The 63,325-nt window shown below is 39.8% G+C and overlaps 1 protein-coding gene and 1 long non-coding RNA gene across 2 annotated transcripts; one reads left to right on the top strand and one right to left on the bottom strand.

Annotated features, from left to right (window-relative positions):
• Positions 1 to 6,176: 6,176 nt before the first annotated feature.
• Positions 6,177 to 36,402, bottom strand: LOC138876449 (uncharacterized). Its single transcript, XR_011401715.1, has 2 exons — positions 35,722 to 36,402; positions 6,177 to 6,441 (listed from the first exon to the last, which is right to left on the bottom strand). It is a non-coding gene; the product is annotated as an uncharacterized lncRNA (long non-coding RNA).
• Positions 36,403 to 38,395: 1,993 nt separating this feature from the next.
• LOC138875111 (uncharacterized) lies at positions 38,396 to 38,731 on the top strand. The gene has a single exon (XM_070153932.1). The coding sequence runs from the start codon at positions 38,396 to 38,398 to the stop codon at positions 38,729 to 38,731; it is 336 nt and encodes a 111-aa protein (XP_070010033.1).
• The last annotated feature ends 24,594 nt before the right edge of the window (positions 38,732 to 63,325 follow it).

The following is a 63,325-nucleotide window of genomic DNA, read 5'->3' on the forward strand; positions in this document are numbered from 1 at the left end:
CCATCTCTGTTGTCATCGCAATTGTGATGAATAGTTCGCAATTGTGAACAATGGACCCTCTGCAAATGCGACCATGTTGATCGCAAATGCGAAGAAGCTCTCCCAGGTGCACTTTGCAAATGGAACAGTGGGTTTGCAAATGCGAACCAACAAACTTGGCCTACCTTCACAAATGCGAACTCAGACCTCGCAAATGCGAGATCTGAGGCCGGTGCAGAAAAACTAGCAACTTTGATTTTCAACAACACACTGCTATGCATCTAAAACTCACTCGAGCCTTCGGAGATACAAAACCAAACATCCACACAAGTCTAAGAACATCGTACAAATTCGCTCGCGTAATCAAAACACAAAAATAACATCTAACACTACGAAATGAACTCTAAAATGCATGATTATCAAAGAGATTGTCAAGAACTTCTAAAATTTCAACTAAGCGTCTGAATCCAATCAAATCAACTCTGAACGACACCATTTTTTGCAGACAAGTTCTAAATGCCATAACGGACCTATTCCAAGTTCCAAAATGAAATTCCAAGCTCAATAGCTAAAATTCAACCTACGGTCAAACTTTTAACTTAAAATTGCCAAATTTCGGCAAATCTACACAAATCAACCAACGGACTTCCAAAATCAATTCCGAGCATACGCCCAAGTCCAAAATCACGATACAAAACTATCGAAGTCATATAAATACAGTTCCGGGTTCATTTTCACAAAAGTCAAAGTTTGGACAATACTTTAGAATTTAAACTTGTAAGTCTAGAATCAAGGGTCCAAATCAACCCGAAAGCTTCCCAGAACGACACTAATCAACCTTGCAAGTCATAAAGTCATAAACATACAAGTGTGAAGCAATAAATAGGATAATGGGGTGCAATTTCACAAAACGACTGATCGGGTCGTTACATTCTCCCTCTCTTAAAACAAACGTTCGTCATTAAACGTGCATGAGGACTTACTTGAAGTGGTGAATAGATGAGGATAACGTCTCCGCATGTCGTGCTCGATCTCCCAGGTCGCTTCCTTGACCGAATGACCCCTCCATTGAACCTTCACTAAAGCAATATGCTTTGACCTCAACTTTCGGGCCTGTCGGTCCAAAATGGCCACCGGCTCCTCAATGTAAGACAAATCCTTATCCAACCGGACTGATCTGAAGTCTAACACATGAGACGGATCACCATGATACTTCCGGAGCATAGAAACATAGAATAGTGGATGAACTGCAGCTAGACTAGGTAGTAGTGCAAGCTGGTAGGCCACCTCTCCAATCCTCTCAAGAATCTCAAAAGGTCAGATATACCTATGGCTCAGCTGGCCCTTCTTCTCGAACCTCATAACACACTTCATGGGAGAAACCCGGAGCAGCACCCACTCCCTAACCATGAATTCAATGTAGCGAACCTTCCGATCCGCATAACTCTTCTATTTAGATTGGGATGTGCAAAGCTGATCTTGAATCAATTTAATATTTTCCAAAGCATCCTGAACCAAGTCTATACCCACTATCCTAGCCTCGCCCGGCTCAAACTAACCCATTGGAGATAGACACTACCTCCCATACAATGCCATACGCAGCCATCTGGATGCTCGACTAGTAGTTGTTGTGGTAAGCAAACTCTGCAAGCAGCAAGAACTGATCCCAAGAACCCCCAAACTCCATAACACACACACGGAGCATATCCTCCAATATCTGAATAGTGCACTCAAACTGTCCATCAGTTTGAGGGTGAAATCTTATACTCAACTCCACCCGTGTGCCTAACTCACGCTGTGGCCTTCCAGAACTGGATGTAAACTGTGTACCCCGGTCAGAGATGATGGATACTGGCACGCCATGAAGTCTGACGATCTTGCGAATATAGACATGAGCCAGCTGCTCTAAAGAGTAAGTAGCCACCACTGGAATGAAATAAGCCGACTTGGTCATCCTATCCACAATCACCCATATTGCATCGAACTTCCTCTGAGTCCATGGGAGCCCAACAACAAAATCTATACTAACCCGCTCCCATTTCTACTTTGGAATCTCTAACCTCTAAAGTTATCCACCTAGCCGTTAATGCTCATACTTCACCTTCTGATAATTTAGGCACTAAGCTACATACTCCAATATGTCTTTCTTCATCCTCCTCCACCAATAGTGCTGCCTCAAGTCCTGATACATCTTAGCAGCATCCAGATAAATGGAGTACTACGAACTATGAGCCTCCTAAAGAATCAACTCATGCAACCTATCCACAATGGGCACACATAGCCTGCCCTTCATCCGTTACACACTTTCATCCCCGATAGTGACCTCTTTGGCTTCGTCGTTCTGAATCGTGTCCTTGAGGACAAGAAAATGGGGGTTGACATATTGATGTTCTCTGATACGATCATATAGGGAAGATCGAGAAACCACACGGGCCAAAACTCGACTCGGCTCCGAAACATCCAATCTAACAAACTGGTTGGCCAAGGCCTGAACATCCAATACTAATGGCCTCTCTAATACTGGTAGATATGCTAAACTACCCAAGCTCTCTGCCTTTTGACTCAAGGCATCGACCACCATATTGGCTTTCTCAGGATGATATAAAATGGTGATATCATATTCCTTAAGTAACTCTAACCACCTCTACTGTCGTAAGTTAAGATCCTTCTATTTAAACAGATGATGTAGACTACGGTAGTCGGTAAAGACCTCACAAGGAATACCGTACAAATAATGCTGCCAGATCTTCCAAATGGATGCCAAATCCAAAACACGGACTGGATAATTCTTATCATGAGTCTTCAGTTATCGAGATGCATAGGCAATCAGCCTACCGTCTTGCATCAAGACCACACCAAGGCCAACACATGACGCATCATAATACACAGTATAAGACCCCAAGCCTATAGACAACACCAGTATTGGGGCTGTAGTCAAAGCATTCTTGAGCTTTTGAAAGCTAGCTCACAGTCCTCGATGTATCTGAAAGGAGCACTTTAATTGGCCAACCTTGTCATAGGTGCGGCAATAGATGAGAAGCCCTCTACGAAATGACGATAATACCTAGCCAAGCTAAGGAAACTCTGGATCTTAGTAGTTGAAGACGGTCTGGGCCAACTCTGCACTGCCTCAATCTTCTTTAGATCTACCTTGATCCTGTCACTCGACACAACATGACCCAAAAATGCCACCAAATCAAGCCAAAATTCACACTTTGAGAACTTTGCATACAACTTCTTCTCTCTCAAGGTCTGGAGCACAATCCTCAAGTGCTTCTCATAATCTTCCTGACTACGAGAGTACACAAATATGTCGTCAAGAAACACAATGACGAATGAATCAAGATAAGATTAGAATACATTGTTCATCATGTGCATAAATGGTGAAGGGGAGTTGGTCAGCCCAAATGATATCACGAGGAACATGTAGTGACCATACCGAGTTCTAAAGGCAAGCTTTGGAATATCCGTATCCCGAATCTTCAACTAATGATAACCTGACCGCAAATCTTTCTTGGAGAACACTTTGGCACCCTCGTAGCTTATCAAATAGGTCATCAATGTGTGGTAATAGATACTTGCTCTTCACTATAACCTTGTTCAACTGACGATAATCAATACACATGCGCATGGATCCATCCTTCTTCTTCACAAACAAGACTGGAGCACCCCACAACGACATACAAGGCTGAATGAATTGCTTATCAAGCAACTCTTGTAACTGCTTATTTAATTCCTTCAGCTCTATTGGGGCTATACAACATGGTGGAATAGAAATGGGCTGAGTGCACGACAACAAGTCAATACCAAAATCGATATCCCTATCGGGCGGCATGACTGGAAGATCTGTTGGGAATACATCTGGAAAGTCTCTCACTACAGGAACTGACTCAATAGTAGGAGTATCAACATTGACATCCCATACAAAGGCTAGATAATCATTACACCCCTTCTAAACCATCCGCTGAGCCTTTAGAAATGATATAACCTTGCTAGGAACATAATCTAATGCACCCCTCCACTTTAACTGTGGTAAACCTCGCATAGCCAGCGTCACAGTCTTGGCGTGACAATCAAGAATAACATGATAGTGTGACAACCAGTCCATGCCCAAGATCACATCAAAGTCTACCATACTAAGTAATGACAGATGAACTCTAGTCTCAAAACCACTAATAACAATGAGACATGACCGATACACACAGTCCACAACAACACAATCTTTCACAGGTGTAGACACATAATTAGGAGAACTCAAGGAATTACATGATATATCCAAATACAAAGCAAAGAAAGATTACACATATGAATAAGTGGATCCCGGATCAAATAAGACGATGCATCTCTATGGAAAATCGGAACCATACCTATAATGACTGAGTCCGAAGCAATTGCCTCTGTCCTACTCAGAAGAGCATAGAATCCGCCCTAGCCTCCCCCTCTATGGAGACATCTACCTGCCCATCCCCCACCCCTAGCTGGCTGAGCGGTTGGAGCGACAACTAGGGTAGCAATCATAGCCTAAGAAGTCTACGTGCCTGACTGAACTCGTGGAGCCTGGGTAATCTCGGAAGGTGCACCCCTACTAAGTCTAAGGCAGTCTCTGACCATGTGGAGGGTATCAACACACTCAAAACAAGCTCTCGGTGGGCATGGCGGTTGAGACTGACTCGGGACTAGTCTGCTGGACTGACCGTTGAAGGCACTCCATGTAGGAGGTGCACTAGAAAGTGGCTGTGCAAAGTGTGCAACCTGGAACCTCGATGCAACTAGAGCACCACTAGAAGCTGGAAGTGTTGAGTGAACTAGATGGATCACATAGCCCCTACTATGATGGGCTGAAGCTGCGGCATGACCACCATTAAATCCCCATGGGCCACGAGGCCTCTTGACCTCCCTATCCTCTTTATCACGGTCTGGCATACCCTCCAACCTCTATGCAATATCAACCACCTACTAATACAAAGTTTCTGACTCTAACTCCCTAGCCATGATGAATCTAATACTCTAGTTGAGCCCCTCGATGAATCGGCAGACTCGCTCTCTGACCGTAGCAATCAAGGCTGGTGCATGCCTGGACAAATCATTGAATCGGACAACATACTCCAACACTAACATAGTACCCTAGCACAACCGCTCAAACTTCGCGCGCCAAGCATCCCATAAGGGTCTGAGGAATAAACTCTCTCTAGAAAAACTCTGAAAGTCGATCCTATGTACGTGAAGCTACTTCGACTGGGATACCCATCTCGTACGCTTACCACTACTAATATGCCACTCCCTTCAGCTTGAATGTAGTAAAAGAAACCCCCACTCGTCTCCACAATGCCCATAGTATGGAAAATATAGTGACAATCCTCAAGAAAACCATGTGCATCCTCTAAAGCCAAACCACTGAAAGTAGGTGGGTGGTACTTTTTGAACCTCTCGAGCCTAAGCTGCTCCTCCTCAGATGCTACTGCCCTAACCACGGGCTGAACTAGAGCAACAAGCTGTACCGATATAACATCTGGGATCTGATCAACCTAGACCCACTGTTCTGGGGTACAGGCCACGGGAGTCTATGCTCCTCCCCCAGACTGAGATGTGGCTGGTGCACGTGGGATTAACCCTACCTGGGCTATGGTACTGAACATGCTCAGGAACTGTGTGATGGTCTCATAAAGTGTTGGGGTGGCAATAGGCGCCTCAGGTGTCTGACCCTAGACTGGAGCTACTGGTGGCTCCCCTATGGCAGCTCGGGCAGGTTCTCTAGCTGCACCTTGTGCCCGTCCTCAGCCTCTACCCCATCCCCGGACTCTCATGGCTCTACTAGATGGCGCGGTTTTTTGATCGTCGTATCCTACGGTGTGTGTCCTCGCCATCTGTGAAAGAAGAGTAAGTCAGAGATTTAGTTTTCAAAATCATTTACTTTGCATGACAAGGAATCAAATAAGTGAAGTTTTCCTAACAGTTTCGTAGCCTCTCGAAGATAAGTATAGACGTCTCCGTACCGATCCGCAAAACTCTGCTAAACCTGCTTATGACTCGTAACACTTATGACCCTAGAGCTCTGATACCAACTTGTCATGACCCCAAATTCCCTTGGAAGGATGTCGCGATGGCACCTAGTCTCTACGACTAAGTAAGCTAAGTAAGTCTAACAAATAATAACAACTGAACAGATATATATATATATATATATAATGACAAGTTAGTGAAAGCGACTCAATAATAGATAAAAACGTCTGAAAATAGAATCTCACAAGTACACACCCCAAAATTGGTGGAACTAAGTCATAAACTCTACATAATGCAACTAGAGTACCACTACATCACTATACGAAAGGAAATACAATAGTAATGGAAATAAGGGAAGGTGACTCTGAGGCCTGTAGATGCTGAGCAGGCATACCTTGAAGTCTCCGGTAAAGCAGCTAGCAGGAAATCTCTATCTAACGGCACGAGCAGACGTACCTAGATCTGCACAAAAAGATATGCAGAAGCATAGTATGTGTACACCACAATAGTACCTAGTAAGTATCAAGCCTAACCTTATTAGGGTAATGACGAGGACAGGTCAAGATACATACTAGGATATGAAATAGATAGTATAAAAATGTAATACAAATAAGTAACGGAAGTGAAGAATAACTGATACGGAACAGGACAATAGCAAGAGCTAGTACCGGAAGTTAACAATAGAAACAACATAAAAGAAGCAAATAAAGTGCTACAATGATCATATACAAACTACAACTGCTAGTATAATAATGAATGAAGCAACAAGAAATATTCCTTCCACAACACTTTGCAACATGAAACAAATAGCAAGAAACACAACGAAATACCGCCTCGCGTACAATGAAATCAAACTAAGGTACCACCTCGTATAATCAAGAATAACAACCGAGGTATCACCTCATATTCACCTTTCTCAATTCCAATAACAATCCTTCCTTATACCACCACGTGGTCCTTACATTTTAGAATTGGTTTTGCAAATAGCTTTCCCGAAATAGCTGCATGCGATTTAGCCCACCTTATGACGTCATGTGTCTTCATGTGGTTCCCTTACAAGCAATCTCGCACATAAGTCCCACCTTATACCACCGCATGCACATCAACTCAAACCTTATATCGCCGCATGCGCATCAATATCATATTACAATAACAACTCCACCACAAATGTTCACATTTCACAACTTACCAACAACAACAATATATATGTTTCCACAACAATAACCCATGACTCCACCACGACGTATACAAGAATACCAGCAATAATAATGGATGAACAATTCTCAAAAAGATAGATGTTTCAATAATAACTAACATTGCCTCAACGTATTAACGACTTTCACAACTTCAATACTAAATAACTTAACAATGAGGAAATAATGTATGACACGATTATAGAAAACACTAGCTCACAATACAGGAAATAATCTTCAACAATGAACCTCAAATAATGGAAGTCAACAAATAAAAGGGAAACATGAATAATTAATTAAACAATGATAACTAATAAGGAAGAGATAACATGTAACAATAAAAGGGGCAACAAGTTCAACTAAAGCATGGGAGTAATTTAGCAAGTAGGATGTAGAAAAAGTACTAAACAACCTAAGGCATTTAAGGATAATCTAACACAAATAAGGATGATATGACTATGAGAATTTAGAACACAATATGGCATTTCAATTAAAGCATGAAAATAGTCTAAGTAGCCTAAATGAGTCAAATACTATGTACAACTCGTGTATCCACTCGTCACCTTGCGTACACGGATTTTACTTAGCATAATTGAATCAAACAATACCAATCCCAAGGGATAGTACCCCCACACAAAGTTAGGCAAGACACTTATCTCAACTATGCTAATTCAACACTCGGAAATAGCTTCTCCCTTAAAATTAGCTTCCACAAGGCTCAAATCCAACAAAAATCGACTCAATATCATCAAATAATGCTAGGGAGTTCAATTGCAATAGATAAAGTTAAGATTTTTATATTTTTCCCAAAAAGTTAACACAAGTCAACTCGGGGCCTGCCCGGTCAAAACCTGAGTCCAATGGTAGATTTTGCCTAATCATGACCCCACGAGTTCATATATATGATTAGTTTCAAAATTCGAGTCCAAATCGTCTCTTAAAACTCAATTTCGTATTTTTCAAAAACATAACAATGTTTCACAATTTCTACGTTGATTCACATGATTTTGATGTTAGAATCGAAGATATGTTGATAGAATATGATTAGAAATGGATTAGAATCACTTACCCAAGGTTTGTACGTGAAAATCCCCTCTCCAAATCACCTCCTACCAAGTCTAGGGTTCAAAATGTGAGAATGAACTCAAAAATCCCGCCCTCGGCAATTTGTCCAACCGCAGATGTTTGCGAACCCTGCAAATGCGAAGATTCACTTGAAAATACGAAGTCCTTCCATCTTTGTTATCATCGCAATTGCGATGAATAGTTTGCAATTACGAACAATGGACCTTATAACTACGGATTCTAGCCTATCTTATGCTCTCTCTTGCTTAGGTTTTGGATCATAAATGTGTAAAAGTATTCCCGAAAACTAACTTACTGTTCTTGTTTGAAGGGTTTGGTCAAAATAAAGCAATAAAGTCATAACCAGCTCATAAAGGAGTTAAACCTACACAAGTTCAAAGCTGAGCTAAAAGCGTTGACAACGATGAAATAGTGTGGCCACGGAAGGTTCACCGCTGAGGCGGCCACAATTACGTTGCCAGCGAAAGTGAGATCCAGATGAGGTACTTTTGGGTACAACAGATAAGGTTGACCACGGTGAAATAGAGTGGCAGTGGAATACTTGACGCGGTCGCGGTCCAAATTCCGCTAAGAGCGAAATTGAGAATCAAAGCACTGGAAATTTGAGCTCAAATGAAGAGCGCGGTCCGCGAACATATTATGTGGCTGAGGTTGAATACAATGTTGAGGCGGTTGCTTTTACGCTCCCAGCAAAATCAGGTCCAGTCCCAGTCCAAAAGAGAAGAACCGCGGTCCGCGCTTGCTTTTGCACGGCCGCAAAAGTTCAAGCGCTGAGGCGCCTATTATTACGCTATCAGCGGAACCTCTGTAGGGGCATTTTTTTCCATTAATTTTAGTGGTTTATAAATAGATCATTTTTAGATTTTTAGGGTATCTTTTGTTTTGAGGAGATCGTGAACAACCGTATTTTACTACTTAGAGTAATTTTAGAGCAACTTTATCTATTAATCTTAGATTTTCTTCTTGTAATTAACTTTTATATATTATATTTCATCCCCATCTTTGATTTCTACTTGGATTATGAGTAGCTAAACCCATTAGCTAGGGTTGTGACCCAACCCTCGTGTGGGTATTTAATGGGTCTTCTATTTTAGGGCTTAATTATTTATGGGTTAGTGATATTTAGCTTGTTTCATGATTTAATTGTAGAATTGGTGGTTGCAAACACTGATTCATTCCTTTATGACTTAGACACTTCTTGAAAAAGAGGGACTAAGTCTAGGAAATTCAGGCTAACAAAGAATTGGGGTGTATTCAAGAGATTTGATAGCTCCAGTTAAAGGGTTAAACCTAGGGATAGTAATACCCGACTTGAGCCAATTTTACTTGTATCGTTTAAATACCCAATTGGGCTTGAGAAAGCCAATTAGGGCAAAGTCACTCAAACTACCGAGAGGTATAGAGTGAGTAACTTTGTGTAAAGGTTATATCACGACCCCAATTATAACAAGCTTGTCCTAAATTTTAGATCCCATTAGATACTCGCCTAGGTATAAGTCACTTCTCTAGTGTTTTTTATCACTTGAGAAAACATTACAAAAACATTGTACTTAGTTTATTTTCAGTAATCAATAGCATAAAAATTAGAATATAAACAACTAAAACCATGGTTAGAAGTGCAATTAAAAGCAAAGCGCATAGCTAGATTAGATAGAAACCCAATTCCAAACCAATATTAACTCTTTGTGGAAATTGATCCCGGCCCCTCGGGTAAAAGCTGCATCGATCACTCCTTGTCATTGTCTAGTTGTGTAGGGTTAGAGCCGAGCACGTTTTAGCGTTGTTGTCGGGGAGTTAAACGATTTTGGATATCTATCTGACTAGTTGTGTGTTTTGTTTTTCTTTCCTTCTATTTTACTAACTTGTATGAGTTAATCGATTCAGGTACAAAATGGAAAACACTGATCGTAACGGGTTATCCCCGGGGAGGAGGTAGATGATAATGGTGAATATGAGGTGCCTCTAGTACCTCAAGCTCAAAGAAGAGGCCACCAGGCCTCCACGAGTAGCTCCTCGGGTGCTTCCAAATAAAGGGGACGCAAGTGCAATTTTCCCACCTCAGATCCGGGCAGGCGATTTCCAGATTACAAATGTCATGTTGACCTTATTGGAGCAACGATGGTACTTCACAGGCACTCCCCATCAGAATGCATATAAACATCTAAAGGGTTTTGTGGATACTTGCTGGGGTATCAAACAAACAAATGTGTCGGAAGATGCATGGGGACTGAGATTGTTCCCTTTAACCTAGAGGGAAAGCTTTGGACTGGCTCGAAAGAGTTCCCAACCATTCCATCACTACTTGGGATGAGTAGGTCGACAAGTTTATAGCCAAGTTTTTCTCACCGGGACATATGACTGCATTAAGGGATGAGATCTTAGCATTTAAACAGGAACCAAATGAACCCCTTCATGAGATCTGGGATAGATATAGAACTATGGCCAAGGAATGCCCCAACAATGATATGACTGAAGCAATGATCTAACAGACATTCTACCGGGGTATACACACGACCAATCAATGTGTGGTAAACCAGCTAGCAGGGAGTAATTTTTTGAACCTGTCTTATGCTGAGGCCTGTGAGATTCTTGATGAGATGGCTGATACTTCCTCAGCCTGGCAGAGTCGGGCAAATGTTCCTCAGGGGGCCCTCATGTGATAAATCTTCACAAGGAACTTCAAAACCACGGACAAACCATAGCTGAGTTGACATAAACCATGAACCAGTTTGCCAAAGCACAACTTCAGTAGATTCAGGGACCAAAGCAAATGAACGTAGTGGAAGGCGTTAATCTATTAGTAAACAAGAGGAGACAACATGGGCAACAAATGCAAGGCAATCGAGGTCAATATGAACAAGATAGCAGTGGGTACAACCAGGATGATGGATATTGTGAGCAAAGTAAAGAGGTTTTGTATACCAACAACTACCAAGGACAACGAGGTAATGCTCCAAATAACAATAGAGATTGCAAGGGAATAATCAGAATTGGGGCAACCAAGGCTAAGGAAATTGGAACAATAACAACAACAACTCCAACAATTGGGGGAACAACAACCAGAATTGGGTTCACAATAGCAATTGGGGTGGCAAAAACAACCAAGGAGGTTAGAATAATGGTAATCAAGGTAATCGGGGGCGGGGTTTTCAAAGGCCTCCAATGTTTCAACAACCAAACGATCCACCTCCATTTCCATCCCAAGGTCCTAGCTCGTCCAACAATGAGATGGGGCGGATTGAGTCAATGTTTGAGCAAATGATGAAGTAGAATGCCGACTCCGATGCACAATTGGTGTCCCATAATACCTCTATCCATAATCTAGAGGTCCAACTTGGTCAGATTTCGCAAGCTTTAAACACTCTCCCTGAGGGGTCACTACCTAGTGACATAGTAGCAACCCCGAAGGGTGGGAACAATACCAGCCATGCAATGGTAGAGGTGGTGAAGCAAGTACCTCCAAGCAAAATGAAGTTGTGAGTGATTATGTTGAAGTGCAAAATGAAGATGATCCTATAGTTGTTGAGCAAGTGAGTGAAGAGAAGTTGGATGGTGAGGTGAGAATTGATATTCATGACAATGAGGAGGAGAGTAAAAATGACGTGAGCCCGTCTAGGGAACACATGATAGACATTCCGGAAATGACAATGCCTAAAGCCAAGGATCCCTTTTCTAGGCCTCCCTTACCTTACCCTCAAAGATTTGCAAAGCAGAAGAATGAAAATCAGTTCAAGAAGTTTATTGAGATGAGGAAAAGTTTGTCGATCAATGTGCCCTTGGTGTAAGCTCTTGAGTAAATGATAGGATATGCCAAGTTTATGAAAGACTTGGTAACTAAAAAGAGATCTATGGATTGTGAGACCATCAAAATGACTCATCAAATGAGTGCCATTGTGCACTCAATGGCTCCAAAGCTTGAAGATCCCGGCGCATTTACCATTCCATGTACCATCGGGAGTGCGGATTTTGCAAAGGCCTTATGTGATTTGGGTGCAAGTATAAATTTGATGCCTTACTCTGTATTCAATACTTTGGGTATTGGTCAATAGAGGGCTACTTCAATGAGATTGCAAATGGCCGATAAAACAATAAAGAGGCCACTTGGTATTATTGATGATGTTCTTGTCCGGGTGGACAAGTTTATTTTGCCTACTGATTTTGTGATTCTGGATTGCGAAGTCGACTATGAGGTGCCGATAATATTGGGAAGGCCTTTCCTCGCAACAGGGAAGACATTGGTTGATGTGGAAGCAGGAGAGCTTACCTTCCGGGTGGGTGACAAAAATGTTGTCTTCCATGTGTGCAAATCAATGAGGAAGCCGAATAGTACTGAGGTTTATTCTTTTGTAGACCTGGTGACGGAGGTGATAGTTGATGACACGAGTGCCATGATCAATATGGAGGATCCTTTGGAAGCTGTTTTGTTGAATCATGATGTGACCGAGGATGAAAGCTTGGTAGAATATGTCAATGCCTTGCAAGGAATGGGTTCTTACTCCTATGAACCCCATAAACATTCCTTGGATCTTGAGAATAGAGAGACTCCACCAACAAAGCCCTCAATCGAGGAACCTCCCGTATTGGAGTTGAAGCCTTTGCCTCTACACCTAAGGTATGAATTCTTGGGCCCGTGTTCAACTTTACATGTTATTCTTTCTTCTTGCCTTACTAACGTGCAAGTAGATGCCACCCTTGAGGTGCTTCAAAGAAGGAAGAGGGCAATTTGATAGACTCTAGCTGATATTCGGGGGATAAGCCTCGCCTTTTGCATGCACAAGATTATACTTGAGGATGATGCTAAACCCTCTATAGAACATCAAAGGAGGTTGAACGAGGCTATGCAAGAGGTTGTCAAGAAGGAGGTTATCAAGTGGCTAGATGCAGGGGTTGTGTACCCCATCTTAGATAGTTCATGGACTTCACCAGTATAATGTACGTTGAAAAAGGGGTTATGCCTGTGGTCACAAATGAGTAGAATGAGTTGATCCCCACTAGGACTATCACCGGATTGAGGGTATACATAGACTAACGAAAGCTAAAACAAAGTGACCCGCAAAGATCATTTTCCATTGTCCTTTCTTGACCAAATGCTGGATAGACGTTCCTACTATTGCTTTTTGGATGGGTACTCAGGCTACAACCAGATTATGATTGCACCAGAGAACTAGGAGAAAACCACCTTCACATGTCCGTATGGCACCTTTGCATTTTTTAGAAAGCCATTTGGTTTGTGTAATGCACCGGCTACCTTTCAGCAATGTATGATGGATATATTTACTGACATGGTGGAGGACTTCTTGGAAGTGTTCATGGTTGATTTCAGTGTTGTGGGTGACTTTTTTGAAGAATGTTTGGGTAATCTTGACAAAGTGCTGGCTCAATGTGAGGAGACAAATCTAGTGCTTAATTAGAAAAAATGCCACTTATAGTCGAGGAGGGCATTGTCCTCGGCCATAATATCTCAAAGAATGGTATCGAAGTGGACAAAGCGAAGATTGAAGTGATTTCAAAACTCCCTCCTCCTACTTCCGTCAAAGGAGTGAGGAGCTTTCTTGGGCATGCGTGGTTCTACCGAAGGTTCATCAAGGACTTCTCCAAGGTGGTGAATCCCTTGTGCAAATTGTTGGAAAAGGATGCAACATTTGTGTTTATTGAAGAGTGCATGAATGCTTTTGAGCTTCTCAAGTATAGATTGACTACCACTCCCATCATCACCGCACCCAATTGGAGCTTGCCAGTTGAGCTTATGTGTGATGCTAGTGATATTGTCGTTGGAGCGGTCTTGGGGAAAAGGGTGAACACGATGTTTCATCCGGTGTACTATGCAAGCAAAACTATGAATGATGCCTAGGTTAATTATACTGTGACAGAGAAAGAGTTACTAGCAATTGTGTTTGCAATGGAGAAGTTTAGGCCTTATCTCATGGGTGCCAAAGTGATTGTTCACACTAATCACACGACACTCCATTACTTGATGACCAAAAGGACTCTAAAGTGCGATTTATGAGATGGGTTTTGTTGCTTCAAGAATTTGACTTAGAGATTGTTGATCAGAAAGGAAGTGAAAATCAAGTGGCGTACCACTTGTCCCGCTTGGAGGAGGAGGGAGACCCAAGGATGGTCTCGAAATTAATGATACATTCCCAGATGAACAACTCCTCTCAGTTTTTTGAATAGTATGACTTGGTTCGCCGATGTGGCCACTTTTCTTGTGATCGGCATTGTTCCGAGTGAGCTTTCTTCTAACCAAAGGAAGAAGCTTAAAAGGGAAAGCTTGGACTATTACTGGGACGAGCCTTATCTCTTCAAGATTTGTAATTATGGTGTGATCCAAAGATGTGTTTCAGAAGAGGAGCAAATGAGTATTCTTAATGCTTGCCATTCCTCGCCCTACGGTGGTCATCATGGTGGGGCAAGAACTGCTTCAAAGGTTCTTAGCTGTGGTTTTTATTGGCCTACTCTATATAAAGATGTTGGTGAGCTTGTCAAGAGATGTGATAGTGTCAAAGAGCTGGTGGAATCTCCAAGAAGGATGAAATGCCTCTCACCACTATTCTTGAGGTTGACATTTTTAATGTGTGGGGCATAGACTTCATAGGGCCTTTTGTGAGTTCGTGTGGCAACACTTACATTCTGGTGGCTGTTGATTATTTTTCCAAGTGGGTTGAGGCTGTGGCTTTTCCCAACAACGAAGCCAGGAGTGTGGTGGAATTTCTCAAGAAAAATATCTTTACACGGTTTGGCACTCCTCGGGCGATCATCAGTGATGGGGGTTCTCATTTCTGCAAGAAGGCATTTGACACTTTGCTTGCAAAATATGGTGTCAATCACAAGGTATCAATCCATTATCATCCTCAGGCTAGTGGACAAGTTGAGGTCTCCAACAGGGAGATAAAGAGCATATTATCAAAGACTGTCAATGCAAATAGAACTGATTGGTCAAGAAAACTGGACGATGCTTTGTGGGCTTACAAGACTGCATATAAGACTCCAATTGGTATGTCCCCGTACTGGTTAGTGTTTGGGAAAGCGTGCCATCTTTCGGTTGAATTAAAGCACAAGGTCATGTGGGCGCTGAAGAGGTTAAATCTTGAGAGGGATGTTGCAGTAAATCTCCGGGTAGAGCAACTCAATGAACTTGATGAGTTTAGGTTTCATACCTATTCCAGCTCGTCTTTGTATAAGGACAAGATGAAGTACTTATATGAAAAATATGCACGGAGCAAGGAATTCAAACACTACCTGGGAAAATTTGATGACAGACACGTGGTGGCCTTGATCAATTTCAATGATGATGATAACATGCGTCGTACAACGACGTTAAATCAAGCGCTTCTTGGGAGACAACCCATGTGTTTTTCTTCTTTTTGATTTTCTTCTTAGTGTATGATTTGTTTTGGTCTAACTATTTGTGAGATGTGTGTAGTAATGTTTGATGTAGTGCAGGAGAATACTGGAAATATTTGGCTAAGTCTATAATTGGACCGCTGACAGCGCTCAAAATTCCGCAGTCAGCAGAAGCTTTTTCGAGGGGGCGCTATTTGGTAGTGGACGCGGGCTTGAAAAGGCCAAAATGTGAACTCTTTGAAGTTTGAACTACATCCGCGGTGCTTTTTCGCGATTAGAGAACCCTTTCCTTGGCCGCGGGCACTTTAACGCTCTCAGCGGTAAGGATGATTCTGCAACTCTTCAGAATAGTAAAATCACGGAACGAGGTAGAATTTTGCGGCCGTTCCAGGTAAGATCTGTGGGGCCTAGTGCTTTTTAGTATAAATAGACTGTCATTAGGCCTTTTATCATTTTTGAACTTTGCACCCTCAAAAGAAAATTTTCACTGTTCATCTCCTCTCATCCGATCCTAATCTGCACAACTCTAGTCAGAACTAATTTCAACGCACATCCAACTACTAGTATGCTCAAATCGACATTGTTTTTCAATTTGTACTTATCTTTTCTTTTAGTGTTAACTTCTTCCTCTTATCTTTTAGTTTCAACTAGGGTTAAGTAGTTGCTAATTAGTTGTTGCTAAAATGCATGATGATACTTGTTGGGCATGCCTAGTAGATATTGGTAATGTTCATAATATTTGTTAATGGCTAAAAAAGTTAAAACCCTAGGTAGCCCATTTAATTTTTGATTTCTACGACCGCGGATGTAATTCCGCGGTCAGCGTTCATGTGAAGCTTGAGTTAAAAAATGATCTACTTTCTGCGGTCAGTGGTGGAAATTTTGCTGACTACAGCCTACTTTACGCGGCCGCGATTCCTTTTTTGCGGACAGCGGAATTTAAGTTCAGAGAAGTGTCAAATTGGGTCCTCAACCGCATTTGTTTTTCCGCGGACAATGTTTCAACTTTCACGGTCGTGCCCAAAATTCCACTCTCAGCGTTACCTCAGATTCAGAGGCTGGGTAGTCCGATCCCCAGTCCTCCGTGGCCGCAGCCCTTTTTTCGCTGTCAGCGGTACCCATTCCGCGGCCGCCCTCCTTTTTTCGTTGTTAGCGGACCTCTACTTGTGCAACACTGTCAACTTTTCTTCTGTTTTTCTTTGATGGTTCTTTTAACACCAATACTACTGATCTTTCACTGATTCTCTCTGCAGACAATGGTATGATCTAGATGTGTCGGTGATGCACAAAAAGAGAGGGTTGAATCCTCCCAAGGCAGGGGAAGAGGAGGCCAAGGAAGGACCAAATTACCCTTAGCGGTCCAGAAATAAATAGGGAAGTTGAGGAAAATAATCAAAGTTGCGGACAGAGCCGCATCCCATTCAGAGGGTAGTGATTATGTCCTTTCCCGAGAAGCTTCGGAAGGGAGTCCAATGCCAACGCATATTCCCACAGACTTCAAGGGAAGATTCCAGTTGAGAGACGAACCTACACCCCCAGCTTCACCTACTTCTCCTACTTCTTATGAGTCGTCTGATGGCTCAGAGGAAAGTAGTGAGTCTTCAGCATCAGCCTCTTCTACAGCTTCTCCACCTAGGCAGGACCCAATTGATGTAGATGCTGAGATCTCTGATGACGGGAGGGGTGGTGACACCAAAACATGTGGGTTGGAAAGAACGAGGAACCCGGTGGTATGGCTACAAAGTTTTTTTTAGTGAGAAAGCCTACCACAAATTTCGGGAATGGTGGCCTCAGAGGTCACTCACACATGAGAGGCATTTCATAAAAAAGGATCTTCTACCCCACAACCCGAATGTGAAGAGGCAATTTGATGAAAGAGTGGGGTAGAAATTCTTCACAAGCAAGCTGCCGGAGGCCAATGAGCATTTAGTAAAAGTGTTCTATGCCAACGTAGCGCATATTAAAAGGGGCAGCTTTGTGACCAAGGTGCGGAACCGGAAGATTAAATTTAATGGCAAGACGCTGAATGGCTACGCTACGTTTAATGATGAGGTATATTTGGAGAAGGTGGCCATGGATGAGTTGTCCTGCCCATGGCTGGAATCAGTGATTGCTCTCCCGGGGACTACTCCAGCTTGGCTGATACCTGGGGTCTGAATCTATAGGAACAAATTGAGCTTTGAGGCATAGGGTTGGGAGACGTTCGTGTGTAGCCGGTTAGACCCCACTACTCACGACAGTGATATGTTGGTCTCCCAGGCTATTATAGTGGGGGCCATCATGGCAGGGTACTAGATCAATGTCGAGAACATTATGTCCAGGGTGATCACCAGAGTGATAAACAAGAATGAGAGCTCATACCCTTTCCCGAACATCCTCACCATATACCTGAAGGATCAGGAATTTGAGGGAAGGGACTTTGATACGAAGGAGAAATAAAAGAGATCATTCTCTTGGTACAGCCTTCAGGGTTCCGACAACTCCAAGCCCAATGGAAAAGCCTCCACTTCCACTGGCCACTCTGAAGAGCCAAGAGTGGTGGCCACTGGTTCCGAGCCTCCTACTGCCATGCCAGAGCCTCCTTCCAGACCATCTACTTCCATGCCTACTTCGGTGCCTTCTTCATCAGCTTACCCACTCATTGCACTGAGGGTTAACCAGACTATATCCAGCATCAACAACTGGATGAAGGCAGCGACATCAAAGCTGTCTGTCATATCCAGTACAGTGGCAGCTCAGTCAGCTGCGATATAGCCTCAGGTGCCAGCTTTCGTAGAGGAATCACTAAAAGAGCTTCTGGACAACTAGAAGAATCTCCTGGACAACCAGAACCTGATTATGAGCACTTTGGAGGAACGGGGAAAGGCAATCACGAACCTGAGCAAGCAAACAAAGAAAATGAAGAAAACTCAGGCTTCCAAGTAGTCGGTAAAGCTGCTGAGGAAGGAGGTGGACAAGATTAGATTAGCTGGTGACATCCCATAGGAGCTACTATTGGAGGACCTAGTTCCAGTAGCTCAGGCAGCACAGGCACCGGAGCATGAGGCTGATAGAGAGCATATGAGGAGAGGGGCGATTCCAAGCCGGATGACGTAGAGATTGAGCTGGAGGACCCCGAGGGAGGTGACCCAGTGACCCAGCCACATGACCCAGCCTATGACCTCATGCAGACGGAGGAATCATAGGGAGTTTTCTTTACTTTGTAACCCCTCTTTGATCTTATTTTTGCTTTTAGTATTGAGAACAATACTAGTTCTTATTTGGGGGTGGTCCTATTTTGATTGATACTGAAATATAATTATGATAAGTTATTTTTCATTATTGTTATTTTTTACTTTTGGTATGTATATAACTTTATCATTCCATGTATATATTCATTCCCCTCTTATGTATATTTGTCTCAATCCCCTATTGTAAATATTTAGTTTACTTATGTATTTTACTTTATAACTTCTTTTGCAATTTTCCTTAATAGCATAGTTTCTTATTTCATTTAATGGCTTATTTTTCAATTTGTAGCTTCTTACTTTTACAAGTTTTCGTGATCAATATGCCTTTGGTTTTCTTAATGCCACGACTCATTCCAAAGGTGTAATTTGTGTGAACCGGATGGCTCTTCCCGATGATGGATGGCATGACAACCTTCTTAAGGGTTTGAGTCCATTTTATTTATATTTTTGTGTAAGTAGTAGTAATGAATAAAAGTGTCTCAGGCAAAGCTTCACTTGGGCATAACACATTTACCTTTGACCATATGGTTAGGAACAAGTTGATTTGAAAAGAATGGTGCTAGGTTTGACCTTTAGATCTTGTGTTGACTAAACAATCATTGAGTAGTTTTTAGGAGCCATTTGTGTTGTTCAATCTTAGCTAAGGTTGTTGTAGGCCCCCGACTCTATTCTCTTTAGCAATCCAATAGCTTGTGAGGTGAGATATTGATTTGCAAGTCTAAGTCCCATGCCAATAAGTCTAGAACATGCCCTGAATGTTTTTCTAGGCAAAATTTTAAGTGAAGCTCGCCTTGAGAAATGATTATAGGCTCTCCTTAATTACAAATTGAAAACTTGAAAGCATCCATAGCCCACCAAATATGATATCCCTAGTCAACCCCGTTGAGCCATAGCCCTTTTCAATAACCATGATACAAGACTTTATCCGTTCTAAAATGACCCTCTCTTGGCACCCGATCTTTTCTTAGCACAACTGGCAAAAGCATAAGTTTGGTGGGAGAGACGAGGAATACAAAAGTGATAAAAGGTACAAAATGAAGAAAAAGGAAGGCAAAAGAAAAAGAAAGAAAAGCCAAAAAGAAAGTGAACAAAAAAGTAGAGATTCAATAAAAGTAATGATGAAAGGCTTGAAATGATTAGAAGGGAGAAAGATGATTGTCATGAACAAGAAAGAGTGACAGTATGTCTCTCTAGTCACCTAAGGAATAAGAAAATGACTCAAAGAGTCAAGAAAGTGTGAGCCGAAATGAGAAAATGAAGTTCTTAAGGAAAAGATGAAACCTACGTAGACCGATATATCCTTACCTTGAACCAAAAGCCTTCATTACATTCCCATAAACGCCCTATATGATTTCGTGTTGAGTGAGCTTACATTAGTGGTGATTCACATGAGGGGAAAGCTTATGGTACTTAGAGTTGAACTTGTGACCTTCCTTTAAGAGAGATGAGTGCATTTTTCCACAATCCTTGTTCTGAGTGCTATAATCTAAAGTGAGATTTGTATGGAGAGCAGAGGAGAAAGAGTTTGGGTTCCACAGAGACCTACGTAGTAGAGCGAGCTTCCTTGATGAGTTAAGTCAACTCTTGAAGCTCTTGTGTTGCTCTAGAGCCATTGTACTAAAAAGGTTGTGTGTTGTTGAAAATACATTTGTGTTGAGGGTAATTGTTAGTCACAATTGATGCTTGCTGAAGTCACCTTAGAATAGCTGAAATTCTTCTTTCTTATACCTTGTGGAGGTAGGAATTACTTTGTTTGCTTGAGGACAAGCAAAAGCTTATGTTTGGGGGAGTTGATAACTACGGATTCTAGCCTATCTTATGCTCTCTTTTGCTTAGGTTTTGGATCAAAAATGTGTAAAAGTATACTCGAAAACTAACTTATTGTACTTGTTTGCAGAGTTTGGTCAAAATAAAGTAAGAAAGTCATAACCATCTAATAAATGAGTTAAACCTGTACAAGTTCAAAGCTGAGCTAAAAGCGCTGACAAAAATGAAATAGTGCGGCCACGGAAGGTTCACCGCTGAGGCAGCCACAATTATGCTGCTAACAGAAGTGAGATTCAGAGGAGGTACTTTTGGGTAAAACAGATACCACTGACCGCGGTGAAATAGAGCGGCAGCGGAATACTTGACACGGCCGCGGTCCAAATTCCACTGAGAGCGAAATTGAGAATCAGAGGACTGGAAATTTGAGCTCAAATGAAGAGCGTGGTCCGCGAACATATTACGCGGCCACAGTTGAAGACAACGCTGCAGAGGTTACTTTTACGCTTCCAGCGAAATCAGGTCCAGTCCCAGTCCAAAAGAGAAAAACCACGGTCCGCGCTTGCTTTTGCACAGCCGCAAAAGTTAAAGAGCTGAGGTGCCCATTACTACGCTGTCAGCGGAACCTTCGTAGAGGCATTTTTGTCCAGTAATTTCAACTGTGTATAAATAGATCTTTTTCACATTTTTAGGGTGTCTTTTGTTTTTGAGGAGCTCGTGAACAGTTGTATTTTACTACTTAGAGTAATTTTAGATTAACTTTAGCTATTAATCTTATATTTTCTTCTTATAATTAACTTTTATGGCTTATATTTTATCTCCATCTTTAATTTCTACTTCGATTATGAGTAGCTAAACTCATTAGCTAGGGTTATGACCCAACCCTAGTGTGGGTATTTAATGGGTCTTCTATTTAGGGTTTAATTATTTATGGGTTAGTGATATTTTGCTTGTTTCATGCTTTAATTGTAGAATTGGTGGTTGCAAACACTGATTCATGCTTTTATGACTTAGACTCTTCTTGAGAAAGAGGGACTAAGTCTAGGAAATTCAGGCTAACAAGAAATTGGGGTGGATTCAAGAGATTTGATAGCCCCAATTAAAGGGTTAAACCTAGAGATAGTAATACCCGACTTGAGCCAATTTTACTTGTATTGTTTGAACACCCAAATGGGTTTGAGAAAACCAATTAGGGAAAAGTCACTCAAACTATCTAGAGGTATAGAGTGAGTAATTTTGTGTAAAGGTTATATCACGACCCCAATTATAACAAGCTTTGTCCTAAATTTTAGATCCCATTAGATACTCGCATAGGTGTAAGTCACTTCCCTAGTGCTTTTTATCACTTGAGAAAACTTTACAAAAACATTGTACTTAGTTTATTTTTAGTAATCAATAGCATAAAAATTAGAATAGAAACAACTCAAACCATGGTTAGAAGGGCAATTAAAAGCAACGCACATAGCTAGATTACACATAAACCTAATTTCAAACCAATATTAACTCTCTGTAAAAATCGATCCCGACGCCTCAGGTAAAAGATGCATCGACCACTCCTTGCCATTATCTAGTGGTGTAAGGTTGGAGCCGATCAGGACCCTCTGCAAATGCGAATAAGATCTCCCCAGATAAACTTCGCAAATGCAAACCCAGCAGACTTGGCCTACCTTTGCAAATGCAAACTCAGACCTCGCAAATGCGAGATCTGAGGCTTGTGTAAAAAAACCAGCAACTTTGATTTCCAACAACATTCCGCTAAGCATCCGAAACTCACCCGAGCCCTCGGGGCTCCAAACCAAACATCCACAACAATCTAAAAATATCAAACAAACTTGTTTGCACGATCAAAACACAAAATAACATCTAACACTATGAATTGAACTCTAAAACGCATGATTTTCAAGAACTTCTAAAATTTCAACTAAGTGTCTGAATCCTATCAAATCAACTCCGAACGATGCCAATTTTTACAGACAAGTTTTAAATGTCATAACGGACCTATTCCAAGTTCCAAAATTAAATTCCAAGGTCAATAGCTAAAAGTCAACCTACGGTCAAATTTTCCAACTTAAAATTACCAAATTTAGGCAAATCAACCTACAGACTTTCAAAATTAATTCTAGGCATATGCCCAAGTCCGAAATCACGATACGAAACTATCGAAGTCATAAAAATACAGTTCCGGGATCGTTTTCATAAAGGTCAAAGTTTGGTCAATATTTTCAAATTTAAACTTCTAAGTCTAGAATCAAGGGTCAAAATTAACCCGAAAGCTTTTCGGAACGAAACTAATCAACCCCGCAAGTCATAAAGTCATAAACACATAAGTGTAAAGCAATAAAAGGGATAACAAGTTGTCATTTGTCGTTACATAGCCAAAAGTCAACCTACGATCAAACTTCTAAACCTCAAAATGCAAATTTTCGGCAAAACCACACAAATCAACCTACAGATTTCGAATTCAATTCCGGGCATACACCCAAGTTTAAAATTACGATACGAAGCTATCAGAGCCATCAAAACACCGTTCCAAGGCCGTTTTCACAAAAATCAACCATTGGTCAACATAATCAACTTAGGCTTATAAGCCAAGAGCCAAAAGGTCCAATTCAACCCGAAATCTTCCCAGAATGTAACTAATCGACCCCCTATAAGTCATAAAACTATAAACACACATGTGTGAAGCATGAAAAAAAAATGAGGCTCAAATACACAAAACAATCGGTCCCCAAAGGCCAGGACAAAACTAAGACAAATTGATATTCAATTTCAGCTTACTATTTTGACATAGTTGAAAAATCGGTTCTTACAATCTGTCATTGGAGTGAGACAGCCACTTTCGAGCAAAGTCCACTTAAGCCTTTTGCTTGGAAGAAATATAAAGTACTCCGATCAAACTAAGCAGACATATAAAGAAGTGGGCAAAGACTAAAAGGAGACCACAAAAGCAAGAATAATAAACAAAGAAAATATATAAAGACATAAACAGCATACGGAAAAGTAAGCGTGAGGAAATGGGGATCTAAGAAAGCTTAATGCAAGACTAGGTCCTCTCTTTTGCCCAAACAAAGCGCCATTTACTTTCCAAAGGAATAGGAAGAAGTAAGTTAAGTTGATCCCCACTAGAGATTTCAACTTAAGATCCTTTAATTAGATGGCATGATATTTTTCTTCCTTCACTATTAAGAGGAAAGAGTTTAAATTTTTATAAAGAGACAGTAAAAAGAAATAATTTTTGTAATAACATGTCACTTAAAAAAATTATAATAACTGTTTAAATTAAGTGAATTAGTAAAATAAAAAATAAAGCAGACAACTAAATATAACAAGTTAAATTACATTGATAATATGAAGATCTAGACCTAGGGGTTCAATTGCACCCATTACTTTTGATACGATACACAAATACAAAAAGAATAAAATCTCACCAAATATTAGATTTCGAAATCACAACTTAGAAGTATAATAAGTTTGATGTTAAGAAGTTTAAAGATCAAACCCATCAAATTAAAATATTAGATCTACTCTGCTATCACCGTATAATAATAGTTTTTTTTTAATTCAAGTAAGATGTTTGAAATTTCACCCGGTGGACTAAATAAGAGGTGCAATTTTAGGGCTGGTCCAGCCAGCACCATGCCATACCCCTATAATAACCTCCCTATCTGCATTCTTTAGATTGCTTCTTCCAAATTGTTAAGACTTTTGATATATTTGATGAGGACACATGGAATATGAAATAGGCCTGGAAACTCGTTCCTACAATATTATCAACTCGTTCTACAATAATTTTATCAATCTCAGCAAAGAAAGGAAAAAAGAAGTTGTAAAATGAACGTTAAATTGGAAATTAAAAACTATCAATAATATATGATAATTGACATAATATTCAAAAGCAAGAAGTTTTCTTAATTAGCCTATCAAGCTCATTTATTTACTATTAACTATTGGAGCTTCTCCAAGCATAAAGGGATGGTTTTGGTCGACATCAAATTTATTCTAGTCCGTCTTTTCAACCAATCCCATCAGTTGTGTCGACTGATTATGAACGTTCACTTTAATGTAATAATGTATCTTTAGCAGATGATGTAGTATTTTATGTGAATTTTTCATATAAGAACAAGGAAATAAAATATCTAAAGGACTAAGTTACAAAAATTAGGAGAGAAAACTCAACTAATTCGTGCCTTTACACTTCTAATACTAAGATAAAAGAGTTTAACTTCTATACCTTAGAAGTGTAAAAGAGCTTCACACTATCAAATTACCTAGTTAGAGTGGAACTATATTGTGATGTCCCAAAGGGTCATCTTTTGTTTTAGAATTCGATTTCGTATTTCGAGGCCTTGAAAATCTCATTTTCTTTCTTTTCGATTTGTGTGCGCAGTCCGGACGTGCTTCCTGAAAGCCTTATATGAAAATTTGAGAAAAATATTGAGTTTTGCCTTTAAAATTGATTTAAGTTGACTTCGGTCAACATTTTGAGTAAACAGACCCGGACCCGTGATCGGACGGTCCGTAGTGAAATATAGAACTTGGGCGTATGCCCGAAATTGAATTTTGAGGTCCCTAGCCCGAGAAATAAATTTTTAAAGAAAATTATTTAACTGAAAATATAATAGTATATCGAAATTTGATAATGTGTGAACTTGTTAGTATCGGGCCCTAGTTTGGTTCTGGAGCCCAATACAGGTCCGTTTTAATATTTAAACCTTATCTGTGAAATTTGGTGAAAAACGGAGGTGATTTGACGTGATTCGGGCCTTTGGTTGAGAAAATAGGAAGTTTGAAACTATCTTGAAAATTTCATGTGTTTTGGTGTTGAATTCATAGTTCTAGGTGTTATTTTTGCAATTTGATCGCAGAAGCAAGTTTGTATAATATGTTAAGACTTGTGTGCATGGTTGGTTTGGAACCCCAAGGGCTCGGGTGAGTTTTGGATAGGCTACGGAGTGATTTTGAACTTGGAAAAATAGCTGGTATGCTTCAGTTGTGTTGCAGGCCTTAGACCTCGCAAATGCGATGACAGGGTTCGCATTTGCGATCACTGTCAAGGTCGCATTTGCGAGGCTTCCATCGCAAATGCGAAGGAAGCTGGGCCAGTTCATGTTCGCAATTGCGAACAACCCTTCACAAATGCGAAGTAGTCAGGGGGAGGGGGATCATCGCAAATGCGACCAAGGGTTCGCATTTGCGACAGTAGTAGAGATGCGGCAGGTTCACATTTGCGATGCCTGTCTCGTATTTGCGAAACTCCTGTCGTAAATGCGACATCTCCAAGTGTGCAAAAAGTGACTTAGACGGGATTTTCAATTCATTTCTCAAATTTTCAAACCCTAATATTTAAGAGGCGATTTTCTAAATAGTAGTTCTTCCCCAAATCATAGGTAAATAATTTCTAACTCATTTCTTCCAATCTATTTCATCTTTTTACCATATTTCATCACAAAATCTACGGATTTTCATGGGAAATTGGGTGTTTTTGGGTGAAATTTGGGAATTTTGAAATTTGGGAATTTAGACCTCAAATTAAGGTCGGATTCCAAAACCAATTGCATATCCGGGCTCGGGGGTGAATGGGTAATCGGGTTTTTGTCCGAACTTCGAGTTTCGACCAAGCGAGCCCGGAGTCGGTTTTTGACTTTTTGGGACAAATGTAGGGAAACCTATAATTAAGCGTTGGAATTGAGTTCTTTAGCATTTATTGATGTTATTAAGTAAATTATGACTAGATACAAGCGGATTGGAGGTGGAATCGAGAGGTAAAGCGGTAATTGAGGCTTGATTTTGGCCGTGGAATTGAGGTAAATGTTGTGTCTAACCTTAGCTTGAGGGATTAGGTGTTGTTGCCTTATTTGCTACATGTTTAGTTGTTTGAGCAAGACGTATAGGTGAGGTGACAAGTATCTATACGTTGTTGTTGGGTCATAGCATGCAAGTGAGTCCTATACTTGTGATCGTTGTGTCTCTTATTATGTATTGTTCATGCTTAAATTGGTTATTCTTCATGATTGAACAAGTCTTATTATGTTTTCCTGGTATTGGATAATTGTTGAGTATTGACTCAAGTGGAGACATATATTGTGAAGTTAACTGTTGAAACGAGATTGGTTATTGTTGATTCCCTTGCCGGGATGTTATTGTTTCTATTGTTCGGGTGAGAAAGTGTGTAAAACACGAAGGGTGATGTCATGCATGATATTATGAGTGAGTGTTAATGCACGAAGGGTGATGTCGTGCCATATTTTGTGAGTGTTGATGCACTAAGGGTGATGTCGTGCCATATTTTGTGAGTGTTAATGCACGAAGGGTGATGCCGTGCCATGATTATGAGAGAGTTAATGCACGAAGGGTGATGTCGTACTATTTCTGTTGTTTCTTATGGTGAGGACGAGAGTCAAAGCATGAAGGGTGATGTCGTGCACATGTTACTATGTTATCATTTTTGTTGGTTCATAGCATGCTATTTATTTTGCTTCTTTACAGAATTACTTTCAAAATTTGATATTCTCTCAGCATGTTTCCCCTTCCCATTATATTGTGTTAAATTTCTGTTGTTATTATTTTCTCGTATATAATTTAACTGCACGGGTTTATATATTATTGTCGTGTCCTAGCCTCGTCACTACTTTGCCGAGGTTAGGCTCGACACTTACTAGTACATGGGGTCGGTTGTACTAATATTGTACTTTGTACCTTTTGTGCGGATTTCAGTGCCGGACCTCGTGAGTAGAGTTTGGGTTGCTACCTTCAGTCTACAGGAGACCAAGGTAGATCTACCGGCGTTCGCAGACTCTGCAGTCCCCTTCCCTCTATTTTAGTTCCTGTTTTCTTTCATTCCGAAAAACATATGTATTTTTCTTTAAACCAGTATTTTTAGAAATTCTTAAAGGTTTGTGGATTGTGGCACCAGATTATTGGGGTAGTCGTGTTTTAGAGTTTTGAGCTGTGATAAAAATTTCTGCACTTATATTTGTTTAGCTTTAATTATTAATATGTTAGAACCGTAATTGTTGGCTTGCCTAGCATTCAAGAGTTAGGCGCCATCACGACCCCAACGATGGGAAATTCGGGTCGTGACATATATATATATATATATATATATATATATATATATATATATATATGCAATTATGGATGGAACTCCTCTCCATTTCTCATTTTCTTTATTTTTCCAAGTAATACCGGTAAGCCTAGGAGGAATACACTATTATCTATCAACTGACAACCCTAATCCTTGATCTCTACGTCTTTCTATCGTGGGTCATATCCTCGGTAAGAAGGAGAAATGACATGTCATGCCTAACTACCTCTCCCCAATACTTCTTAGGCCTACCCTTCCCTTCGTCAATCCCGCAATAGATAACCGCTCACACCTGTTGACTGGAGCATCTATGTCTCTCCTCTTCACATGCCCGAACCATCTCAGCCTCGATTCCCTCAACTTGTCCTCCGTAGATGCCACTTCTACCTTGTCCTTAATAACTTCATTCTTGATCCTGTCCTTCCTTGTATGACCATACATCCATCTCAATATCCTTATATTAGCTACATTCATCTTTTAGACATGGGACTTCTTGATGGGCCAGCACTCAGCTGCATACAGCATAGCCGGTCTAACCACCATTCTGTATAACTTGCCCTTATGTCCAGGTGGCATACTCTTATCACACAAAACCTCTGAGGCGAGCCTCCGCCTCATCCACCCCGCTCCAATACAATAGGTAACATCCTCGTCAGTCTCCATGTTGCCTTAAATAATCGACCCAAGATACTTGAAACTATCTATTTTGGGGATGACTTGAGTATCAATCTTCACTTCCACTCCTTATTCATGCATCCCATCACTGAATGTGCACTCCAAGTACTCAGTTTTTGACCTGCTAAACTTAAAACCCTTCGACGCTAGCGTCTGTCTCCAAACTTACAACCTAGCGTTAACTCTATCATGCATCTCATCAATTAGGACTATTTCATTAGTGATTAGCATACACCATGGCACATCCCCTTGTATATGTCACGTTGTCACCTCTAATGCTACAGCAAACAAAAACAGTCTAAGAGCCGATTCCTGATGCAAGCCTATCTCCACTGGAATATGATCCGAGTCTCCTCCTGTAGTCCTTGCCCGAGTCTTTGCTCCCTCGTGCATGTCCTTAATCACCGTAATGTACGCCACATGGATATCGCTAGCCTCCATACATCTCGATAGGACTTCTTTCGGTACTTTATCATAGGCCTTCTCAAGGTCTATGAATACCATATGCAAATTTTTCTTCCTTTTCCTATGCTGCTCCACCAATCTCCTCACAAGGTGAATGACTTCTGTAGTAGATCTTCCCGACATAAATCCGAACTAGATATTGAAAATAGTAACATTATGTCACACCCTCCTCTCCACCATCCTCTCCCAAATTTTCATAGTATGACTCAGCATCTTGATACCACTATAGTTATAGCAGTCATGAATATCAACTTTGTTCTTGTACAACGGGATCATCAAACTCCACTGCCACTCCTCGGGCATCTTTTTCCCCCTGAAAATGACATTAAATAACCCAGTAAGCCATACCAGGCCTGCCCGCCACACTTCCTTTCGAAATTCTACTAGAATCTCATCAAGTCTAGTTGCTTTACCCCTGCTCATCTTCCACATTGCCCCCTCAACCTCATCGTTCCTAATACGCATGTAAAACCCAAAATCCCTCTTACTCCCCGAGTTTTCCAACTCTCCTAGCACGATGTTCCTATCCCATTCCTCGTTCAGGAGTCTATGAAAGTGCTCCTTCCATCTACATTTAATACACGCCTCTTCCATTATAACCCTAATATCTTCTTCTTTGAGGCAGCACACTTGATCCAAGTCCCTAGCCTTCTTCTCTCTAATCTTAGCTAACCTGCACAGCTTCCTGTCGCCTCCTTTGCCCCCAAGATCCTCATATAGTCACTCAAAAGCTGCAGTCTTAGCTGCCGTGACTGCCAATTTTTCCCCTTTCCTTTCCATCTTATAACGCTCCCTACGCGTCCTCTACTCCTCATCACTCGTGCTCCCTACTTGCTTCAGATATGCCGCTTTCTTAGCTTTTACTTTTACTTGGACCTTCTTATTCCACTACAAGTCCCCTTTGTGGCCTCCCGAATAACCCTTCGATACCCCTAATAGGTCTCTATGTCATGCCTCAAAATGAAGTGAGGCTCACCAAGTCTGCTGGGAGGAGGGTGTACCACTATCGCTGATCAACACAATTTGCTATAGAACCACCTGTATCCATTAAATATGCAACACCACCGACAAAAGGGATACTAGTACCATCGAATAGTACTAGAATATATGACTAAATACCCTTTCAAAAGAATGAACAGTAATGCAAGTACGGACAATCATAATATCACTTAAAGCCTCAAACAATTTCCAAATATCAACTTAGGGATATAAAAAGTTTTCAATTAAATTTCCATGTTTTAAGTTGGGAAATCTTTAGTACCGATATATCACTATTCACCATTTCAATTATAATTTCCAACATGGTCACCACCGCATGTGCGGCATGGCATCCGATTATGATCCGATCGTCTAGGCCATCTCATGTGAGACATTAACCACAATCACAATTTCAATTACCATTTCCAATATATTCACTACCATGTGTGTGGCATGGTGCCCCGATCACGACTCGATCGGCTAGGCCGTCTCTTGTGAGACATCATCCTTTTCTATGAATCATTCCATTTCATACTTCTTGTACATCTCTTCATTTTATTGGCACCAGTGGTCACAGTTGTATTATTTCTCTTGGCACGTTGGTCATGTTTTATATTTCACATTTCATATTTCATATTTCGTATTTCGTGCTTCATATTTCATGCACACCTTTTCACTTTCAATCATCATCATGGACTTTCCAACAACAAAGAATTTCTATTCAAGACATTTAAGCACACACATGAGCAAATAAGAGTCTTAGGCGCATTAAGATTTCTTACACAATGGCCATTAGCTTTCAATTGAAACACAATTTGAAGTCATGACATTTAGATATGCAACACATATTTTGGACACATCCTCAAATAGCAATACAACATAATAAGAGCATTTGAATACATGTTGAACACATACGTCCTTTGACACAAAGCTTATCCGGAATAATAAATTCATAACAAGCAACTTGAGACTTAGAAGGACATTGTGGGGTTCAATTCTAAGAGAAGAGTTTAGCCAACATACCTTACTTGAGCTTCCTTAAACTCTAAAATGTCCCAAAAATCTTAGCAGCTTCAATCTATTCTAGAAATATAACAAATTCAACCAAAAAATAGGAAGATGATTATGGTTCCAGCTCATTTGAGCATTTTATCGAACAATAAGTGTGCATTAAGGTTTCAAGGTCCTTTTATGGAGGATTCCATCATTCTACAATCCATTCTCTACCATTTTTATCTCAACAATCTTCCTACACCCCTTGATAACATATACATGCAAAATAAACAACTCCCATACCCCAAGAATTATCTTACTAATTACCCATTTCTAGCTAAATTTCAAAATTAAGGCCTGGGGTGTAGAATCTTACCAATTGGTTGAAGACCTTGTGAGTTACTCTAGAGAAATCTATAAGGTTGGGGCAAAGATTGATGACAGTGGTTTAGAATTCCTCTTCTCACTCTAGACCACCTTCCTCTCTCTAAAAAATGTGAGGTTTATCCTTCTAAAATGACCCCTAATAGTATTTTATGAGGAGGGGGTCGGGTTATAAAAACCCAAAAATGAAGCTCAGGAACGGAATCTGCGATTGCATATGCGATCGCATAATGCTTCTGTGGTCCACAAAATGGGTCGCAAAAATGGCCTATAAAACTGAGCACCACTGGCTGGGTGTACAGCTATTCTGCGGTCTACATATCGATTCTGCGATCGCTAAATCTCCTCCTGGAATTCCTCACGTCGATTTTGTGATACAAATTGTGGCCCCTGCAAAGTAATTCTGTTGCCGCATAATGGTTCAAAATTTTTGCTCAAGTTTTTTCTTTACTCTGCTGCCATTCTGCGGCCACGTAGTGGGCCGAAAAAATATCTTTTTCTGCCAACATTTTTTTTAACTCCCTAGTGCACTGTTCAACCCAAAACGTTTGTACCACGGCGAGGAAGATTCTCTACAATCACCAAACACATTAGCCTATCTCGGTGCCATGAAACCTCGGGTTTTAGGTGAAATTTTATGGGGCCTTACACTCTAACAGCTTCCCTAATGCAGTTCGCTATCGTGGACACATACTACTCGCGTCCCCATTACTTGTCTAGGCCCTCATGGCCAACAACGTTTCCTCCAACTACTTCGCCTTTCCTTAGTCAAGGCTCCCCACTTAATCATCGGCTGACCGTACACCGCTCTCTTCTTCCTTACTCTCTTGCCAAGTCCATTACCAGGAGTCTACGTTGCATCGACAGACACTCACTCGGGATAATCTTGCAATCAGTACAAAGGCCCTTATCACTCCTTTGAAGGAGAAGGTAATCAGTCTGAGTCCTGACAATCTTACTCCAGAAAGTGACCAATTGTTCCTCCCTCTTTTGGAAACATGAATTAGTTAACACCAGGTCAAGCGCTTTAGCAAAATCCAACAAAGAGGTACCGCCCTCATTCCTAACTCCGAAACCGAACCCGCCATGCAACTCATCATAACCCCTAGTAGTCACCTCAATATGGCCACTAAAATCACCTCCAATGATGAGCTTCTCATAGTGTAGAATGTCACACATAACCTCATCCAAATCATCCCAGAAACACCTTTTGACCTCCTCACCCAGGCCCACCTGAGGTGCGTAAGCACTAATCACGTTAAAAGTGACCCCACCAACCACTAGCCCAATAGTCATTAGCCTATCATTCACCCTCCTAACATCCACCACCATCCCCCTAAGATCCCTATCAACTAAAATACCTACCCCTTTCTTGCTCGCTCCTCCTTCTGAGTATCATAGCTTAAACCCGTTAACATCTCGTGCCCTCGTACCCTTCCATCTAGTCTCCTGAACATATGATATATTAATCTTCCTTTTATAAAGAATCTTCCCTAACTCTATAGACTTACATGTCAGTGTCCCTATGTTACACGACCCCACTCTCAGCCTATTAGATCCCTTTCCACCCTTGTTCTCCGCCCCCTTGGCCCATCCGAGGACATGACCCTACTCCACCATCATTCCGACTAGCCACCCTACCAATACAGAAACTAAGGACTATAATTTAAGATTAAAACTACTACAAATGCAGACAAGTTGAAAAGCTTCAATGTAGACTGAAAAATTTTCTTAATCACACAAGAGATACAGTGACTCATCTAATGGCAAAGAAAGATAAACACACAACAAAGGCAGGCAACTAATGCAATACTCAAGGGTAAAAGGCAGGTAACAAAGCTATGAACACACAACATACAAATACAACGCAAGAATGATAGAACCTGGAATGTCTACGGATGCCAAAATGGTATTGATCAACAACATCTACAGTCCAAAAATACCTATATGCCACCCGCCTCTAGCTGCTCGAGTATGGGCCTCACTTTCCTCTCAAGGCTCGTCGAAAAATTGCCCCTATGCAGAATCCTCTACAGCCGCTACTACGCCAAAAAATTTGACAAGCAACACACCAGAAAAAAATAGAAGACGACCAAGAAGGCCTAGCCACCCAAAAAGAACGTCGATGCCCGTCAATCAAGAAAAAACTAAAAACAAAAAACAAAAAATACAAAAGCTGGAGAAAAGAAGAAGAAGTAGAGGAGAAAAGGGATAGTGGAGGAGGAAAAAAGAGGAGGCAGAAATAGGGGGAGATAAAGAGAAGGGGAGGGGGTGGCATATTCGAGGATCTGGGATGAGGAAAGATGAAAGAAGAGGAAAGGAAGGAGGAGGGAGAAGAAAAGAAGGGGAAACATTAGAGAAGGGAGGAGGGGACTTACCTGACTCCGGTGGAGATCGCCAGAATTACGCCGATGTTAACAGAGGTTAGAGAGAGAGGTGTTAGAGAGGTCAGAAAAATTCGTACAAAAAGAAAATTTGTCATATATGCGTATTAATTAAGTACCTTTTCTTTTTATTTCTTTTTTGTTTGGTTTATTCTTTAAAAATTTCACATACTCAAATTCCTATTCTTCTTTATTCACTGCAATATGATTAACCAAAAAGTGTATATTAAAACTAGTAGCAATGTATAATGTAGCATATATTCAATGAGTTCAATTTATCCCAATATTTTCAACATGAAAAATAAATATAGATGTAAGAAAATTACTATTTTTTTATAAAAAAAATTAGTTTTAAACTTATAATTCCAAAAATGTAATGAGTGCGCAATAGTAAAACTAATGGTTGAACTCGTAAAATTTTTGTATCCTAGATCCATTTTTTCTTAATAGTGCACCCATCCTACCAAAACTCTGGATCCACCATTGGAACAATTCTTAGTTTAAGTGTCAAATGATAAATAAGTCTATTACTCAAATGGTCACTCAATTATCCGAAATTATCTACTAAAATTATTTTTCTTTCGTTTTTAACAGCAAAATCACTTAATTATACTTATAACACTCAGAATGTCACTCAACAAGATTTCTCAAACTTTTGATTGCCAAATACTTATTTTACCTTTTAAATTATCAAATTTTATCTTCTTTTTATTTTTATTTTAACTTTTTAATGTTATGGTTTTTTAATTTTTAATTTATACTAGTATGGACTTACCTATAGAATAAATAAAATTTATTTATAAATTAAAAAATAAAAATAATATTTAATCATATATAATATTATAAAATAAAATATCGAGCATAGCAAAAAAATAATTAAAAAAATTTGTTCGTAATAATAATTTTGATATTAACAACAAAAACTCAAAAATTTATTTACATAATTGAGAATGAGAGAAAATAAAAGTTTCAAATATATATTCCATGTAAATAATATAAGAAATTATTATTTAAAATAAAAATATCTTTAGAATATATATTATATGTTCTTATGTATTATGTTCAATCATATTATTATTCCGATATTATATATACTAGAAAATCAGTGTTTTTATTTTATAAATAAAATGATTTGTCTTATAGGTAAGTCAATGCTGTAGATTAAAAAGAGAAGAAAATTATAATATTAAAAAAATAATAGAAAGAAGACAAAGGTTGATAATTTAAAAAGTAAAATAGATATTTGAGAAACCAAAGTTTGAGAAATCTCATTGATTGACCTTATGAATGCTATACACATAGTTAATTGATTTTTGTGTTACAAACGAAAATAACTTTAGTAGATAATTTCGGATATTTAGGTGACCATTCAAGTAATAATAAACTCAATAAAAAAAGTGAAGCCAACCGCAAGGCCGCTTATGTATTTAGCATTTAGGAAATGTAAAGATGAGATTTAAATGCGAAGCTCGCATGTTACATGTCGTTTTCTTTCACTCCCCACCCCCAACCCCCACATCTCTGCCTTCATGCATACGATTTAATTGAGTTCTCCCTATTAATTGCCTATTGCCGTTTTAAAGAAATTACTTTTAACGAATCCAAAATCTAAATATATAGAAATAATATTTATTTCTATATGTTAATTCTTGGTGGAGGAATACTTGTCACATACTTTCCACTCTCTACACTTGGTAAAGAAACAGAGAGAAACCACAATCTCGGAACACTTTCAAAATAAACACGCACAAAACGCACACACTAATAGAGAAAAAAATAGAGAAATCAACTGGTTTCTTTAGTCATGGAGAAACACAAGTGTAAGGTCTGCTTGAAGAATTTCACTAATGGTAGATTTTTGGGTGGCCATATGACTAGATCTCACATGATGAATCTATACATTCAACTAAAAACAGAACAAAAACATCAAATCAGTGAAGAAACAGATCCAATTTTATTGTGTTCATCATCCTCAGAAGGTGAAGAGACTGAAGAAAAAGAGATGTTAAAGAAGAGCCTTAGAATTGTGGATCTTCAAGATAGAGAGAGTGAAACCGAGTCATCACAAAATCCAACACAATATAGACGATCCAAGCAGATTAAGAAATCAAGAATCTCATATACACATTACATGTCAAATTATGATTATAGGCACGTACCATATGCGGAAAGTTCTGCGTACGTCAGTGCTCGTGTCTCTTCCTCTGAGCCAGTGAGTACAATCTGGGACACATCGCCGGAGGAAGATGTTGCATATTGCTTGATGATGCTATCTAGAGATAAATGGAGGAAAAAAGAAATTGAAATTGTTGATTATTACGAAGATGATGAACAAGAAGAAGAGAAGGATCAAAAGCAATATAAAGTGACTAAGTAGCGGTAAGTACAAATGTGAAACATGCAGCAAACTTTTTAGATCTTATCAAGCACTTGGGGGTCACGTAGCAAGTCACAAGAAGATTAAAGTTTCAACTAATTATAAAACATGAGAAACCGTGGAAACAAAATATAAAGAAGTAAAAATACATGAATGTCCTGTTTGTTACAGAGTATTTTCATCAGGCCAAGCTCTTGGTGGACACAAGAGATCACATGGTATTACTTCAACAAAAATAAAATTATCAAGAATTGATAGGACTATGATAGATCTCAATGTTCCTGCTTCACTAGAGGATGATTAGATTATTACTCAGATTGAGTTTTCTACAGTTTCTGATGCTAAATTTGTCCACCCCATCAAGCCACTGAAAGTGAAATTATTGTAATGTTAAAGGAACTCATGAATTAGAGGTAAAGTTTTGTTCATTTTTTCCTTTTTAAGATTTTTGGTGTGGATCTAAGGAAATTGATCAGTGCATTTTCATGAAAAAATTTGGCACTTTCCATGGCTTTTACCCTATTAAATAGTTCCACTGTAATTTATTTTTCCAATTCTGTTCTATTTATGTAACAGCTAATTTTACAACATCTATTAATAGGGAAGGCTACATAAATTCACTTCACTTTTGTAAATTAATAAATATTCATATTCACGATGTTTTATTAGATCACATATAACACGTTATTCTATACAAGATAGCGCATAAATAGTAATGAATCACGGCTGAAATTAATGGTCAGTAATAGTTATCAACGTATATTGAAACAACCCCTAAGTCACAGTCTAAAGTCTAATTAAATTTGACGGAGAAAATTAAATTTGAGAAAGAAGAGAGAGTGAAAAGTCTGAGAGCAGAAAATTCTATCTCTCGTATACCCCAGCGGGCTCTTAGACCGTACCTTATGGCTGGAATCAGAGATTTGCACAAATAGGATAAGGAGAGTTTTGAAAAAATAGTCTCGCTGCTAGAATTTTAAAGTACGTTGTTAGAATTTTGAAGTATGGTGCCAAAGTTTTGAAGCATACTGCCAGAATTGTAAAGCGCTCTGTCAAAATTTTATGGCACGTTGCTAAAATTTTGAATTATGCTGAAAGAATTTGAAGCACGCTATCAGATTTTGAAGTATCACTACTAAAAAAATCAGGTTTTAGCGACGGACAAAATCTGTTGCTAAAGAGAAAAATCCGTTGCTAATCTCATTTAGCGACGGATTAACAATGTATTATCAAAAGATTATGCTGGCTACGAGTATTTTACCGATATATTAGGGACAACGTTCATAGCTAATTCAAATTTTTTTTGTAGTGTATGCTGCCCGAATTTTAAAGCATACTACTAGAATTTTAAAGCATAGTACTAGATTTTAAAGTGTGCTGCCAGAATTTGAAGTATACTGCTAGAATTTTGAAGCACACTTCCAGAAGTTTGAAGCACGCTGCCAGAACTTAAAATACTTGTAACATGCTTCAAAATTCTAGCAGTAAACATTAAAAATCTGGCATGGGGCAATTTTTCTAACAAAAACTTTAAAGATTAAAGGAATCATTGATACTGACGGAATCAATTAAGGATAGACTGAAGGAATCAAATCAATCAAGAGTATCAAAGATCTTGCAAGATAATCAATCAAGTATACTAAATCTGGAAGGATCAAGATTCAAGGAAGGATATCCGGCACTATCAAGTCACGTATAAGGGAAGTCATTAAAGCCACTCGTCAAGACAAAGTCATTGCTGAAATAACCTTATTCTTGGAAAGAATCAATTTCTTTCTAAGGATCAAATCTCTTGGGTTGGCAAATCTCTCGAGAGTTTAAGCCTCTCTCAAAGTATTTAAACTTGTATCTGTACCTTAGCACACATACTTTGATCAAACCAAATACCCTCTCTTTGTTCTACTACAAACAAACATTGTAGCTCTACTAGACCTGGTGTGTAACAAGTTAGAGAAGAAAGTGAGACCAACACTGCTGGGGCATTGTATCAAAAAGAAATGAGTGATATAGGAACTGAGCTATCGGTGTAGATCACACAATTCACTAAATACTCGAGAAACTCATTCACTGAAAGAGAACTCCATTGCAACCCAAGGGGACTGGACTAGGATTCACATTGAATCCGAACCAGTATAAAAATTTCGGTATCTTTAATTCCTGCATTTAATTTCTGCATCTTAAATTCTATCATTACCATTATCAAGTTATTATATCTAGTCGACTAATTAGAAAACTAGTCAACTGGTAGCAATTAATTTTAAAAATAAACATTTTACCCCTCCTCTTGTACTTTCAATTGGTATCAAAGCAAGACTCACATTTTTCTTTTGCTTAACAGCTTGTGAGAAAAGATAATGGCAAATCAAGTTATCATAGGAGCACTCTTCCAAGAAGGAACTTCGCAAGTAAGGCCACCATACTTTAATGGACAATATTTCTCCCACTGAAAAGTGCATATGGAAATATATGCAAAGGCTTATGATGATAAAGTCTGGAGAGTTATCAAAAAGGTGAACTATCCCCTGCCGGCTACCGCTCAACCACTTGTTGATCCCAAATATATAGATTCATATACAGATGAGCAAATGGCAGTTGTACAAGTCAACAATAAGGCGATAAATTTGCTCTACAATGCTATAAGTGGGGAAGAGTATGAGAAAATCTCCAGTTTTGATACGGCCAAAGAGATGTTGGATAAGCTTGAAGTTACATATGAAGGAACCAACAAAGTAAAGGAAACACACATTAACATGTTGGTTCATGATTATGAACTCTTTCAGATGAAAGAATGAGAATCTACTGAAGAGATGTTTGCCAGGTTGCCCACCTAAACCGGAAGCTGTTATAGCATCACATCCCTTCAAATAAATTTGGTGTTTATTTAAAATTTTTGGTATAAATAATATAGTTAAAAGAAGGGCATTTAGGTAATTTAACTTTTTAGTTAAGATCTTCCCAATTTTATAATAAATATTGATTTATGTTTATTTACTTATTTTATAATTTCAATTGATAGAGTTAAAAATGTCACCTTTAGATTTAAAGATTGTGAAGAGTCACCACTTTCACTAATGTGAAGCATCACATCCCTTCAAATAAATTTGGTGTATATTTAAAATTTTTGTTATAAATAAGGTAGTTAAAAGAAGAACATTTAGGTAATTTAACTTTTTAGTTAAGGGCTTCCCACTTTTATAATAACTAGTTTCTCTGCACGTCCGTTGTACGTGTATGTGAGTGTTATAGTATGATGCATTTTAAATTAGTATCTGTATTATATTAAAATAAAGCTTTAAGGTCATTAAAAGAATAACGTACAAATTTCTTTGAATAATCAATGTAAATTGACATATGATTACTTTTATTTTTACCAAGGTCAAGCTTTGGGATTTTTGGTTAGAATGAAGTGTATAGCGAAACTCCTCCAATCTAACCTCACATCCAAACATGAGAATAATATTTAAATCGGCTACTAATCTTGATTTCCTATATCTATCTTCTATCAGAAATTATGGTATGAGTCCCTTCGATCATGCATTATAAACCTCATATTCGCATCCCAGATGGAAATAGATTTTTTCACATGCAAACTATTCTTTTTTCTTAATTGTAAATTAATGAATCTTATTTATTGATTTGGTGAATAGTTTTTTTTCAATATATTATAAATACGATTCAAGGTGGAGAGATATACCGATGCTTTATATATATGTATGTTTAATATTTCTTTATGTTGGCCTAAGTAAAGGTTAAGTTTTGAAGATTGACAAAGGAACTCAGACATGAACCGGGTCCATCCCTCAGGTGCAGAAAAACGGATAGATTCGAGCATGTGGGTTGCACGTGAAGGAGATAAGCTTAACTTGGTGTATTTAATATCTTCTGATCGAATAGGTTGCATAAATAATAAGAAAAAGGACTCCTTAATCAAAGAGAACACTATCCAAGATAGGGAAGGAGTTAGAAGTTGAAATCAACTAGAACTCTTCCACCAAGGAAGAGTTGCATCAGAACTCTAGTTATTTCTTCATCTACTAACTCTATAAATTGCAGGATGTTCTCATATTACATGAGTTGCACATAAGCAGAAATTAAACGTGAATTGAGAGCAAAATAGCAAGGCAATTTTGCAAGCAATTTATGTGTGATTCAAGCGTGCAATCCTGAAACTACTTGAACCAGATAGAAGAACCAATTCCAAGTGTCTATCTTTTATTCTAGTTCAATTGTAGTAGGTGATTTTACATTATACCTTTTAGCTTTTATAGAAGCAATTGTATTATGTACTTAGAGTTTTCAAGTTAGAGTTAACTTGAAGTTGTCGCAATAGTTGAGGTTGTGTGCCACAACGGGATTAGAGTTAATCCTAGGTTTACAAAAGAGTTTTTGTAAATGTAGTTTTTGGCTCAGTGATTTTAGTGCAGAGTTTGGGAAAATCCTACTGGAAGGTAGGTCGTGATTTTTTCATCTTTTGAGCCAGGTATTTTCCATGTAAAATCTCTGTGTTCTTTATTTTCTGTACTTATCATTCGGCAACAGTGGTAGTTGGAACACATAGAAGGACCGGGTCCTTCTATAATCAAGTTAAGCAAAAATTGGGTACCACACAAATCACCCCCCCCCCTTTCTTATATGGTATTGAAGTCTAAAACATCAATTGGTATCAGAGCAGTTTATCCTTGAAGAGGCTAATACCTTAAGAACATATCAAGATGAGTGCACCACCTGGAAACTGGGAAGGGCAATCCACTACTAGGCCTCCACTCTTTAATGACCAGAACTATTCCTGGTGGAAGAATAGGATGAGATACCACATCATAGGAGAAGACTATGAACTTTGAGACATAGTTACTGATGGTCCCCTGTCTACTACAAAAAATAATGTTAAAGGAGAAGATATGCCAAAAACAAGAGCTGACTGCAACGCTGAGGACTTGAGGAAATGGGAAAAGAATGTTAAGACCAAGAAATGGCTTGTTCTGACGACCCGGCCAGTCGTCTCATGAGTTACCACTCTGTTTCCCCTATTCCCGCTTCTTATTGCTTTGTTTATCGGTTCTATGAGTTATCGGGTTGGTTGGCTCGGGTTCGAAAAGGATTTGGTAAGGTTTGAGACACTTAGTCTCTTTTGACGAAGCTTAAGATGGAAAAGTCAACCGGATGTTGACCTATGCGTTAGAGGGTTCGGATAGCTTCGGGAGGTGATTTGGGACTTAGGAGCGTGATCGGAATGAATTTTGGTGGCCCGGAGTAGATTTAGGCTTGAATTGGCGAAATTGGATTTTTGGCGAAATTCGGTTGATAGGTGAGATTTTGATATAGGGGTCGGAATGGAATTCTGAGAGTTGCAGTAGTTCCGTTGTATCATTTGGGATGTGTGTGCAATATTTCAGGTCATTTGGACGTGGTTTGGCTGGGTTTTTTATCAAAAGCATAATTTAGAAGATTTTGGAATTCATAGGCTTGAATCCGATACGAATTTGGTGTTTTGATGTTGTTTTGAGCATTCCGAAGGTTGGAGCAAGTTTGAATGAGGTTATGGGATATGTTTTCATGTTTGGTTGAGGTTCCGGGAGCTTCGGGTGTGTGAGCACGTAATTTTTGCCATATATATGAATTACTCCCACAAATTCAAAACAAAAATAATTTTTCCATCGTTTACAATTTTGTGGATTTTTGTGGCATTTTCTGTTAATTGTTTTCATTTTTGTTTGTGCATTTTAATTAGTGAAAAATACAAAAAAAATGTGTTGCAGGTGCATTTAGGAGTTAATTTTTCATTTTAATAATTATTTAGTAATTTAGTTGTTTTATAAAAAATGGAAAAAATCAAAAATAGTTATTGTTGCGCTTTTAATTTTAATTTTTGAACTTTGGTAATTTTTCCTTTAATTGGTTTCGTAATTATTTGTGGTAATTATTATTTGGATTTAATTAGTTCACTTTGGTAGGTCAATTTGAATTTAATTTTAATTTTTATTTAGGGTTTAATGTTTAAAAAGAAAGAGAAGAAAAAAAAAGAGAAAGGAAAAAGAATTAAAAAGAGAATTGATTTGAAAAGGAAATTGAGTTGGGCTAAATCCAATCAAAACCCTCAAAGCCCAAGTCCTGAACACCCAAGACCCGTCCGGTCTGGCCTAAGACCCGCCCCAATCCGTTCCGCCCCATCTAGAGACCAAACGACGTCGTTCCTTTAAAAACAAATCCTGGCCGTCGAGGTTTCCCAGATCCAACGGTGGAGAGGCTGGGATCTTATAATATTTATATGTCCAAACGCTACCCCCCCTCTCTATCTTCGTCTCTCACCATCGACCCCCCCTTTAGCCCCGCCCTAAACCACCGCCTGCCGCCCGCCGGAAATTGCCTACGGCGGCGGCCGGCGTCCAAACACCACCAAATTTACTCCCCTGACTCCTCTCCACCTTCCCATTCCAAAACCCCAAACCGTTTCCCTTGAATCTCAGCCAAACCCTTCTAATATTAGATCAAAGATCGGAGCCGAACCATAGTTTACCCAATCGACCCCAAAAATACACCACAGAACCACCATGACCCCCTCTTCTCAAATCCCAGGTCAGTTTCCTTCGAATCTTTCTGGAGTTTCTCGAATATTAGATCGAAGATGAGCATAAAAAACCCAAGCCAAGATTTTGTCGCAATTTCGGGTCTAATCTGATTTTAGTCGTGTGCTTTTTATAAGAGCGTACAATTAACATCAAATTTGGACGGAAAATCAGAAAATTGAAGATCCAGGTCCCCTCTTTCAGATTCCGGATTTTTTTTAGGGTATTTTCTTTTCTTTCTCTAGTTTAACCTTTTCTTCATTGTTTTTTTCTACTGCTCTATTTCTTCTCTTCTTCGTGTCTCCTTTTATTTGTTCCGGGGTAATTTGTTCGTGCATGACTAGTCCTACACTTTTCTTTTAATCAGTATAATTAGCCGTTAATTAACTTAGTTTACTAACTTAGTTAATTCTAGTTAACAAACTATTTAGTCTAGATTTTAACTGTTGAAATGTTTGCTTGCTTCGGATATTTCAGTCTTTAATTAGGGTATTCGTTTGTTTGGGCTCATAAGGATTGAATAGTCGGGAGTGAACTGACTTGGGTTTATTTGGACCTATTAACTTGGGCCAATTGGACCAGGTTCTGTTTGGCTAGAAAGGTAATTAATAGGGGTGTAGAGGGTAGTTTAGGGATTCTATGGTAGGGAATAATGTTGTAACAGATTGACAAGCTTCTAGGAAGCTGGGTTGGGAGCTGTTTTGAAATTTTGATAGTCAAATTAAGGGCATCTGAGCTATAATGAAAGCTCAAAAAGGGGCAAAGTGCAAATAATGATATCTTTCAACAGCCCTAATGCCTTGCCTATAAAGGCATCATTACTTGATATTCAAGTCAGATTGAAGGGGAGAGAATCAGAGATAGAAAAATCCAGAAAGCAAAATAGTTGGAAATTTTATTGTTCTATTAAACTTTTCTGTAATCGTGAAGTTTTATTACTGAAACAAGTTCTGGTTCATTTTAGTGTTGAGATGGATTGAATTTTAGTCTTTTTAGGCATTGGTTGAAGGTCTGCTGGGGGACCGCTCATTCGAAACTGTTTTCTAGGCTGCTTAACTTCATTCTTGGGTCTGATTTTTGTTTCATGGGTTATTCCGGATTGCTGAGTTTTGCTGCTTTGCTGCTTAGCCACTGACCCTCCCTAGCTTTCTTTCATTTCATGTTCCAGGTACAAATTCTAAATCCTTCATGATGTAAAATTCAATTCGAAGATGGGAATAAAGGCAGTGTTGAAATTTTGACAATAGTTCTACTTATGCCACAACTCTACTTCTTTCAATGATGTTTATACTTTTAGTCACTTTGAATGAAGCTTGTATTAAAATCACGCATGTTTGGTTATGTTTTAGTATGAAGTTCGAATAAGATCTTAATACTATAGCATATCCTGTTTGACTGATTGTTAGACATTTGTGTTTATTCAGCAGATTTCGAAATTGCCTATCAAGAGTGTTAATGGTTTTTCCTCGTATTGTAGTCTAGCAGGTTTTTGTTTGATTAGCTGAGTTTTCATGTTGTATTTAAATTATGGACTGTTGGAACCTTGCATTAAGGGCTTTAAGTAAGTTATGAATGCAGTAAAGTGGCTTTAGTCTTGGTCGAAGTGACTAATCGTTGCTTTTGGTGTTAGTTTCTTGTTTGAACTGGGATTAGAGCTGCTAAGGGTAATCATGATATTGCTTGATGTATTGTCAAAAGGCATGTGAGTGATTTTAGTTTAGAAATGGTGCAGAAGTTGAAATACTTATTCAGATTGGCTTAAATGTGAACACTGAAGAACAAATGATTGTTTAGTCTCGCGAGTTTCAGTAGTTGCAAACTTATAGTGTTTCGTTGACTAGCATAAGAATGTGTTTGAATTTGAAAAGGATGGGTTGGAACAATTATCAGCTAATTCCAATCAAGGCTCCAATGTTTAATAATCGTTAGTTAGTTTTGTGGCTCCTTATTGTCGCATTTTCAGATCTGTTAATGTGTAAATCCCTGTGGCGTTTTTCTCTTCTTAACAAATGGAGGAACAAAAATCTTAGTGCGTTTCTACAATTGCACGGGTTCGATGCGCGGACCCTCTTGGCGTCTAGCTTTGCTCGTGCTTCAAAGGGAGCTTCTTGTTTGGGCTCACTGGGTCATTGGGCCTCACGTTAGGCCAAGCCCAAATTCTGAAACAAAATGAAGTAATTTTCATTTAGTCTTAGCCCTTTAGATTCACAATTTAAATTCAACTGTGTTTTAAAAAGTAGCTATAATTCCCTTAAATCTTATTTAGTTTAATTAGGGGAAGCGTACCATTCGAAACCAAATAATTTATGGCCCTCTAAGTATAGTGGAAATTCCCTTGTAAAATTGGAAGTCGAGGTGTGCGAACAAATGATAATTGCATGGCCCTCGTTTTAATTAACTTCGTTTTGATCCTTAGAATTCGAGGTGTGCCATTTAGCAAATTTCCATGGCCCTCGCAAAGTTGCAAATTCGTAATTGCTTTAGGCGTGTTAGTTTAATAATATTACCTTCCTAAACTCGGGTGCGCATTTATGTAAACCAAATTCAAATCCCAACGATGTTAAAATATTTCAAAACCACGGGTGCATTTATGTGACGTGGTTCGAGACGTGTTTTAATAACATTGCGATTCTCTTTAACAAATGAATAAAAGCGGTTACACTAAAAATGCACATAGGTTTTAAACTTGTACTAAAATTAGATAATTAAGCCTAATATAACAGTTGAGCGACCGTACTAGAACCACGGAATTCGGGAGTGCCTAACACCTTCTCCCGGGTTAACAGAATTCCATACCCGGATTTCGGGTTCGCGGGCTGTTAAACAAAGTCAATCTTTCCTCGATTCGGGATTATAAACCGGTGACTTGGGACACCGTAAATCTCCCAAGTGGCAACTCTGAATCTTTTAACAATAAATCCCGTTTCGATTGTCCTTTAATTGAAAAACTCCTTTATACTCCCTTCCGGGGGTGTAGGTGAAAAAAGGAGGTGTGATAGCTCTGGCGACTCTGCTGGGGAAGAACCCAGAATCTCTGGTTCAGGGTTCAGAATTCGAGCTTAGATGAATTGTTATATTTGGCTTTATATGCTATCTGATTTTATTACATGTTTGGGTCTAATGTACAAAATGTTGCTTTTTACCGCTTTGATATTATCTGAACTGTATATATAAACTGCTACGAAACCCTCTCTTCTTTCTCCCGATGAGTGCACGCTGGTCGTGACTTCTTTCTTTTAGTGTCATGTCCCAAATAGAGTGAGGTTCGGACAAGTTGCAAAGCCGGGAGATCTTTTGGTTACCGGTACGCAGCCCCCCTCGGCTCGAGCTGTCCGCTCGGGTAAGCCAGGTCTAGAACAATAAACCCAGGTTTTAAACCTAGAATAACTCAGCCTCATGCCGGATCCCTAGTAGGAACGTTTCTTTGCATCATGTGCATTTTGACTTTGGAGATCAACACAGGGGTTGGGTCTGTCTAGGACAGGTGCACCCGAAATAAAAAGACCATCCTGATGCATCTTACTTGCTACTTGCGCATTTATTTGCTTCGGATTTGCATGCTGACCGGTTTTTGAATAAAATGAGAGAATTTGGAAAAGAAATAGCAGTGTAGAGGGTTAAGGGAGTGAATCACCTGTTTTAAGAAAAAACCAGTGTCTAAATAGCGCTGAAACTCTGCCGAAATTTTGAAAAAAAAAAGAAAACAAATTGAAAAATGAGAAAAGAGTTTTGTTTTCAAAAATAGTTCGTTTTATTTGCCTGAACTATGTCAGTTTGATTCTCACCGGATGTGGTATACGTAGGCAACCCCCATTGGGTCCAACTTCCTTTTTGCAAAAATAACCCAAAAAAACAAAAATTTAGTTTTATTTGAAAATAATTAGGGTGATGCTATTCTTGTCAGAAATAGCCGAATGTCCCTAAAAGGGCACCGAAAGGCTGCTTTTGCAAGAACAACCGCATGTGGTCATTTTTCAAGATTACCGCCGGTTAGCCAACACAGCCTTAAAATCTTCGTCTTCGAGGTGTTGAAAGACCGTATTTTATTTTTGAAAAAAAAAAGAAAAGTGTCAATTTTGTTGTTGAGTCAAATGAGTCTTGATTTTTGCTTAATCACCCTAACAAATGTGCAGAATGAGCACGAGTCCAAGTTTGCCGATAACAGTCATGAACACGATCCCTTTGGAGTTGCATATATGGTGGGAGTATCTGGGAAAATCGAAGCAAGATAAAGTCAATCTACATTTGGGAGGTCTCACCGGGTTGTTAAAAATCAGACCTAGAGGAGATATCATAAAGGCTTTGGGACCCAGCCGAAACATATTTCACTTCTCAGATTTTGAACTCACTCCAACCTTGGAAGAGATAGCAGGTTACATGGGAAGTACTGAAGGGCTGAGACATAAGTATCTGATCGCTCCAAGAGCCGTAAACTCTCACAAATTCATGGATTTGTTAAAGATAAGCAAGGGAGTCCCGTACTCCGAGTTAGAGGGTGGTTTTCCACTCTACGGTTTATATATCAGAGGTAGGGCATGTAGGAGGGTTCAACGATCCGGAAAGCGGGGTTTGTAGCAAAGGAAACCGAACAAAATGGGATAAGCATAGGCATTTCGCCTTCATGGTAGCTTTCTTAGGCCTTGTGGTGTTTCCCCGAAAAGAAGGGAATATCGATTTGCGGGTGGCTGGAGTCGTCAAGGTCCTGATTACCAACGCCAAGAGCATTCTTGCCCCTATGATAGTGTCTGAAATATACCGAGCTCTCACAGCTTGTAAAGTTAGGGCAGATTTCTTCGAGGGATGCAATTTGCTATTACAAATGTGGATGATCGAGCACCTGTATCATCGCCCTCAGTACATGAGTTACGGATCCACAAAGAAAAGTTGCATTGAAGAGTTTGACACAAGGATTTCAGGGTTTAAGCTGCCAGAGGGGTTTGAAAATTGGGTATCCTGCCTTCGCTCCATTACTACGGGACAAATAGAATGGACATTAGGTTGGCTTCTTGTTAAAGAAATTGTGTATATGCTCGCCACTGGTCCTTATTTCCTCCTAATGGGTCTACGAGGTATTCAGGCTTACGCTCCTTACCGGGTGATGAAATAGTTGTGAAGGTGTCAGATGATGCACCCAGATGAAGATCTTAGTGTTTATGCGGTCGAGGTTAGTTCCGACGGTCAATTTGATGAAGAAACAGTTCGTTCTATTTGGAATGAATGCCAGTATTTGATAGGGAACACTCGAGTGCGTGACTTATCTAGAGGCGAAATCTCACCCACCTATCTTGCCTGGTATAGAAAGAAGAACACTGCAAGGGCCGAACCAGAAAGACCAGCCAAAAAGCCTCACATTTAGGAATTCATTGAGGCGTCGCAAGAACAGTGGGCTTGGTTGGCTAAGGAGAATGAGTACAGGGCCACAATAGGAAAATTTGAAAAGCAAGTCAGAGAGCTTCAATTTGAGAGTAGCTTGCAAGTCGCGGCGGACGAAGGAGAAAAGAAAAAGCTAGCCAAAGAAAATGAAGCCTTTCGAGCCCAAATTCAGAGAATGAAAATAACAGCAGAAAACCCCGCCCGAAGTGCCAAAGATGAAAAGCTCACAAATAACCTGAGGCAGAAAGTGAATGACTACAGTTTTGATTTGAACAAAGCAGAGAGTGAACTAGCCCGGGCTCGGAAGCAATTGGCTAAAAACGCAGATGAACGAGCATACTTGGTTAAGCAGTTGAAAGAAAAGTACGACAATGAGTTCGCGAGATTAAAGAAAAGGGTCATCGCCACAGAAAACAAAATGATCAAACATGCGAAAGACTTCAAGGTTGAAAGAGAACATTGTTATACAGCATTGGAACAATTAGAAATAGATTTGCAACAACTTCAGGAGCAGAATAATGTGACCGAGCAAACTCTAGAAGCCAGGGCCCAGCAGATCGGGCGTTTGTTAAAAGAAAAAGGTGTCATAAGAGAGAGAATTAGAAACATCGCCAATTACATTGTTGTGAAGTGCAAAGCTTGTGAGTATATGACTCGCACCACCTTCTTCGCGTCAGTGATGACGTTTGTTAAACAAATAATGAGTGACTTGGACTGACTTCAAAGGGAGATTGCATATAGGCCCGCGGCGAGACTGAATGATGTCCCGCGGGCACCAGGAGCATTAATGTATTCATGATTTTTCATTTGAGTCTGTATTTTCTTTTCCGTCTGTCAGTTGTGTTGAGTCTGTATTTTCTTTCTGCTGGAGTCTGTCATTTGTTTTCGACTCTGCATTTTCTTCTTTTGAGTATGATAGTTTATTTTGGAGTCTGTATTTCATCTTTTAATCAGCGTTTGTTAGTTTCCCTTGGAGTCTGTTAGTTCTGAGTCTTTGTAATCAAAGCATTTGCTTTTATGAAAATTGAAAATCCCAAAAAATGTTTTATTATTTACTTTCACACTTATCTCCCAAAACTACGCTCGGTCTGATTTATGCGGGGTCATGATACGTAGGCAATCTCCATAGGATTCGACCATAACCAAAAGAAAAAAGAAGAGAAGAAGAAGAATAAAAACAAAAAGAGAGAGGAAAAACAAGAGAGAAAAGAAAAGAAAAGAGAGAAAAAATAAGAAAACTAAGAGAAAGAAGCAATGGCAAAACCAGAGGGAAATGGGAGGATGAAAACAAATAAAAGCAAAGGCCAGAATAAAAAAAGAGAAGAAAGAGAAGGAGGTTGCAAACGGAAAAGCCGGGATGGCGCAAACAGCCGATCAAATGCATAATAGAAACGGTTAACTGCTTAGGTGCATTCATTCCCCATAATGTGCGGTTACCAATCTGTTAAAATCCTAATCGCTAACAAGGTTGTTGTTGATGTATTGAGTTCAGGCAGGTGGTTAGTTGATTGGTATTCTGGCAACTCACTCATACAATACCCGATCAAAAGACAAGCTGAACATAGCCAACCAAGAATTGGAGGCAAGTATTGTCGACCCGTCAAAAGAGGTGGAAGAATTGGATGTTAATGCTATGAAGGAAGAGATGTATAACTTAAAACAGCAAATGGTTGAAATGTACCAAGCCTGGGCAAAGGGTCATCCATCACTGGTTTATCCCGCCAACCTTACTTATATCCCACCATTGGCTCAACCTCAGGAACCTCCCATTGTGAACTCATCTCCAGCCTTTCCCCTCTACCAACAATGCCATAACACCACTTCCCATACATCACAAGCTCCTCCACCCAGAAAAGTCCCGCACCCTCCTCCATCAATCACACCTATTTTTGTGGCACCTCCACCTGCTGCATTACACCGATCTTCCAGTGAACCTCTGTTCCAAACTCACGACAACTAGTATTATCCCCCTGAACCCACCTTCAAAGTTCCGGAACCATATTCTTACACCCCTCATCTTGATCTCCCGGCGGAGACCGAAAAGCCACCCAAAATCCCAAGCATGAAGAGATGATCAGAAAGGTCAAAACCTTAGAACAATCGTTCAGAGATATGAGGGTGTTGGGAGGTCAAGTAAGTGTGGCCTATAAAGATTTATGTATGTTCCAAGATGTTCAGTTACCAGCAGGGTTCAAAATGCCCAAGTTTGATCTGTACGACGGGCATGGTGACCCAGTAGCACACTTAAGAGGATTTTGTAGCAAGATGAGAGGAGCAGGCAGAATAGATGAATTGCTGATGGCATATTTCAGCCAAAGTTTGAGTGGATCGACATTAGAATGGTATATCATACAAGATCATAGCAGGTGGTACATATGGGACGATTTGGCCCAAGCCTTCGCCTGCCATTTTCAGTACAATCTTGAAATTATCCCAGACCGTCTGTCATTAACAAAGATTGAGAAAAAGCCCGATGATAGTTTCAGAGAGTATGGATTCCGTTGGAGGGAACAAGCTGCGAGGGTTGACCCTCCGATGAAAAAAAGCAAGATGGTTAATTATTTCTTGCAGGCTTTGGAGCCCACTTATTTTGGTCATTTGGTGTTAGTAGTGGGCAAGTCCTTTAATGAGGTTGTAAAAATGGGAGGCATGGTTGAGGAGGGACTCAAGTCCAACAAGATCATGAGTTATTCAGTAATCAAAGCGATCACCCAAGCCATTCAAAATGGTATCGGTGGTGTACTCGGGAAGAAGAAGAAAGAGGACGTTGCGACAATTGAGTCGGGAGCTTGGGTCGGATCCAGGAACCTTCCATGTTACTACAACCCGCCTCGACCCTATCACCAAACTTACCCCCACACTCTATATAGCCCACCACAACACTACTACCCACCGCCAGATCCCCATTTTTCCATTCATCACGCACAAACCTATACCCAACCTCTTGCTCACGCACAATGGCGTGTTCCAGCTCCACAAAATCCATACCTATCCCCACAAAATGACCATCCACCCCCAAGAGCCTATAGAAATCCCCCTGGAACAGGTTTTTGGTCAAATCAAGCCTTTAAGAATGAGAGGTTGTAGAAGTAGAAGACTTTCACTCCATTGGGGGAGTCATATACTAGCCTATTCCACAGATTGAGACAGTTGGGTATGTTGAATCCGATTGAGGCTAAAATGCCAAATCCCCCTCCCAAAAATCTTGATAGCTCGATGAGTTGTGAGTATTGTCCAGGGGTTCCGGGTCATGACACAGAGAAATGCTGGAAATTGAAAACAGCTATTCAAGAGCTCATTAATACTAATCGGATTGAGGTCCAATCCCCGGAGGCACCCAATATCAACCAGAACCCGTTTTCGGCCAATCATGAGACAAATATGATTGAGATTGTGCATAAGGGAGGGGAGCCTAAGAATCCTTCGCAAACCGTCATGATGATTCGGGATAGTGAAGCCAAGCCGTTTGAAAGGTCAACAAGTGAGAAGTCTGTGATCAAGTTGAACGGGGCAAATAATGAACCATCTGTGGAGGTCAAGAAGGGGTCCTCAAGTGACGTTGCAGGAAAACATAAAAGATCAAAAGTGGTTGTGCCAGGAGTGACGAACAAGCATGTGGTAATTGTGAAGGGCGCCCACACAGATCCTGTCATTATCAAACCGGTAACTCAATTACCGATTGTCAATAGCAAGGCAGTCCCATGGAATTATGAACGAGTGACAGTGACTTACAAGGGGAAAGAGGTTAAAGAAGAAGTGTATGAGACCTATGGTTTGACTCGATCGGGGAGATGCTTTGCCCCCGAAGAGTTGAGGAAAGCTAAGACCTCCAAAGATAACCCAGTGTTGGTGAAGAAAGCTGTGACCGAGGAAGAAGTAGAGGAATTTCTGAGAAAGATGAAAGTGCAGGACTATTCCATTGTGGAGCAGTTAAGGAAAACACCGGCTCAGATTTCATTATTGTCATTATTAATCCATTCTGACAAGCACCGTCGGGCTTTGATGAAGATCTTGAATGAGGCCCACGTTCCTGATAAAATCTCAATAAACCACTTGCAAAAAATAGCTAACAAGATATTTGAGGTAAACAGAGTCACTTTTTCTAACGATGAGTTACCCGTGGAGGGTACTGAGCACAATAGAGCCCTCTATCTGACGGTGAAATGCGAAGATTCCGTGGTTACTCGAGTACTGGTTGACAATGGGTCTAGTGCGAACATTTGTCCTCTCTCCACGCTGAACAAGTTGAAAGTGGAGGATGAAAGAATTCACAAGAATAGTATTTGCGTTCGGGGATTCGACGGCAGAGGCAAAGATTCAGTGGGTGACATAATACTAGAGCTAACCATAGGGCCCGTTGAGTTCACTATGGAATTTCAAGTTTTAGATGTGATAGTCTCTTATAACCTTTTGCTGGGGCGCCCCTGGATTCATGCTGCTAAAGTGGTCCCGTCTACTCTGCATCAAATGGTCAAGTTTGAATGGGGTAGATAGGAAATTGTTGTGCACGGCGAAGATAATTTGTGTGTTCCCAATGATTCCATTGTTCCACTCATAGAGGTTGAAGACGACAAGGGGCCATGGGTTTATCAGGTTTTTGACACAGTAGCGGTAGAGAAAATTCCAAAAGGGAAGTGCGTTCCAACTCCGAGGGTAGCTGCTGCATCAATCATGGTAGCCGTTGAAATGTTGAAAAATGGTTTTGTACGGGGCAAGGGTTTGGGTGCATCTCTGCAAGGTATCATACAACCGGTTTCTCTTCCCAAAAACTTGGATACATTTGGTCTGGGGTTCAATCCCACAGTTGTGGATGTGAGAAGAGCCAGGAAAATGAAACAGAGAGCATGGGCTCTTCCAAAGCCAATCCCGCGTCTTTTCAGATTATTTGTCAGGCCTGGTACCAGAAAGCGCCCGATGACGATGACTCCCAGTACGGTGGTTGATGTGGATGGAGATTTGATGGAAAAGTTCGAGAGGATATTCAACGAAGTGAACATGGTGGAAGCTGGAGAGGGTTCCAGCAAAGCGGATGTACAATTTGTCGAGCCTAGTGCAAAGATTAACAATTGGGAAGCTACTCCTCTCCCACCAGGAAAGAATTTTGGTAGTTTGCTTTGATTTTCTTTCAGTTTATCTGGATTATTCTAGGGTTGTAATTCAGATTCTATGTTCCATCTGTTTGGATGTATAAACCTTGTTATCTTTAAATTCAATGAAATGCAATTTCCCTTCTTCTCCCTTCTTGATAGTTTTATTTTTGTTTTTCTTTTCTTCCTTGTACAGTTCTTTTTATGCTGGCTTCAATGATATGACATGCATGCGGAATCTCCGGCCCCTTCTTAAAAGCCAATCTAATTCTGAAATAGTAATTCAAGAAATAGAATGTGATGTTGAATTGGAATATGACGAGGATGAAGCCTTTGAAGAGATCAACAAAGAATTAAGTCATTTCGAAGAAAAACCCAAGCCTAACCTGAGTGATATAGAAGTAATCAATTTAGGGGACCAAGATAATGTCCGGGAAACTAAAATAAGTGTCCATCTTGAACCACAACTCAAAGAGGAGATAATTAAAGCATTGTTCGAGTATAAAGATGTTTTTGCATGGTCCTATGACGATATGCCAGGTCTAAGCACTAACTTGGTGGTTCACAAATTGCTCACTGACCCGACATTTCCCCCTGTCAAGCAGAAGCTGAGGAAGTTTAAAACTGATATGAGTGTGAAGATTAAGGAAGAGGTCACCAAACAGTTTGAGGCCAAGGTCATTTGGGTCACCCGGTGTCCCACCTGGTTAGCCAATGTTGTGCCTGTGCCAAAGAAGGATGGCAAGACCAGGGTCTGTGTTGATTATCGAGATCTCAACAAGGCAGGTCCCAAGGATAACTTCCCACTGCCGAACATCCATATATTGATCGATAATTGTGCCAAACATGAGATTGGTTCTTTTGTGGATTTTTATGCGGGTTACCACCAGATCTTAATGGATGAGGAAGACGCAGAAAAGACAGCATTCATCACGCCATGGAAAACGTATTGTTATCGGGTCATGCCATTCGGTTTGAAAAATGCTGGGGCAACCTACATGAGGGCAATGATGACCATATTCCATGACATGATACATAGGGAGATCGAGGTTTATGTGGATGATGTAATTGTCAAGTCTAGAAAGAAGTCTGACTATGTTAGAGATCTGAGAAAATTCTTCCAAAGGATTCGCAGGTACAATCTCAAGCTCAATCCTGCAAAATGCGCGTTCGGTGTTCCGTCTGGAAATTTGTTGGGATTCATAGTCAGCCGCCAAGGTATTGAATTAGACCCGTCAAAGATCAAAGCTATCCAGGAGTTGTCACCTCCAAAGAACAAGACCGAGGTGATGAGTCTGTTGGGGAGATTAAATTACATCAGCCGGTTTATTGCTCAGCTCATGACAACTTGTGAGCCCATCTTCAAACTGTTAAAGAAAGATGTTGCGGTTAAGTGGACAGATGAATGTTAGGAAGCATTTGATAAGATAAAGGGGTACATGTCAAACCCACCTGTGTTGGTCACGCCAGAACTAGAGAGGCCTTTGATTCTGTATTTGACGGTCTTGGACAATCCATTTGGATGTGTGTTGGGACAGCATGACATCACCGGCAGGAAGGAGCAGGCCATATATTATCTCAGTAAGAAATTCACGTCTTACGAGGTTAAGTACACTCATCTTGAGAGGACGTGTTGTGCCCTAACTTGGGTAGCCCAGAAGCTGAAACATTATTTGTCATCTTATACTACTTACCTTATCTCTCGCTTAGATCCGTTGAAGTATATCTTCCAGAAGCCTATGCCCATGGGAAGACTCGCAAAGTGGCAGATTTTGCTCACAGAATTTGACATTGTCTTCGGGATTCGGACTGTGATGAAAGCACAAGCATTGGCCGACCATTTGGCTGAGAACCTTGTGGATAAAGACCTTTGAAGACTTATTTCCCTGATGAAGAGGTAATGCACATTGATGAGTTGGAACAGGTTGAAAGGCCAGGATGGAAACTTTTCTTTGATGGGGCTGCTAACATGAAAGGCGTTGGGATAGGAACGGTACTTGTTTCTAAAATAGGGCATCATTACCCTGTTACGGCTCAGCTTCGGTTCTACTGTACTAACAACATGGCTGAGTACGAGGCATGCATTTTGGGTTTGAGGATGGCTGTGGATATGGGTGTCCAGGAAGTCTTGGTCTTGGGTGACTCGGACCTTCTGGTGCACCAGATTCAGGGAGAGTGGGAAACACAGGATTTAAAACTCATACCATATTGACAATGTTTACATGATCTTTGTCAGCGATTCCAATCAATAGAGTTCAGGCATATTTCGAGGATTCATAGTGAGGTCGCTGATGCTTTGGCTACACTGGCCTCAATGTTACATCACCTAGATAAGGCTTATGTGGACCCTATTCTTATTCAAGTCCACGATCAGGATGCTTATTGTAATGTGGTAGAAGAAGAGCTTGATGGGGAGACTTGGTTTCACGACATCAAGGAGTACATCAGGATGGGAGTGTATCCAGTACAAACCACAGGTGATCAAAAGAGAACAATTTAGTGGTTGGCAAGTGGATTTTTCTTCAGTGGAGGAGTGTTGTACAAAAAAACTCCAGATCTTGGATTACTGAGATGCATAGATGCTAGGCAGGCTACAACTATCATGACCGAAGTACATTCTGGAGTCTGTGGACCGCACATGAGTGGGTACGTGTTGGCAGAGAAGATTCTCCAAGCAGGTTATTATTGGCTCACTATGGAGCGAGATTGTATCAGTTTCGTGCATAAATGTCATCACTGCAAAGTGCATGGAGATTTGATTCATTCTCCACCATCTGAATTACACACGATTTCTGCACTGTTGCCCTTTGTTGCTTGGGGAATGGATGTCATTGGACCAATTGAGCCAGCAGCGTCCAACGTGCACAGGTTTATTCTGGTAGTCATTGATTATTTCACCAAGTGGGTAGAGGCTAAAACATTCAAGTTTGTAACCAAGAAGGTTGTGGTTGATTTTATGCACTCAAATATCATTTTCCGGTTTGGGTTACCAAAGGTGATCATTACGAACAATGGGGCTAATCTCAACAGTAATCTGATGAAAGAGGTATGCCAGCAGTTCAGTATTACACATCGCAATTCTACCCTGTACCGCCCTAAGGCAAACGGAGCAGTTGAGGCGGACAACAAGAATATAAAAAAGATACTTCAAAAAATGGTGGAGGGTTCTAGGCAGTGGCATGAAAAGCTGCCGTTTGCATTGCTCGGTTATCGCAATACTGTCCGTACTTCAGTAGGGCTACTCCTTATTTATTGGTGTATGGAACCGAAGCAGTGATACCCGCAGAAGTGGAAATTCCATCCCTTCGAATCGTCGCAGAAGCTGAGATCGATGATGATGAGTGGGTCTAAAACCCATCTGTAGTAATTAAGTTTGATCGATGAAAAGAGACTGGCAGCAGTATGTCATAGCCAGTTGTATCAATAGAGAATGGCAAGAGCATACAATAAGAAGGTGCATCCACGGAAGTTCGAAGTGGGTCAGTTAGTATTGAAACGCATTCTCCCTCATCAGGTTGAAGCAAAAGGAAAGTTCGCCCCAAATTGGTAGGGGTTGTTTGTTGTAACTAGAGTGTTGTCCAATGGTGGATTGTATTTGACAAATGTAGAAAGCAAATGTGTAGAAATGGCTATCAATTCTGATACAGTCAAGAGATATTATGCATGATTTCTTTCTTTGATTGTACTTGTTTGTATTTGGCATATCTCGAATATTGAAATGACGAAGGCATTTTGTTCTACTATCTAAACATTTTATCCCTTGTCACCCTTTTGAGCCTTATTTATTTTCTTTCATACCCCTCTTTCGGAATCAGTAACAAATATCAGAAACACAAGCGTAAAAGATAAGTAAAAGAAAGAGAAAAATAGAAAGAAAAGAAAATAGAAAGAAAAGAATGGAAAGAGAAAGAAAAGAAAGAAAAGAGAAAGAAAGGAATGAAAGAGAGAAAGAAAAGGATGAAAGAGAATAAAAGAAGAAAAACAACAGAAAGAGAAAAAGAAAGCAAAAGAGAAAGGAAAGAGAGAGAAAAAGAAAAATCACAACAACAAAGTAATTTCTATGACATGAACTGCGTTCGACCCGATTCCTTTAAGGATACTTAGGCAGCCTCATGGTTCGGTCTCATCAAAACAAAAATCCAAAAACCCCCCAAGCAAAGAAACTAGGGCAGAAGCTGTGGTTGTTGTAAGAAATCTGGTTCCGAAAGTTGTAATTTTAAGCCCATGATGAGTTGTTTTGAGCCTTTTTATACCCTTTCTTTCTAATCCCATCCAAAATCCACATTACAGTCCAAAGAAAGACCTTTCGATCAGTCTTTAAGAAATGCCAAGGCGAGCAGGTAGCGGTGATTCACATCAGGGGCAACACTCTGGTCAAAGAGGGAAAAGAAATCAAAAATGAGAGAGTCTTATTGGTGAAAACCCTCACGGGCACCGTAAGGCGACGAGAGCTGAGAGAAATAAAAATGAGAGTCTTAATGGTGAAAACCCTCACGGGCACCATAGGGCAACGAGAACTGAAAGAAATCAAAAAAAATGAGAGAGTCTTATTGGTGAAAACCCTCACGGGCACCGTAAGGCGAAAGTGAGTTGAGAGATGAACGAATGAGAGAGGTCTGCTGGTGAAAACCTTTCAAGGTACTGCAGGATGAACAAGGTCAGGATTTGGGTGAAGAAATAAGGTTATGGATATTCCGGAGCAACAAAGTATGGCAACCGAAAGTTGATTGGTTGGACAGATTGGGCCGATTAATCCAAAATGCATGTCATGATCATTGGTGCCAGCTGCTCCACTCAGATAAGTCTCTTTTCTTTTTCCTCTTCAAATAGTCTCCCAGTTTTGGATTTTCTTATCTTTAACTCTGAAAGTCATTGCATTTCATTTCTTTCGGGTTTATTTCTCTAAGATGTTCCCAATGTCAGTTCTGTTTAAGCAAACAAGAAGGAATTTCAAAGCTCACTACCAGCTTCAAGATTGCAAAGCACAATGCGGCCAGAGCATACCAAAGGTAGCATGATGCAAAATGGGATAAAGTGCCAGCAAGAGTTCCATCAGCAAAATGATTTGGTAATTTCATGGGAGATGCCGAGGTTCAGGTAAAAGGGTCAGAGGTGTGAAACAACGGTTCGGGTATAGAACACTCGGGTCATTCAAAGTCATGGGGGTTTGAAAGTCAGTCAGAAAGTCAAGTGGTTCAGGGCCAGTTCGGGGAAGCCAGTCAAAATAAAACAAAACAATGCAGCAAAGAGACCTGTAGCAAGAGTGCCATCAACCAACCACCATATTTTAAACTGACAAAAATTTTCTTTGATTGAAACAAGGGCAGGAAATTTCGGTTGTTTCGAAGAAATCCTCCGCGGAGAAAGGCAATCACCAAACAGGTTTGATTCTTAATTTTCAGGACTCTCCTGGAAAATGGGACCTAGTTTAAAGTTCAGAAATAGCATAATCTAGCATAAATGTATCCCAAATGAATATAAGTTGGCTTAGAAGTTTTCATGTTCGAGATAGGATTCAATTAGGAGTTTCCAGGACCCTCCTGAATAATGTGACTTAGTTTTAAGATTTCAATTAGATAACAACATTTAGCGTAAGTTCTGATGTAGGGTAGTATAATTCAGCCGTAAAAGTTGTCACTCTTAAGATAAGATTTTATGTTTGATTTTCAGGACCCCCCCCCTGGATAATGGGAGTAGTTTAAGGACCCTCTTAGATAACAAGATTTAGCAGAAGTCGCACCTTTAGAAGATATAACTTAGATTTAAAATTATCGTTTAAGTAAGAGTTGTCAGGACCCCCCTGAATAATGGGACCTAGATTTCAAATTCTTAGTAATACTTGGTAATATGATTTAGTTTTACACTCACATCTGTGCCCAGCCACCAAACTGGAGCAGAAAAATTTTCTTTGTTTTTGTCTGTTTTGCTGAAGTCAGGAACCCGCCTGGAGAGCAGGGAATACATTTCAAGTTAGAAGTCAGGAGCCCGCTTGGAGAGCAGGGAATACATTCAAGTTCAGAAGTCAGGAGCCCACCTGTAGAACAAGGGAGTACAATTCAAATTTTCAAGTTAGAAGTCAAGAGCCCGCCTGGAGAGCAGGGAATACATTCAAGTTCAGCAGTTAGGAGCCCACCTGGAGAGCAGGGAATACATTTCAAGTCAGCAATCAGGAACCCGGTTGGAGAACAATGGAGTACAATTCAAGTTCTAGATTTCAAGTTCTTATTGATATTTGGTAACATGATTTAGTTTGGCACTCACATCTGTGCCCAACCACCAAATCGGGGCAGAGAATTTTCTTGGTTTTGTTTGTTTTGTTAAAGTCAGGAGCCCGCCTGGAGAGCAGGGAATACATTTTAAGTCAACGGTCAGGAGCCCGCCTGGAGAGCAGGGAATATATGTCAAGTTAGTAGTCAGGAGCCCGCCTGGAGAGCAGGGAGTACATTTCAAGTTTAGCAGTCAAGTGTCCACTCGGAGAAAGGAAAAACATCTCAAAGTGTAGTTGGCAGCCAGGCATCCACCTGGAGAAGCGGAAAACATCTCAGATTATAATTCAAGGCGGCAATAAAAAGATTTCATCGGGAGAATACAAGTCAGCAAGGCAACAAGAACCACGATAGCAAGTCTGAAGTTACAGATAGGATTTTGTAATGCATAGATCATAGAATAGTCTAGCTTCTTTTTATTTTATCATGGTGTAATAAGGGGATGCAGTAAGCAGTAGCAGCAGCAACAACAACAACAATGAAATCACAGCTTCATGGTAGTCCCAACTACCAAACATTCTTGAACTATACTGACTTGATTCCTTTTTAGCCAAGGATATGTAGACAACCTCGGAAGCAGGGTGCGGTCGGATCTTTCAAAAATGCTTCCCCACGGAGTATTCAAACGGGCAAAAATCACTCGTATCCGCTCACTTCATCTTTGCACAAAAACTCTTCATGTTTCCGGGAAAAGATGGGAAGTTGAGAGCACGTGATTTTTTCCCTATATATGAATTACTCCCACAAATTCAAAACAAAAATAATTTTTTCATTGTTTGCAATTTTGTAGATTTTTGTGGAATTTTCTGTTAATTGTTCGCATTTTTGTTTGTACATTTTAATTAGTGAAAAATACAAAAAAATGTGTTGCAGGTGCATTTAGGAGTTAATTTTTCATTTTAATAATTATTTAGTAATTTAGTTGTTTTATAAAAAAGGGAAAAAATCAAAAATAGTTATTGTTGCGATTTTCATTTTAATTTTTGAACTTTGGTACTTTTTCCTTTAATTGATTTCGTAATTATTTGTGCTAATTATTATTTGGTATTAATTAGTTAACTTTGGTAGGTCAATTTGAATTTAATTTTAATTTTTATTTAGGGTTTAATGTTTAAAAAAAAAGAGAAGAAAAGAAAAGAGAAAGAAAAAAAGAATTAAAAAGAGAATTGATTTGAAAAGGAAATTGAGTTGAACTAAATCCAATCAAAACCCTCAAAGCCCAAGTCCTGAACACCCAATACCCGTCCGGTTCGGCCCAAGACCCGCCCCAATCCGTTCCGCCCCATCTAGCGACCAAACGACGTTGTTCCTTTACAAACAAATCCTGGCCGTCGAGGTTTCCCAGATCCAACGGTGGAGAGGTTGGGATCTTATTATATTTATATGTCCAAACACTACCCCCCTCTCTATCTTCGTCTCTCACCATCGACCCCCCCTTTAGCCCCGCCCTAAACCACCGCCTGCCGCCCTCTGGAAATCGCCTACGGCGGGGGCCGGCGTCCAAACACCACCAAATTTACACCCCTGACTCCTCTCCACCTTCCCATTCCAAAACCCCAAACCGTTTCCCTCGAATCTCAGCCAAACCCTTCGAATATTAGATCAAAGATCGGACCCGAACCCTAGTTTACCCAATCGACCCCAAAAATACACCACAAAACCACCACGACCCCTTCTTCTCAAATCCCAGGTCAGTTCCCTTCGAATCTTTCTGGAGTTTCACGAATATTAGATCGAAGATGAGCATAAAAATCCCAAGCCAAAATTTTGTCGCAATTTCGGGTCTGATATGATTTTAGTCGTGTGCTTTTTATAAGAGCATACAATTAACATCAAATTTGCCGGAAAATCAGAAAATTGAAGATCCAGGTCCCCTCTTTCAGATTCCAGATTTATTTTAGGGTATTTTCTTTTCTTTCTCTGGTTTAACCTTTTCCTCATTGTTCTTTTCTACTGCTCTGTTTCTTCTCTTCTTCGTGTCTCTTTTTATTTGTTTCGGTGTAATTTGTTCGTGCATAACTAGTCCTACACTTTTCTTTTAATCAGTATAATTAGCCGTTAATTAACTTAGTTTACTAACTTAGTTAATTCTAGTTAACAAACTATTTAGTCTAGATTTTAACAGCTAAAATGTTTGCTTGCTTCGGGTATTTCAGTCTTTAATTGGGCTATTCGTTTGTTTGGGCTCATAAGGATTGAATAGCCGGGAGTGAACTGACTTGGGTTTATTTGGACCTATTAACTTGGGCCAATTGGACCAGGTTCTATTTGGCTAGAAAGGTAATTAACAGGGGTGTAGAGGGTAGTTTAGGGATTATATGGTAGGGAATATTGTTGTAATAGATTGAGAAGCTTCTATGAAGCTAGGTTGGGGGCTGTTTTGAAATTTTGATAGTCAAATTAAGGGCATCTGAGCTATAATGAAAATTCAAAAAGGGGCAAAGTGCAAAGAATGATATCTTTCAACAGCCCTAATGCCTTGCCTATAAAGGCATCATTACTTGATATTCAAGTCAGATTGGAGGGGAGAGAATCAGAGATAGAAAAATCCAGAAAGCAAAACAGCTGAAAATTTTACTGTTCTATTAAACTTTTCTGTAATCTTGAAGTTTTTTTACTGAAACAAGTTCTGGTTCATTTTAGTGTTGAGATGGATTGAATTTGTCTTTTTAAGCGTTGGTTGAAGGTCTGCTGGGGGACCACTCATTCAAAATTGTTTTCTGGGCTGCTTAACTTCATTCTTGGGTCTGATTTTGGTTTCATGGGTTATTCCTGATTGCTGAATTTTGCTGCTTTGCTGCTTAGCCACTGACCCCCCTTGCTTTCTTTCATTTTATGTTCCAGGTACAAATTCTAAATCCTTCATGATGTAAACTTCAATTCGAAGATGGGAATAAAGGCAGTGTTGAAATTTTGACAATAGTTCTACTTATGCCACAACTCTACTTCTTTCAATGATGTTTATACTTTTAGTCACTTTGAATGAAGCTTGTATTAAATTCACGCATGTTTGGTTATGTTTTAGTATGAAGTTCGAATAAGATCTTAATTATATAGCCTATCATGTTTGAGTGATTGTTAGACATTTGTGTTTATTCAGCAGATTTCGAAATTGCCTATCAAGAGTGTTAATGGTTTTTTCTCGTATTGTAGTGTAGCAGGTTTTTGTTTGATTAGCTGAGTTTTCATATTGTATTTAAATTATGGACTGTTGGAACCTTGCATTAATGGCTTTAAGTAAGTTATGAATGCAGTAAAGTGGCTTCAGTCTTGGTCAAAGGGACTAATCGTTGCTTTGGGTGTTAGTTTCATGTTTGAACTGGGATTAGAGATGCTAAGGGTAATCATGATATTGCTTGATGTATTGTCAAAAGGCATGTGAGTGATTTTAGTTTAGAAATGGTGCAGAAGTTGAAATGCTTATTCAGATTGGCTTAAATATGAACACTCAAGAACAAGTGATTGTTTAGTCTCGCGGGTTTCAGTAGTTGCAAACTTATAGTGTTTCGTTGACTAGCATAAGAATGTGTTTGAATTTGAAAAGGATGGTTTGGAACAATTATCAGCTAATTCCAATCAAGGCTCCAATGTCTAATAATCGTTAGTTAGTTTTGTGGCTCCTTATTGTCGCATTTTTAGATCTGTTAATGTGTAAATCCCTATGGCATTTTTCACTTCTTAACAAATGGAGGAACAAAAATCTGAGTGCTTTTCTGCAATTGCACGGGTTCGATGCGCGGACCCTCGTGGAGTCTAGCTTTGCTCGTGCTTCAAAGGGAGCTTCTTGTTTGGGCTCACTGGGTCACTAGGCCTCACGTTACGCCAAGCCCATATTCTGAAACAAAATGAAGTAATTTTCATTTAGTCTTAGCCCTTTAGATTCACAATTTAAATTCAGCTGTGTTTTAAAAAGTAGCTATAATTCCCTTAAATCTTATTTAGTTTAATTAGGGGAAGCGTGCTATTCGAGACCAAATAGTTTATGGCCCTCTAAGTATAGTTGAAATTCCCTTGTAAAATTGGAAGTCGAGGTGTGCGAACAAATGACAATTGCATGGCCCTCATTTTAATTAACTTCGTTTTAATCCTTAGAATTC

This window comes from Nicotiana sylvestris, chromosome 8, assembly GCF_000393655.2.
Source record: "Nicotiana sylvestris chromosome 8, ASM39365v2, whole genome shotgun sequence".
NCBI lineage: Eukaryota > Viridiplantae > Streptophyta > Magnoliopsida > Solanales > Solanaceae > Nicotiana > Nicotiana sylvestris.

What these genes read in the sequence shown, in the direction of transcription:
- LOC138875111 (XM_070153932.1), top strand. Translation starts at nt 38,396, where the DNA reads ATGGAAATATATGCAAAGGCTTATGATGATAAAGTCTGGAGAGTTATC.